Genomic DNA, 70951 nt, shown 5'->3' with positions numbered 1-70951 from the left:
TGCTTCATCATCGTGATCTGGAGACACATTGGCATTAAAGCAGTGGCCCGATGATCAATGACTGATTTGGAACACTTGTCCAAACTGCATACCCATTATGGAGGAGATCCAGATCCATGCACTTTTGGTGAGGATTCTGATATGGATGTTTGAGGACATAATATGACAGCAATAAGTAATCTATACCTTAAATAAAGCTGGAATTCTACCAGATAAATATAATAGGCTTTCTCAGTAACTTGTGTGTGGCAAACGGTTACAGTGGATCCATCCATCCATCCATCGTCTGTAGCCTATCCTGCACTCTGTACAGCCTGGACTGGTCGCCAGTCTATCACACCTATACAGACAATTTTCCTCCCCCCCCCCAATTAACCTGCTGCATGTTTTTTGGACAGTGGGAGGAAACCGGAGGAAACACACGCAGACTTGGGGAGAGTGTGCAAACTCCACACCTCGTGCCGTGAGGTCGAAGCGCCAACAGCTGCGCCACTGTCCCGCCCTTTTTGTTACAGTAGACGTTAAGCCAAAATAAACCAATGCAGTTTATGCTTTGTTATTGATATTATTTCACAATAACAGTGAATGCAAATTTGTCATACCTTATTTCAACATTAGGTACTAGGAGTCTTTTAATATACTAGCTCTTCACTTCTTTGGAAATTGACCGGCATCACAATGGTGTCAACAGCAGTTACAAAGTTTCTGAATGTTTGTATCATTCATTTTCAAAATATGGTGACTTACATTGAGGTTTCCCCTAACATCAGCGACTTCAACTAATTGTTTTTGTGCACAAGTGGTACTGAATACATTTTGGAATGTTTGTATTACTCTCAACATTATTGTGAAAGGTTTTGTTTGTTTTTTTTACCTCTGACATACTCTTCGGTCATAATAGCAGACATATTACCCTGAGAATGCCATCTGATATCGATATAGCCTTGTAGATGCGTTTTTTTTATAAAAGCAAATTTGCTTTTGGAATTTCCACTTTTTTTCTATTCGAAAACTTTGATATCGCAGTGTTAAGTGGTTTTCACACGTTGAGTGCAGAACAACCCAACCTTCCCTGCTGAGACAGAAATAAACCAAAAAAAAACACTTCTCTGGTGTTGAAGCACAGCATCACAATATCCTCAACTCAAATCAAGCAAACAATAATTAACAGGTAAAAAGAAGCAGTGGCCTTTGCTTTTTGTGTGTCTGCTTCTGATATTTCCATGATGCTTTTATCAATCAAACCATTGAATGGAAGGGTTAGTGCCTATCACTCCCCTTTGTTTCGGGGTTTCCTGAATTGCAGAGGTTTCTCCAATGCACCATCCCCCTATGTTGTGCCTCAAGCCACCCAAATGGATGCCCGGTAGGCAGTTAACAAGCAGAGGACACACTGTCCCAGTGGGTGACACCGGGAGCAACAAAGCCAAAAGGGGTGAAGAGGTGAGGAGGAGGGGAACGGGTCTCTGGGGTCACATTGTGAGAAGGACCTAAACAAAACCGTTAACTTCTGCCAATTTTAAAAGCAGCGGGTGCCAGAGTATCCCACAGATTGAGCTGATGATTGCATCAAAACATGAAACCACCCACTGTTTTGCCATTGCATCATACAAAGAGAGTTTAAAACACAATTATTTTGCATTTGGAGAGAAAGGCTTTCCAGAATGGCTCAGCACATCCTAGTTGCTGTCTGTGTGTGTCTGCATAATGAGGTTTTTGTCACAGGTTCACAGGTTTCTATGAATCAGCCATACAGTGGGATGGTGGGGGTCTCTATTTCTGTCTGAGTATAGGTAAAGCAAAACGGTTTCAACATAGTCCATTAAGCAATATACAGAGAATGTTCTGCAGGGGATTAATCAGAAATGATAGGGTGTGCTGTAAGATGTTGGCCCTGGTCACTCTCCAAACACATATGATTGATTATGACAGATGGAGCCTTTGACAGAAGAAGGAGGAGGCTGATGTCAGGATGTTATGTCGGTTTAAGCAAGGGTTCTTTTGGTTGGCTCTTACTGTTTTTAAACTTATGTATTTGTGTGACAAATTAACCTTTTTCAGACAATAGGTTTCCTGCTTGTGGCATATTTCTCTCTAGACACAGACAAACAATGCCTCTCTCCTGATTTATTTTTTGATGCCTTTGGGAAGGTGTTCATGGGAATATCCACCATTACAGAACTGTTTAATTTTCAACATCAGATGTGTTGTTCTCTCTTGGAATTACAATGAGGGGCATTTGCATTAATATTTTTGTGCAAAATAAAAGTGCCGATATCAAACTTCCCTGCAGGGGGATGTATTTGAGTCATATGACTCCTCTCAACAAAATCTTTCAAGACTTTCCACTCTGTTTTGATTTTAACGCCACTGGCTCCTATCATCATTGGACTTGAATATAATCACTCCAAGGCATAATTCAATTCTCCAAGGTGCCTGGGTCCAGACCTGGGAGAAACGTGTTCTACTAAGTTAAGCTGCAATTTCTGGCTCCAGAAATATTGCATCAAAACTGCATATCCTTGGTTTCAACTGTATGAGGGGGGCATAATAAGAAACTGAAAAACTGACATATATATATATATATACTGTATGGTTGTGCTTCACCCACAGCTTGGTGTTTACTTTAAAATGACAGACACAGGCACTTATAGCTTGTGATGGGTTACTGAAAATTTAGCCCTCGTTGCCAGGAAGTCGAACGCTGTAGAAACAACACTGGACTGAATATGGTACAGTTTTCTTGGTAATTGGGTTAAAATACAGTCTGTGACTGGGAAAGCCCTAGATCCCCCCCAAAAAACTTGAAATAAAGCCCAAAAGCTTTAAGTCAACATTTTTCCCTACAGTTGTCACCTGTTTTGCTTGAATTGTTTTTTTTTTAGCACTGTAACCAATCCCCTCGAAGGAAATTGTCCACTTTAACTTATCTATACACTTCTCAACCTGTGGGAGGCCACAGTGTGATGCCCAGGGACAAAGCTGCAAGGGAAATGCTAATGCCTGAGCAAAAGGGGATGTCGGGAGAATTGACCAAGCGTGACTTATTGAATAAGGAACTCGCAGTTTGACATTTCTGCAATAATTTTGAATTTGCTACCAAATTACCAATTCTTACAGAAAATTGTGTCAGAATTTTTATCAAAAGGAAATTGTTTACCCTTGTAACCCCTAAAAAGTAATTTCTAGAACTGGGCAAGATATAACATCTATGGAATACATAATATTGTCTGTGGAAGTAGAAACCTTACTCCACATATTGGAGTTATACATAATGACTTGCCAAGAAAAGTGATGATTTTACAAAACCAGAAATGCTTCTGGTGCTCATTGTGGACATGACCTTTCACAACCGCAAGGAGATTTCATCATTGTCCGCACACATCTTATATTAAGTAGATAAGAAACTGCTACAGTGATAGTATTGTCTGATTTTTTTTCCCTCTATCCAGCATGCACAGCAAACACCTTTTTTTTATGCTCATGTAAATATCCCCAAAATAAGGGATTGCAGCTACTAAGCTCAAGCTAGGAAATTGCTTTGGGAATTATATTTTCACATTACTTCATTACTTGGTTGATGCATGGGTTACAAGAAGTAAATGATTTTTTTTTTCCTTTTTTTCGTTAAACTCCCATTTTTTGTGTTTTTCAATGCATAGACAAGAAGGGCATCTACCTGGCCTGCCTCAGTTTGCATCAAAGTGCAAACAGGCTAATTTCCCAAAAAAGTCATCATATCCCAAATATGTTTTTTTTCTCCTCTGTGGTAAATATCTCAGCTGGACTCACTAATCTCATCTGTCCAACATTTTAAAAATGATGTTTAAACATGTAAAATGTTCTGTTTACGTGGGAATAGTTTTTAGTTTTAGTTGTTTTTAGTCGTATTGTCCAGTTCGGATGCCCTTCGCTGCTTCAACTCTGTATCTGGGGTTTGGAAAAGGAATCAAACAGAGACCCCTGCACCTCCAAGGAAGTCACTGAAATTTAAAATGGCTCTTCTTATTATTCTGTAATGAATTGATAAGAAGTTGAGATCTGCAGATAATGTTCCAGACATTTTTAGCAAACTTTTTATGTATATTTAAAAAGCATCCAAATGAAATATACACACAAGCATGTAGAAATTTTTATGCTGCAAAATATTATTTTTTTATTAGAATTTTAAATATAAGCATTTTTATCATGTTTTTCTATCATCCAGATTCTAATCTTAAAAAAAAAAAAACACTTCATTAAATACAATACAGATTTGATTGTTTTTGAGCTACTGTTGCAGGTATTGCTGTTTGTTTCATGAGTGGGAGCTGGACTATTGTGATACTACAAAAATTTTTGCAACCTCTGCAAAAAACAGGATCTTGTAACGCAGTTCCTAATTTCATTGTTTAATTTAGCCCTTTTTTAAACTGCAAGCAAGAATTAGTGATAGTTCTGACATCAAAGAAAGCCAATAAACAAAATGGCCTCTGCCCACAGTGATGCAGTGTGACTCATTTTAGCCCATTATTCCTCCTCAACAGAAGACTGCAAGTGATGAGTAAACAAGGCTCTGCATTACATCTTCCTCTCTGAGACTTCTGAAACACACAGGCACCAAATTATGCAAAGCGACCAACACTTCTTATTTTTATTCACCATGAATTTGTATTTCCTGGGAATTGCAGTTTCTTTTTCTTCATTCAAATCTGGTATGAATGGTTTCAAAGCTTGTGGAAGTGCAGTGGAAATCTCATTACAGTGTACACATGCTGAAAGAAATGTTGGCTGCGGGGCAAATTAAATGCCTTCTCCTGAATCGCAATAGGCTTGTTAGGATTTTAGTGTGGAAATGTACCAAGGGGGGGATGTGTATGCATTTGTGTGTGTGTGTGTGTGTGTGTGTGTGTGTGTGTGTGTATTGGCAGATTCATGGCATTTCCGCCATTATCTGACTGCTTTACAAAGTAGGGTTAAACTGTAACCTGTGGCCTGCTCTGAGCCTCTGAGCTGAAGCCTCACGTGTGAATTTGCATGTGAGATGTGATGGGCGGAATGTCTATCTTTGGCTGAGGCAGCAGCCTGAAGCATATTGGCAGGTGCGCGAGTATGTATATGTACTGCTTAACGGATAAACACCCATTGATATGTGGGTCAGTTCACGTTCCGGAGTCATGTACCAGCATTCCGGCAGTCAGCCCGCCGTGTTCAGACAAATATGGTGAATGTGATGTGAATAGTAAAGCACTCCGCCAACCAGACCCTGTGTTATTGAGTGCTAACAGGATCAGCAAAGCGGCCACAGCCTAGAGGAAATACATCCACCAGGCCTCTTTGAAATGCAGGCAGGGATGTGGGATGTCACTCTTAAGTTATGTGCTTGTCTTGCGCGGTGTTCTTTTTTGTTCACCAAATTAGCATATCGATTGGGATTACTTCATACCATATGTCAGTATTTCTAAATCCAATTGGACTCTTGTAGATGCACCACAATACAAGAGAAAAGAAGTGTGTTAAAACATATAACACGCATGTGTGCAACCAGACAATATAGCTGTTACTACAGTCTCCCTTTCAGATGCACCACAATACAAGAGAAAAGAATAAGTGAGTTAAAACATATAACACGCATGTGTGCAACCAGACAGTATAGCTGTTACTACAGTCTCCATTTCATGACAGTATATACCGCGATTTAAAAAAAGTGCATACACAAGCGCGCGCACGCACGTCATCCCAGTGCTATTTAAATTAAATTGATTTTGTTGTAATTTTTTAGTTTAACACTAAAGTCTCTTGATCAAATGACAGTTTTAACTGATAATAAGAGAGAAGCTGTAAAATGCTTATTTCTATAGGTTTAAAGATTATTGGAGCATGATGTCTGAACTATGGATGTGACACTTGGAAATATTTCTGTCAAAATCCATCCATCCATCTTCACCCACTTATCAGGAATCAGGTTGCAGGGGAAGTAGCCAGAGCAGTGTGAGGCCCAGACTTCCCTCTCCCCCGTCTCATGGTCCAGCTCCTCTGAGGGGACCCCAAGGCGTTCCCAGGCCAGCCCACATACCTAGTCTCACCAGCATTTCCTGGGTCTTCCCCATAGTCTCCTCCCAGATCAACATGCCCGGAATACCTCCCCCAGGAGGCATCCAGAAGGCTCTTCCTGGATGACCAAACTTCTCACCCTATACTGTATCTAAGGGAGTGTCCAGCCACCCTGCGGAGAAAACTCATTTCGGCCGCTTGTATCCGCAATCTCATTCTTTTTGTCACTACCCACAGCTCGTGACCATAGGTGAGGGTGGGAATGTAGATCGACTGTTAAATTGAGAGCTTTGCTTTCTGTCTCAACTCTCTCCTCACCACAACAGACCGGTACGGAGTCCGCATTGCTGCAGACACTGCATCGAGCCGCCTGTCGTTCTCTCGCTCCATCCTTCCCTCACTCGTGAACGAGACCCGAGATACTTGAACTCCTCCAGTGGGGCAGGACCTCTTCCCCAACTCACGGTGGGCATTCCACACGTTTGCGGTTGAGCATCATGGTCTTGGATTTGGAGGTGCTCGGCTCCAGGGAGAGGCACCAGTAACATGCATCTGGGCAAGGGAAAACTGGATCCAAAGTTTGTCTTTTTCATGGACAGTCTTTTGTCGACATCTGTTCTTATCGAAAAGGTTTTCCAATTCTGATATTCTCTCGACTTATCATTGCATTACCATTGGGAAGTTCAGTAACATCATACAGCAGTTCTTTGGCCATCAATTTAAAAAAAAAAAAAAAAAAAAAAAAAAAAAAAACATTTCTGAAAAAGTTTGTGTCATCAGTTTTGAACAATGGAATGGATCTAATTGCGTAACTGTCTGGAAGACACTTAATCAAATTTCAGAAAAATAACTATTAAAAAAGCAAACTGATCATAAGAAAAACATTCAAAGATTGTTAATGGTAAAGTGAATGGCCTGTCGAGGCTGAGAATAATAAAGCAGGGGGCTTTGCTGAGTGAAACATAGTTTATGCAAAAACAAGCTTTAAACATTCTACCAAGAACAAGACAAGCTGTTTAGGCATGGCTCCATAAATCTCATCATGGATGGATGAAACAGTGAAGGCGAGGGGGAGTACACTCTGATAGATATACATGAAAACAAAACAGGTATATATGAACCTTGTGGGTGTATTTATAAGCATATTTTTGTGCATGAAAGTAAATGTCACTACCATGTCAGAAGCAAGTGACAAACTGGCAGCCTCCCATTTCAGTCTTCCCTCTTCAAGCAGCCCAACACACACAGAACTGAGACAGAAGATAATGCTTCTCGGCTAAAGGCATTTTAATCTTTGTTACTTTCATTTGCATAATTGCTGCTTTCTTTTTTGTATATTCGAAAGCTACAGCCTAACAGCCATTAACATTAAAACATTTAAATGTTGATCTTTTAATGTCATGCCAGTGCTCCTCACAAAGATTCAAAGTGTTTGTTATTTGTACAGTGTGGAAACGTGTTTCCCTGTACAATGAAATTCTTAATTTGCTGTTCACAGTGCATTTAGATATTTAGCAAGGCTACTTGATCTCGAGCACAGAGGTAGCAAGCAACGAAAGAAAATTAACAGCTTCTGGTCTGTTTCACTTCATTCATTCATTTATTCCGGTTTTAAAAGCGCCATTGAACATTCCTAAACATTAAAAAAAAAAAAAAGGTCAGAAAACAGCCTTGGCATTTTCATCCTTTTAAAAACTTAACTCTGACTTCTTATCCCTTTCTCTCTTTATTGGACTTAAACTGATATGACAATTGTGGTAAAGGTGATCTGCGCTCAGGCTGCAATGGATTTCTGCTACATAAAAACCTGCATTGACCAAGTTGGGCACTTCAGATGCTCCTGTACGGTCGTGAAGGCCATCAAAATATTCAGTCAGTGAAAACAGGTTTGTTTACCTCCTGTTCTGAATTCCAGGATGGGTCCGTTGTGAAACTACAAGGTTCAATAATAATAAATACATTATTTCTTGATCACACAATACCGACTGAACAATCAGTCTGTCCAATGTCCAATACTGAGAGTTAAATACAAGAACCATAGTGTTAACTAAGAATTTGGTTTTTAATTGACCTATTACAAAAAAGACTGACACAAAGTTTGAGTCTATTTCTTTTCTATGAATTCATTTTGTGCTTCGTACAATGCGTTTTATTTTGGGAAATGGATCGGTTGATCACTTAGCCGACTCAGAGCCCGCTAAGGAAAAGTTCGCTGATGTATGTATTTGTCTTCCGAACACACAAATCCTTTAATGTGACCAAAATCTACGGTTTTATATCCAAAACCTGAAACAGCTTATTCCTCTCAACCACAGCGTCCAATTTTTTTGACCAAAAACTCTTAAACACATCAGTGAGTCACACTGTTGAGTTTAGTGGTGGGTTCCTACATTGTAATGAACATTGGAAATGTGTTTTTTTTTTTTTTAAGAGCTGTTTCCAAATGCTGCTGCTGCTAGAAATAATATGCAATGCAAATTAAAAGAAAATTTCCTTATTCAGACAGCATTCACACTGTGATAAAAGGCTGAGATTATGCAAACAGTATGAAATGTACTTGTCTCACACTTCTTTTAGCATTTATTACATGGTTTTAAAACCATGATAACCCAACCTTGGAACACGAGCCAGTTGATCAGCATTTGGTGCAGTGCAGCTCAAAAGACAATGAGGCTCACACCTATGTTTGTTTCACTGGGAACACAGGAATATAATAGCACTAACCAAAAGTAAGAATAAATTAGAGAAAAATTAACCACCACAACATTTGCCGCCACAATATCACACACACGCGCCCACATCACCAGCAGGTATAAAAATGTTGAGTCATAGGATTTGATGACTTGAGCAATAGTAAGTATATGGTAATCGTAGTATTGACCATTGGCAGTGTTTTCGCTTTTTTTCTCCCCCCCTAAACTGGCACTGATCCATCTCATTTAAAGTCCATTTTGTGATAGGACATGTAGCTGCAACAAGAATAAATATTAAATTCTTACTCCCACCCTTCTTATCTGAGGATGTTATTGCCATATCGGCAGCGGCAACAGTTTTTTTATGTTACGTCGTGCCATGTTTTTATTGGCGTGTTTAAATAAATATGAAAGTCATTTCAACGATATACACCCTACATCTCGAAGTTTGAACAGAAAAGCAACTCTTGATTTGTAGGTCAATCAACATTCCAGTGTCATTTCACAGAAAGCAACAGAGAGCCTCAGGGGCATTATGGGCTAACAGATGCTCTCAATGCATCGCCCCAGTGAATCAAACTGGTTTCACAGCCTGAATATAAAAACCTACAATGATGTCTGACTTTAGGGTTTGGCTCAAGGATATTTCATGATGCTAAAAATGTTCATTTCTTTATATGGTCAGATAGAAAAAAAAAAGGGGGGGGGGCACAGAGCATAATCTGCCTCTTGGAACAGAAATGTTACTTTTGAACGTTGACCTTGAGTGATCAAAGGCAGTGAGCTCGCTTCATCACAAATGGATGAGTGCCAGGCTGAAGTCATCCAGGCTGCACTGAGGGCCAAAGTGGAATAAGTTGGACTGGACTTCAGCCAAAGTGGTCCTTCAGTCAGTAGGTCAGCATTACTTAGAAATAGATGGGTAATGAAGGGGAGAGGAGAGTGGAGGAGGAGATATTGTATATTTTTCCATCGTAGAATGAACTCATTTGTGGAATCACTGTAGGAAGCCGATTTGTGCTTGACACGTTGGTTGGCTTGCCACCTAGATAAATAGTGATGCGCTGAGCACTCAACTCAGATAAAGAAAGCTCATGCAAATAAAAGAAAATGAGCAAATTAAGAAAACATCTTTGAAGCTTTTTCAAAACACATTGCACAAATACCACAGCAAAACATATTAAGATAAAAGCATCAATTACACATCATGACAAAACATCATCTGCTCTTATGGCAAGACGACAACATGGGGAATGTGCCTCGAATATCTATTTCTGCCACAGATGCTTCAATATGACATTTTCAGGTACTAAGATGGTAAATACAGATTATGTGTCCAGATAGTTATATTTGAGGGTTGTCAGATCTGAAAATATCAGACTTCCAGGCAAGAGCATATTAACCATGTGCAGTCCAATGCATATCCTCCTGATCGGTTTCCAATTTGTCATGGTTGGGGATCTTCCAGTTGTGATATCCTGTTAATGTTTCAATGTCTGCTATGTTTATTGGAATATTTCATTGTGGTCTTCTGAACTGGACTTATCCCAATCAAGTGTAATTTCTTAAACATTTTGTGTGAACATTATGATTTTTTTAAAGATCCTTAGAGATTTTTTTTTTTTTTGGCAACTTTCACAAGGCCACATTAAGATAAGACTCGAAACCTGGTGTTATTGAATGACATAAGTCTTCTGCATAATGTGGTCATCTACCATTTATCTGACTGATAATTCTAATGTGTTATTTTGTTGTGACATAAAAAAAAACTATGACATAATGCTGTATAGTGTGAAGATTAGCTCATAAGCCGTTAATAATGGTCAGCATTAAAATACATATTTTCTGAAAGCTTTTTTTTTCAGTGGTTGTGTCTGACAAGAAGATGTACTGCAATGTTGATTGAGGCAGTTTTTGAGGTCCCGTATTTGTCCCTCCATGGTACAAAACATGAGGTTGGTTAATTCCAGATGTGGGACTGGGTGCTATCTGAGTTTTGGGAATAAAACTGTTCCAGCTGATTAGTCATGAGGAAGGAGCAGGGTTATATGTACTCCCTGCATGTGATCTGATAGATGGAGGAATTTCAGCCACCGCTGCTCTCACACAGAAGTCAAGAAGAGTTGAAAGTTGAAATCAGGGTCAGTGTCTCTTGGGATGTAAATGCAGAAAGAAATACAGACAGTGGGGGATAGCATTAGTGCTCAAGATGGATAGACCTGAATGGTGAAAGAGTAACAGTTGCTCACTCTGTCAAGGCCATATATTTTCCATGTTGAAAAAAAAAAGGTGTGAAATACCAAAAAAGTGAACGATAAGTTAAAATGTAAAACAAACCATAAAGCTTCTGTACCAATGGGCAAATGCATCTTTAAAACGCCTTTCAATTCCGCTTTGGCCACCCTGCTCTGTGAGATAGAACAGGCTCTGGTTTACTGATGGTCAAGAGGATAAACGAGTGACTCCCTCACAGCTTCCGCAGAAAGTCTGAAACAGGGCATCTAGAACAAATCTAATTTGATACATGCATTCTTTTGTGAATTACAATTAAATGACCAGCTGAAGCTGCAAAGACAAGGTTTTGCTTTACTGAAAAGAATTTAGATAGGTGAGCTTTGTCCTATGAAAACCATGAGGGAGGGGGTATTTAGTTTGTGTAAAACCTGAAGTCAGGAGTTCAATTGTAGTCCTTTGAACCCCCAAAACTGTTTTTAAGCACCCATTTGTTTGACACACTAAATACAATTACTATCATTGAACACCACAGTTGAATTTTCCATATTGCGTTGCATTACATCTAACTAGGATAGCGGTATTGCAACCCCAATATAAACAGGGACTGTATGTGGACCATCTCCTTTGTTGTCTTCTTCTTCTTCTTCTTCTTCTTCTTTCGGCTTTTCCCGTTAGGGGTCGCCACAGCGAGTCAACTTTCTCCATCTAACCCTATTCTCTGTATCTTCCTCTCTCACACCAGCTACCTTCATATCCTCTCTCACTACGTCCATAAATCTTCTCTTTGGTCTTCCTCGAGACCTAACCAGACCTCTGCATTTTAATTTGAGAAAATAAAGTATTCATCCTGAATCTTTATGGTATTTGATCAGTGATAAAAATGTTTCTGTCCCGATATAATTCCTGGGGACAATGTGAAAAAGTACATATTGAAAAATACACTGCCGTAACTTCAAATAACTGTGTATATTACTTTTACCGAATAGATGAAGAACCTGTCCAGTAACTTTGTTTAGGTTTTAAAAATGATTAAAACAGCGGGAAAATAACACTGACACATTGGTAGGGAGGACAGTGAGAAACGAAAAGGGGCGTGGTGAAAAAAAATAAAACAAAATAAAATATTGGAGACAAGTCAGACATGGCCATGAGATTAAAGATAGTGAATCTTCTCAAGCACATTAACCCGCTGATCTGCAGTATAGCGTGCAAAAACCCTCCTTAGCGCTTCAGCCCATTAACCATTAACACCGAGGGACGTGTGTATTATCGTTTTCCAACATACTCTGGCCATTCCCTTCATCTTTATGGTGAGGTCCTCTGCAATGTGAGCGTGCAAGATTAAACAGAGCGCATGTTTTTACTGCAGAGAGGTAGTCACACTGAAACACTTGAAAGTGTTGCGCTCGGGAGATAAAGGAAATAAAAGTCTTATCAATTAACAGCTACACCTTGCTGCGGGCTCAGTCCAGGTGGAGTTGGATACAGATATGTGGTATCAGATGTTACAATTCAATCAAAAGTTAACCACTTGGAATAGGAGAAGGAAAAAAAAAAAAATCTGTGTTACATAGCACAATTTATACATGGAGTTAACAGAAAATATCAGAGGTGATATTTTACAGAGAGGAGATAGACTTTGTAATGTCTCATATCCATATATGAAAATATACCATGAGAGCAGCTTGGCTAAATTGCTGTTCAGAAATCAGATCTTCCCAAGTACAGCTCCTCAAGAGACCCTTATCAAGGTTTCCTTGAGCAAGTCACAAACCTGACAGACTGAATATCAACCTCCGCCATTGTTAGGGAGTAAAGTGTTTTCATGAAAAGTGCTTCATGTGTTTGAATGGAAAGATGCCATGTAGGTGGCTGACAGTTACAAATTGGTGGGACATAAAATAGAAGGGGTGGATCAACCAATTAAGCCTGATTTGGAGAAGCTGCAACAACAAATGGCGCTTTTCAAACCTTTTTTCTTTTTTTTTTTTCAAATGGCACACAAGCTTATTCCCATCTGTAGCCCGCAGGTCCAACATTCCAGACTGTAACCAAACATAATGTCTGATGTGTATTTTCTGAGCACATGCAGCTCCACAATGGTAATGTAAGCCCGACAGCTAGCTCTGTTTCTCTCTGTAGCCTATTTGTTTCCACATTTTCTACACTCTGGCTCTTTCACTCAGATTAAGATGTCACTTACAAAGTATGTTACAAGTTACATTCATGTTAATGAAATTAAAATTATCATATTTCTCTGTTCAAAAATGAAAGATGAACTAATGACCATTTCAAAGCTGCAGCATAAGGGCCTATCCAGCTGTTTCAGTAGTGTGATGTATTTCAAAGAAGTGTTCCTAGAATTTATTTGATTAATTAGATTCACTAGATACATGGAAGTGAAAAATTTTTTTAAATGGGTTCAATGAAAATATTGCAAGCAGTCAAAGTCATGTTAACGGCATTACGTTTTAGAGTTCTACCTTTAGACCTCTAAAACGACCAAAAAGTGACAAAACAGACCAAAACAAACTGACAAAACTGATTGCAGCCAACTGAATGGTTTTCTGGCATCCAGCTTGTAAATTTGAAGGCAGATCCAAGACGGTAGCACTCTGGGGACACTTGTTTTTATACAATGTCCAGTATGCCATGGACTGGGTTTATGATTAAATTAACCAAACTGTCGTAGAATCAGCTCTTGTTTGTAGATATGAAATAAATTTATTCCATTAACACATTTGTCATTCAACATAGCTTTGTATCATGTACACAAACAGCTTTGATTATTTGCTGCACCTCAGCTGATGTATTTTAGAACCGCCTGAACCCTTGCAGGGGGTAGCCAAAGGATAGCACCCGTCACGTTCAATAGACAGCGTGCCTGGAGGCTTTTTATTTTGTTATTGGGCAGGTGGACGATTCTCAAATTCTCAGTTTAATGCAAACTGATTTAATGGGATAGCATAAAAGTTGTACGCTCCAGTAGTTTATATGCATTTTAATCTTTTGTGTGTCATTTTGTCGCTGTCACCACTGTGATTTTACTGCCATAAAGCGTGTTGAAACAACAAGTCTGTATAATGAAAAGCATCCATGCTTGACAAAATGTTTTATGTTGTCTCAAAACAATGATTATGGTTTGACTTTAATCGGCGCCCGATACTGTTGTATCGTTTCCCGCTTGGTCCCTTCCAGCACATGTTTTAGCAATTATGTAGCTTCAGTCAAGTAAGACTGGTCAGTGACAAAGCCTCTGACATTAAAACCTGGGAGCGATTAAGTTGATGAGATTTGTCAAATTACCATCAGGATTATAGAGGTAAGAGTGGGTCAACAAGAAAATATACGCCAGGCACTACCGTTATCAAAGTAAATGAAACCCATCCATCCTATTCTCTTCAAGGTTGGACCCTCAAGCCAATTAACACCTCAGCACAAATTAAATCAATTTGACACCCAAAAAGAAATGTGCAGTGATCATACACTAAATGTTTGAAGCAATCGATGAGTTATTCATACTCCATTTAGTGAGATCAAGCTGTCTGGGGGATCATTTTAATGTTCACAACCCATTTCCATCACTGCCTCGGGGATCCTCAGAGAATATTCCAGGTGACCATGTCAAAGGGCAAGGTCATTTTGTACCACGGTGGAGATACTCCATGTTGTATTTTTACACGGTGGGAAATATGGAGGAAGAAGTCCCTGCAATGCTCTCTCTCTTGTTTTTCTTTCTTTGCATGGAATTCCAACAGGCTTTACATTACATATTGTAGAAGTCACAACTGCTGAGATTTTCTGCCAGTACCCACTGCTGTCTGCCGCCCCCTGGTCACATTTAAATCACCCCACTAATCTCCAATTAAAATAGTGATAATAGGTGTTTGCCCAACTCAGTGCCCACCATTGCACCCCTGCTTAGCCCTCGCCTCGTCCAACTTCTCATCAAATCTGTCACAAGGGAAGCGCGCACACACACACTTAAACAAACCCCGTCAGACTCCTTCCAAGTGCCAGAAGGATTGACCTAGATTGAGCCCACTTCACAAACTAATTTCTGCAAACACAAAGGAGGATTAGTGGAGATTAAGATGACAAGGTCTGGGGATGGAGAAGTAGCTGGCATAGGCCAATTATAATTACTGCCCTAACAAAAAGTGGACTGTGGCTAATCCAGTCACTAGAGGGCTTGTGTTTGGATCTGCTCTGCTCCCAAACTGTTATTTAGTTAATACCTTTTGCCACTGGCTTTTTCTTACTGATGATATATGCCAAAGTGTTGAACAGTTTGGTTTACCTCCTTTAACTGGTCACAGCTTCCATTACCCGACATTCAAATGAGAAAACACAGCAGCAAAGCTGTGTCTGTAAAATGTAACGGACAACTCCCTTTTCCTGCGCATCTTTGTTATGCAGTGAAAACTATCGAAGGTCACAATATATAAATAATCAGCTAAAATGTAAGACTAACTCAAAGGAATTGTTCAGGCTATCTGCTTTCTGTCTCAACAAACAGAAAGCCAGTCAGAGTTTTTAAATTTCACAAAAATATTCCTCATGTTTCTCAAGGAAATTTAGTTTTTTTTTTTTTATTAACCAAACTAATTAAAACAGCAATGATACCACGGAGGAAAAATACCATAAAAGCTGTGTTTTCAACCCAAAATATGTTCATCTTTACTGAAATTCCACTATAGCTGCAAGACTGAGATGCATACACTTCTGTGTGCACACTGCCTAAACAACTGGGGGCAAAAGCCTATGCCTGCGGAACAGGTGAAGAACTTTGATGATGTTCTTTGACATCACTGAAATTCTCTTTTAAAGCTTAGAAATTAAGCAGTAAGTTTTGATCATTCTGCGTATTCAAGTATGGCACTCAAGCAACAAAGAGCCATGTAATCAGAGGTCTGTAGTCATCGTAGGTTCAGATATGAACTGACTCATCATATCTGTGTAATCTCACATTGATGAATTACAGCAGTGTGCTGCTCAGTGTAGCTATTCTACTGCACATCCTCACAAAGTGATACAGTCATCGGTTGGTAATGTACTACTTTCACACATGTCCAGACATTTGGACGCTTCAGAGTAATGCATGATGTTACCAGCTATGACAAACTGACATTTGGACTAAAGAAATGCAGTGCTGTAAAAAAGAATTCCCCCTTGGTTCTGCTTCTTCAGCATTACTAATAATCACCATCAACTGAACTTTGTGCAATTTTGCCTCAGTACATGCATGAATTTTTTTTTTTGCCAAAAATATGAAAGTCATCTGTAAAAAACGCTCATCATAGTAAATAGTTATGGATGCAGTTTCCACCCAGTGCAGTGTTGGCATTCAGGTGGGGGACTGACAGTGATGTTATCAGTACTTATGGAGAACAGCTAGGTACAGACTTGCAAACAATTACAGAATAAGTGTTGACAGATTTGAAAAACAAAGGGTGACATTTGGAAAGCAAAATATTTACCAAGACAATAAGTTACGATTCTACGAAAATGAAACGTGGAATTTTGCTCCTTTGCCTTCTGATTTGTTTTGATGCTAACTCTCTGCAGGATCTTGACTCAGTCTGAATTAGATTTAATGTTTGAGGAAGGAATCTTCTGGATAGCGGTATAACCAAACATTTGTTTGTGTGACATCTCCTCTGACATGGCGCTTTGGGTGGTTCGCAAACTTTTTGCAGCACCCCAGGGACCGAGTGTCTCAGTGACTTCGTTTAACGGAGTGTGTCTGTGGGTGTCGGGAAGTGTGTCGATGCACATGTGCGGTTCGCTGTGTTTATATGTGTGCGTGTGTGGTCTGCTGCAGAACAAAAGCGGACACTCATCAGCCGAGTCGGTGTGTGCCTGGCATATTCAGACCAGACGGGGAACAAGAGGCTAGCTTTCATCTTTGCTCATGCTTGCTGAGACTCCAATAGGGACCACATGTCTGAGTCAAGCAGTGAATCCTTTTGTGTGATTAATACTAAAAGTTAAGGGGTCCCCGACTGTCAGGGGCCCGAGATGTAACTCTGAAACTCCCATCAGGGGGTCAGTGGAAGCCAATGAAATCTCTTAGGCAAAGATAACAACCTGCCATGGGGGAAGGAAAGCGGAGGATAAAACAGTAAAAATCCCAGCCAGCTGTCAAGCCTCCTTGCATTACTCTGCTAATTACAAACTCAGTAGGCCTCCCGACCCTCCTCCACACGCACACACACACGCTCGCTGCAGTACTCGCTTCACCTCTGCTTCATCTGTAAGCCTGCCGTATAATTAAAGAGGCTACCCTAATTGCTGTAAGGCAGCGAGAAACACAACTTCAAACTGCAGTCTTACTTAAAGAGCTTATAAAAATGCCTAAGAGATTGAAGTTCTGCATAGCGATCATGCCCGTTCAGTGCTCAGCGGTAACCCACCTTTTGATGGTATATATTCACTAATCAGTCTGGCCAACAGCCCTCCAAATGCTTTCGTCTTTGTTTTCATTTACAGATCAGGCTCTCAAATCGGGAGCAGTTTTCCATCAGACATGGATGTCAGAGTCAGAGCACAAATTACCTTTATCTGACGGGCACTTTGATGACCTTTTTCAATAAACATACCCTTGTCTGGGAGTGTAATAATAGCATAATCATTCCCTTTTCTCAGATATTCACACTGTTTACCTTGACATGCTGCTGGGTTTGGTATATATAATTTCAGTACAATATATAGTCGGTGGAGGTCGGAGATAAGCATTGTCATTTCAATCTTTTACCAATTTTCTTTCACTATCTGCCTGACTTTGCTGCACCAGGTTCATCCTTTCATGGGCTCAGCCTCGTTTCAGTATAATACAAAATATGTAATGTAACTCGATAACTGGAATCGCACAGTATGTGTATTTCATAGAGGACACAGAATCACATCTTCACACACGTATAGAATTCACGCCAATCCTCTATTTTCACTCAAACTTCTTACCTTCAAGGTACACATCACACAAGAGATGACAACATATTGTCCAATAGTTTGCACTTACATACATAAACTGCTTTCTATGGTTGTTGATGCCTCTCCATTTCAGAATCATAAATAAACAAAGTAAAAAAATAAATAAATAAAATCAAGTTCAAGTTTGAAAGTTATTGTAGAGCTGTGGTAACAAAAAGCACTATATTTGATTAAATTATCTAGATTTCAGTTGATTGTAAGCTAAGTGTTTCTCTTTCTGATTTAGGCTATTTATACAGCAAGTCTTTGTGAAATAATCCAACCGAGTCCAAGAAAAAGAAAAGCAAGACCTACATTTGATCTCTCTCTTGTCCTCCTCCTGGGGCTTTGATTATTTTTGAAAACATTTATATCTTGAAAAAAGAAAGTGAACATTTAAGTTAAGTATGAGAGCTGGATCATCCCCTGTGCTCACTCTTCACACCTGATCTCAATTGTCTGATTACCCTCACCTGAACATAATCACCAGCAATTGCGACCGGTATAAAAAACCTCGGCCTCACAGTTACCCCGATTGTCACTAATGTCACCTTTGGTGTGCCAATGGCAACGCTGCTGGGGCATCTGCCTTTACCTCCCTTGGCACACATGCAATGTCTGCCTACCCCCCCCCAACCCCCCCTTCATGTCAGTTTGTTAATCTGATAATGAACCCCTGACCTGTTGTGATAATCCCTTTTGCTTGTGCCCAGTCAATAAAAGGTGTTGCACAAATATTCACTGGATTTCTCTGTTGCAATTAGGTCCTACAAACAATGGTTAATGGAAGGGATTCAGTTTGCAAACACCTAATGTTTACCCATCTTTGTTGTCTCCCTCTCTATGATTAATTGATTGTCAAAGTTCAAAAACAAGTTTGTTGCTGTTGTTGGATTTATTCGGCGGTATGTGGAGAAAAAAGTTTTTTACACTTGAGTTATAAGGTATATCGTAGGTCAGCACCGACAGATTCCTCCGCTGTCTGTTTGAAAAGGGCAGCTGACAAAGATCGACGGACAATTGGGAAGCATGCACTCACACACGCTGTCTCTCCGCTGAGTTTCCGTCCCTAATAACAAGCCAGAATTTAATTGATTGTTTTGGCTTCCAATAGACATCAAAAGTGAAAAGCACCCAGTATTTATTAGACTTCATTCTTTGCCTGAAAGCTTTGTGTCTTAAACCTGAGGTGAGCCCCACCCCCCTCCCAAAGTCAACCCACCAACTCCCTCCCCCAACTTTTTCCTCACCAAACCTCAAACCACACCCAAGTAAAAATCCATATAACAGCAGAAATTGCAGAGAGAATGCCTTTGAGCCACGCTTATTAAAAGACCCAACAAAGCCATTTCAAAGAGAACATAAACAATGTTATGAGCACACTGCCTGCAGTGACTCAGCCCAAACTGTTATTACACTTACCTTATGGGGCCGCGCAGTGTTTCATCTCTTTTTAGTTTTTCAACAGTGACATAAGCCTGGAGATTGCTGAGGTAAGCTAAGTGCCCTTAAAAGCCTCCCTAAGCGATTATTAAGGATGTACTAATGACCCCAAAACACTTCTTATCAACATGAAAAGCCTATCCAAAGGGTGAGGCGATGTTTTGATTCAGGCAGCGGAGGAGCTCATAAAGCCTTGCCCATCAGACAAAATGAGAGGATGATTTCAGAGCCGTTGCAGCATGCAGGCGTTTAGCCAGCTGTTTAACATATAAATCGTCTTTCCCCGCCACAACTTCACTTCTCAATCCCACCCTTTCTCAAACTCTTTAACTAGTTCATGTGGCTTCCTCAGTCTCCGTCAATGTCATTGGAACCGGACTTAGAGCTTGATGCGTGTGATCAGAGATAAAAAATCAGATTTTCTTTGTGTAGACTTCAGTTGTTCATTTGTTTATCGTTTTAAATCCCAGCCTCAACCAACATGTTTCTGATGACCTTGTCATGCGCTTTGACAACAGTACCCTGTCTCCACCCCTCCGACGTTGTAAAGCCCTGGAATTTCAGAGCTCAGCTCATATCTTAACTGATTTACACCACCTTGTTTCTCTTCTGTTGTGCCACCTTGTAATTTTAACACATCATCGAGATACAGTGTAACCTTTGCACATTTGACTTGATCTGACCTGTTTTCTGTTATGTGAAATGGTGATGCTAATGCAGGGCTACATGTTTCCACAAATCCAAACAAACATTAAGGTATAAGCCATTTTATATCATATATCAGAAGAAAGATTTAAGAAAGCTAAATGGAAATAAATAAACAAGTGGATTAATATAGCAAAGTATCTTGTTTTTTAAACCAAAATCATGATCTGTCCAAAACATGAACATATTTTAACTTGACCTTAACCTATAAATGTTACAAAGACCTTAAATATCTCAGAATAAAACTGAAATGGAAATTTGTTGGTTTAATGTTACCCTTGGGTTTTTCTTTTACGAAACAGGAAGTCTGCTTGGACTGACAAGGACCAGGTGTGAAGTAACTAGCCTGCACATCTGCTCAAACCCTCTAACGCCCGCTAGTTGTGATGGTTTGACATGGCATCATATTTACAGTGGCGACACCAGAGCGGGTTCTGTTGTGTCATCAGCGTGGAGAAAGAAAGCTGACAAACCAAATCACGTTCTCACCTTGGAGACTTTGGAGAGTTCTTCATAAAGCAGTCAAGGTTAGACACATATTTGTTTCTCCCCAGTGGTCCATTAATTACAGCACGTTTCTAATTGTCCGCAAGGTGGAAAATCATTTCAGATGATTTTCATGTACTTAATGAACTCTTGCATGACCCAAGGAGGAGGTTGTCATTCCTGGAATGACAATAAATGTTAAGAGTAGAGGTCAACAGGATTATGGGGGGAGAAGCTGATTGTAACAACACATGTATGAAACAAAGGTATACGATAAACTCCAAGGAGGCTAAGGAGAAGGACCACTGTGGTCCACGAGAGCAGTGGTCCCCAACCCCGGTCCCCAGACCGGTACCAGTCCACAAAGAAAATCTTTATTGGTAAAAATTATAGCTTTTTCATTAGCCCTTCTAGATCTTATTTTGAAAGACGACTGTTTCTGCCTTTGCCTTACTGACGCACTTAATATTGTAATTTAATTTTAATTGTTGTATTTAGATTAAATATTGTGAACCGACCAAAGTTTTCATTATTAGAACCTCTGCACCTCTAACCAGTCCATGTAAACATTTTCATGCTTAAAACTGGTCCCTGGTACAACAGAGGTTGGGAACTGCTGCTCTAGAGAAGGCTTCTTTTGACTCACTAATATCCATCCATCCATCCATCTCCCCCCGCTTATCTGGAGTCGGGTTGTGGGCGCAGCAGCCGGAGCAGCGAGGCCTTTCTCTCTCCTGCCAACAGAACCACATTATCTATCATTAAGAGCAGAGACTCAATCCTGCGGCCATCAAACCGGATCCCTTCGACGCCCTGGCTGCAGCTAGAAATTCTGTCCATTAAAGTTATGAGCAGAATCAGCTTCAAAGGCAGCCCTGTGTGGAGTCTGATTCCCACCTTAAACGGGTCTGACTTACAACCGGCAATGCGGACCAAGCTCCGACACTAATCATGCAGGGACCGAACAGCCCCTATAACAGGGTTTGGTTCCTCATACTCCTGGAGCATCATCCCACAGGATTGCCCATATCTCTAGTTGAGGTCAGCAGCACCCCCTCCCACTGTGCACCGTGTTGACGGAGCACCGCTTCCCCCGCCTTGACCAGAATCTCCTTGACCCCCAACGGAAGTCGTCTCCGTGGTCTCCCTGAACTCCTCCCATGCCATGAGTTTTTGTCTCGGCAACCACTAAAGCTCCGGAGCCCTACACGCCAGAAACGCCTGATAGAACTCCTTCTTCAGTTTGACGGCATCCTTCACCGCTGTGGTCCACCAGCGGGTTCGAGGGTTACGGCCACAGCTGCAGTCTACCACCTCGACAATGGAAGCATGGAGTTACGTCCCTAGGGACATAACAATGGAACGCTGACCATTCTGACTCAATGACCCCGGCCTCCCTCGGGACTTGGTGGTAGCTCTGCTGGAGGTGGGAGTTGAAACTCCTTCTGACAGGGGACTCTGCCAGACATTCCCAGGGGACCCTCACGTTACGTTTGGGTCTGTCAGATCTGACGGCATCCTCCCCCACCATCGGAGCCAGCTCACCACCAGGTGGTGATCAGTTGACAGCTCCGCCTCTCTCTTCACCCAAGTGTCCAAGACATCCAGCCACAAGTCTGAAGACATAACCACAAGGTCGATCAAAGAACTGTGGCCTAAGGTGCGTCGGTGCCAAGTGCACATATGGACACCTTTATGCCTGAACACGGTGCTTGTTATGGACAATCCATATACTATTACTAACATACTATTTATTTTTGTTGAGCCATTGTGTGATGATATAGAGGAGATAAAAAGACCTGTTAATATGTTAGCCATGGATAAAGAAGAGACGGAGAGATAGTACAGAAGGCAAGTAAAGTGTATCCACATAGAGCTTCAATAAAATTAAGAGTGCATTAAGCTCCAGTGCAGGTTTGTTTTTTTCTTTTTTTTTTGTTAAGCTATATATGAGCAGTAAACTGTTTGATGGTGTCATTACTTGTGTTATATAGAAATTAAGAAAGGTAGAATTTCCAAACCCAGGAAAGCAAATTTCTCTGCAAACAACTTTAAAACCTTGGCATTTTTCCTTTTAAATAATAATTTATGTTCCCATCGTGGTTTGGTCTTATTAGAAAAATACAGTATGTTTAGTTTAAAAGACTGAATACCATTTTACATGCTTCCCTCCCATCATTAGTGGGTTATTGCAGAAACCTCTTGACTTAACGTGCCTGAACTGGTCTTGATTCTGCTGCTCTGAACAGAGACGTTTTGAAGATCAAGCGGCTTGCTCTGAAACCCTGCGCTTACAATAAAATGCTTTGAATAATTTCTGGTTTACTTGGAGATCCACTACCAGAGATGCTCCCAGAATTTCATTACATTCAAAGGGGCTTTATTTGATCTTTTATTTGATCTGTCTAAGGGAGACGAATTCACCTGACTCAGTGACCTCTCAATTATCAAGTGACATTTATTCAGATTTTTCATGGGTTTTAAGGCAAACTTTTGTTATTACCTTTAAGGAAAATCTCTACATTTACCACATTTGGGGTTGTTTTTATAGACTTTATGTGTTGCTTTTACTCATTTTACATTTCCAAAATTTTATTGAGGAAACAATGATTTTCCACTCTTTTCAGAGACTTTATTATAAGTGTGTCAGAGTGAAAATGAATAAATGATCATATAAAACCTGATTGGTAAAATATGAAGACGCTGGGCGTGTGTTTGCTTCAAAGTCTTGACATCTGAGAGCCACTTGCCAGCCCCTGACCTGCAGCCTTCTTGCCCAAGGCACTTTGGCCTTTAGCTGCCTGAAAGTTGATGTAACTGGGAGGTCAGACTTAGAACAACTTTGACATGTTGAAAACACCCATACATGGTCCCACTGTCAGTAAATGTGTGTGTGCATGGTAAAAAAGGTGTAAACCGGCTCCACCCTGGGAAAAATATTTTCAGACTTAGAGGCTCACCAGGCATCGCTATTTTTGACTACTTCTATTGGTCATTGAAATGAAAGCAAGTTTCCACAAGTGTCCAGAAAATTGACTAATGTGAAACAGTATATTCCTTTATTTTTGTAAAAGGTTTTTCAAAAGACCTCAACACACTCTTAAAAAAGCAGATTGAGTAGCTTTTATCTAAAAAACAGTAGAACAAAAATACAACAAATCTGGGTAACACACTTGAGTCCTTTACATTCAAAAACAACTGAGCTACACTAATGTGCAGCTTGACAATCTGAATTTTGTATACATTTATGATAATTATATATATATGTGTGTGTGTGTGTACATACATATATATGTGTCTATGTATACAGTATATATATATGCATATATACATACGTATAATAATAATAAAAATAATAATTATTACTATAATTATTATCATTTTGATTGTATATTCAGTTTTAAGGGATGTGCTTTTCTAAGATGTACTATCGAATCATGATCTTTGGCTGAAGTGAAAAGCATTTTCTCCTGCATATATATTTCACTTAATATTAGCAGTGTAATTTCAAATGGCACCTCATGAAAATAGAGGGAATTGTTTTTAAGATTTTCTTCAAGCAAGAAATCTGACAGCAAATTCCATAATTTTCCTAAGGGTCTCCCAAGGGATTGATAAAGGTCTATCCTATCCAATACTATCCTAAGAAAAATAAAAATCACTGCATTGGCCAAACAACCTAAAGTGGATGATTATTTTCTTACTGACAAGCTCCTCCATCTTAAGGAAATTCTCTTTTCTTTGCTTGACCAATGATTAATATTTCTAATGGTTACACATTGATGCTACAATACATTTATACACATCTATATGTGATTACTTAAGCTAGAAAGTAAATATTTGGCAAGTATGCAATCATATTAATACATACTCTTTGAAATATTTGCTCTTATTATTAATTCATTCATTTTTTATTTATACTGCTCATTTTCCATGTATGGATGCGAAGGGGCAAGAGCCAATCCCAGTGGACCCTGGGCAGGAGCCCTGCTGCCATTTATAGACATATAATCACTAATTATCATTCAGAACAACAGTCTTCAGGTAACTTACTGCATGGTTTTGGTTTCAGTGGAAGCAGCTGGAGAACGTGGGGAACTCCTCACGGCAAGGCTCAAATTGGCTAGAGGAGAGAAAAGCAAGAAAACCTCTTGCTCTGAGGCAACTGTGCAAACCACTGCAATTCAAGGTGTTTATTATTATAATTATTATGATTATTATTATTATGAAAGGAAAGGTGTACAAGACAGTGGTCAGATCAGCAATGCTGTATGGAGTAGAAACAGTTACGATGACGAAAAGACTGGAGGCAGAGCTAAAGGTCACAGTAATGAAGACGCTAAGGTTCTCTTTGGGAGTGACCAGGATGGATAGGATTAGGAATGAGTCTATCAGAGGAACGGCACATGTTAGATGTTTTGGAGAGAAGGTCAGAGAGGCTAGACTGAGATGGTTTGGTCATGTTCAGAGGAGGATGGGTGAATATCTTGGTAGACGGATGCTGGAATTGGAGCTGCCAGGCAGGAGGTCTCGAGGAAAACCAAAGAGAAGATTCATGGGTGTAGTGAGAGGAAGATAGAGAATAGGGTTGGATGGAAAAGGTTGATTCGCTTGTGCCGACCCCTGAAGGGATAAGCTGAAAGGAGAAGATAATGATCATTATTATCATTATCATTATTATTATAATGATTATATTATATTATAATATAATAATATTATATAATATTATAGTAGTAGTTTTTTATATTCTTTCACATGTTGTGTAAGTTATATGCTCTAAATTATATAGCTTTTTTTTCTTGTAAGTTAATTCATAGAGGCAGAAATCAAGATGACAGTTCATTGCTTGTTACACACAAAACAAACCAAAGAAGAACTTCAGAAATGTTTTTTGACATCTCTAAGGTGGTATTTTCTTGCCATCAATTTTGGACTGTCATTCAGTGTGTACAATAATGACCTCCCTTTCAACAAATGTAGTTTTTAGGAAACTAAAAACTTTCAAATAATGACAGATTTAATAGTAATAAATGGGCTTTTCTTTTATACAGGAATAAATATGTATTACACTAAAATAAAACTGAGCAATAATGAAAGATACTTCTCTTGCAAAATACATGACAATTTGGATGCATTTTTCATTAAACCGATAATTGTGATTAATTAATGCAAAACAATAATTCCTTTTAATTAACTTTGGGAAATGAATCCTGCAAAGTACAAAAATATATTTAGTTTAGGACTCTGTGTGTGTGTGAGAGAGGGAGAGACTGACTTGCCCGTGTTGCCAGGCGACAGTGACATGTAGGTACTTTGTTTTTATCACACTTGGCCACACATACAGACTGCCCACACAAAATGCTAGACTTCAGTCTGCACAGCCAAGCCCTGCATAAGCTAACAGCACCCCAAGGATTCACAGTGTTGAAGGGCCGAGCCATCGGGGCTGCATTCTGGTAGAGTGGGGGATAAGTCCTACTTCCTGACAGGAAATTCAACTTCCTGTCTTGATTAATGGGGGGACTGTTGTATCACACAGGGCCACTAAGGGGAACTTCCACACACCAAGTTCCCACATTTCACCTTTCATGTCAGCCCCCCATTTTTCCCCTGCTTTCTGAGAAAAATGATGTGTTATCTTGAAAGATGAAATATTTAACAGCTTATTACAACATCTTACATTCTGTGGCAGCCAAACAATTATGTGTAACCCTTTCCCCTCTTGTTTGTGAGAACATCGGGGTAAGGATCCAGTATGACCAGTGTTTCACAACCTGATGTTACAGATCAGGAGCCGTGTTAAGGCCAAGAATGTAAACAAAGAGTAGAACTTGACTTCACGGAGCAGAAGGAATGCAGCAAGTGCTACTGGCTAATAGGATGTTAAGACTTGTTACAAACCAGGAGACCCCCACAACTGATGAGGGGGCGTAAGAAGTGAAAGGGGATGCAGGGAGGGAGAGAGAGGTGCTTTTTAAGATTTCATGTTCTCCTGCAACCCCCACAGTTTGCAGATAATGGCTGCCGTTGCCAAGGTGACTCAACAGAGAAAGGGAAAGTATCTGGCTGTGTTTTGCCTGTTCTTGTGCAGGAAGCTTAGAAGACAGAGGCACAGATAAGATGATTTCAATCCCTCCTCCACAGAACAAAAGCTGCATGCATGATATACTCCTTTAAATACGTGCGGCATCTTCTTGCTGTTGTATTTATTTCAAAAGCTGCCTAAATAAATATGCCACGGGATGCAATTTTCCTCTAATGGTATTCTTAAATAGATGGTCAAAAAAAAAAAGGATATCCACAATGCTTTACAGTCAAGAGGAAAAAACTCTTATGTTTATTAGCCATGAATTTCACATTGTGAAAAAAATCACATGTACAAAATAATGCCATAAAAAATAGAAATTAAAACTCTTACATGATGACACATGAAGCAGATTCACACAGACAGTGTTTGCTGTCTAATTTACAACATTATGGGAAGTAAGATGCGATGCTCCGAAGCTGGATTTCCAGATAAAACAGGGGATAAGAGGAGGCAATTAGATACAAAATGGGGGGTCATTCATTACTTCCCGTTTCTAGGGAAACTTGTGTTCTATGGGAAAGAAGCCACTCATCTGATGGGCTGGGCAAAGGCTTTGAGGTTGGAAGAGTTCAACATTATAGAGCCTCAAGGGTCTCTGATAAAAATTTCCCATACAGGGTTGAATTGCGGGGTCGTTTGAGTTAAACCGAACAGAAATGTGACACTTCACCCCCAAAGACTTGTTTTATGAATCCACATAGTCAGTTTCTAAAGCAAATATGTACAGGTTCCACCAAAACATGACCTCTCATATTGAAATTCAATCACTGCATTATTATTAAATTGTAAAAAGTTAATGCTCAGGTCATCTAGACAGACATGAAGACAAAAACACAGATTAAGAGATATTTCAAGAGATATTCCACAATGCAAGTTTATCAGAGCCTAAACAATACATCACTCAGGAGATTATATCATCAGACCAACATAGTTTTGGCTCAATATAAAAGCTTTACAGATCATTCATTTCTTATGTAACAATTTCTCATTGCTCATTTCCAGCAGGCAAAACAGCGGGACACCAATATTGTTTGGATGTTATTTGGCAGAATGTTGGTAGGTTGTAGTAAAGCATTCAGTTTTGGATACTAAGCTTATCTAAACCAGTTAGTGTTAACCAAACTAAGTCCTCCAAATGTTTAGGTCCGTATCCACACATCTGCTACATGGAAACTCTTTTGACAGCACAGTCCTTTTGAGAGCTGCAGCCATAAAGATTCGTTGGCAACTGTTATACGAATGACCAACTCAATTAATAATTGATCCATTGATTCAAAATGTAAAAATTTAGGAAAAATTCTGTTAACTTAGCTGATAAATTGTTATGCAAGTGTGTTAGTTTCATTGCTTTTCTATTAAAGTTAATTTTCCTTAGGTCATGCACATTTGAAGTCATTTAAGGGTTTAGGAAATACTGACGACTTATTTTCTCAGCCACTTACCTAAATAATATAATCTACAGATGAATCAGTAGCTTAAAACAATTGTTAGTTAAAACCCTAGTTGTGCGTAGATCAAACTTCAGATTTTAACTTTAACTTGATTTCATTGTCAACAAACATATAACTTTTGATACTAAAACGGATATCCGGCGCAGCTAGTTGTTGCTGATTATCAAACAGTATAATGTGTTGAAACTATCTCTCGTACGACAACAATTAAAAACTGCTCAAATATTGGCTGACCAATTGATATTGGAATTATTACTCCCAAATATCACTATTACTTCCAAACATCTGTCATCTCTACTCAAGACACTGTCTCTTTTTTTGGTCTTTAGGAACTTGCAATATATATATTCCTCTTTTTATGTGCATCATTGACACTATAGTGAAAAGCACTGCGGTGTCTGCCCTTATCAATGCACAGCTTACTGGACTCAACACTTTCTCATGCTAATGGAGAAGATCTAGGGGGGTTTCACTCTGAGTTAGCACATGTGACCGTCCTTCAGCTGTCCAGAGAACAGCTGCAGAGACCGGCACATTTTTAACCACTTCAGGGCTGACAGTCGCTGGATCACAAGCTGCACCATTCCTTTACCTTCCCTTTACCTTTTGCTGCTTTATTTGTATAATTGGGGCCTGAGGGGCTAATTTAAGGCAAATTTGAACCCACCTTGGTGCTACGCAGAATCTACAAGAAGTAAAAACATCTTCCTCTCGTATTTGGGCGGCAATCTTCTCTGCTTAGGAACATCGGTAATCTGAGCCTTTCTTCCTACGTTAAGTGACGCCCCTCCCTCTTTTAGAAGTAGCTCCTCAAAAAAACTATAATGTGCAAAATGCAGGGAAACTGAGATCATATGAAAAGACCCGGCCATGCATGGCTTACTTTAACATTCACAAATGAATCAAGACAGGGAAGAAATAAATAGGATTAAACATCTTAACATAACAGAGATATATAAATTAAGACTGAGAAAGTACATTGCAGCAAGTAATATATATATGTATATATATATCATATATATATACATATATGATATATATATAGTTAAGGTGACCACATAGAAGAATTCATGCCAGTTTTCGTGAATCACTGAGTGGACATGCTTTAAAAAGGGTGATTCAGCAAGCAAAGCAGCTGCTTTTATCACAATAACAGCCAGTCTTACAGTGTTTTATAGTATGCAGCTGAATGTTCCCTCTGAGGCGCTGAATGCAAAGACTGAACACCACCGTTGTGTGCGGTGTTACCTAACCGGCACTTGGTGGCCGTTAATGTGTAGCAGCTAAACTGCAAACATGATCATGACCTCGAGGTACATAAACGTCCAGGTTGCGTGCAAATTCCCCCTGTCCTCCTCAACCTCAGCTGGTGCTGATCATCAACACCTCGCAGTGACAGCAAACTGCAAAAGCCTTCATTAGAGGATCCCTCAAGAGGTTTGGTTTCATGAGAGAAGACACAAAAAAGAAACAAGGGGTCAAACAAAAGCGCTTATTAGAGGAAAGGGGGGGGGGATTTGCTCCTTCATTGTGAAATTTGCCATGTTCAAACTCCTTTACCAAACTTTTATCCTCCCTCCTCAGTCTAAATACAACAGTCATCATGCTTTACATCGCAGTCCCCATTGAGTATTTTTTTTTATTATTCATGGCTAAAAATATCAATACAGATCCTCACAAGCCTGCTGTGACTAAATGGTAAAACTGCAGCCTGTGTGATATACTGTATTCAGTCCTCATATAGCAACATGAAAGCACAAGCCAAATATGCCAGATGTAGTCAAGCTTCGAGATTTTGGCCTCATACAGCAAGCAGCAGTCTAGTTTGTCCGAGTGAGCAACTGTATCTCAAAGCCTCCGTCTTACAGATGAGAGATGATTTTGTTCCAGTGTCCAGCTGCACATTTTTTTGGTCTTTTTCTGTTTTCATTATTTATTTCTGTATCTTTGCAAGTTCTAAATGAACAGGGATATTTGTGCTTCACTGCTTGCAGTTTCATTTTGGAGTATGTGTTCTTCACAGTAGATGATGCGAAACAGTGAAATCTGTGAAAGAGAAGAGAAGAAGGACTCATTAGACGGGCTGATTATTTGTAATGACAGTAATAATGCTATGCAGAAAAGGCATGAGAGTTGGAAATAAAGATCTGAAGTTCGGGCACAGTTTGCATTCGTTCAGGAGGCTCCCTGAAATCCCTAGTGTCCCAATTTGTGTATTCTATCTATTGTATGATTTATGATAACATCTATTTAAAAACAGAAAAAAATTACGTGAAATATAATAAAATGAAATGTTATAAATTCATAATAAATGAAAATGTAAAATGAAACAATGACAATAATAAAGAAAGACATGACTTAAAATTTAACTGTATTGCTAATTTATTTATTTTCGGTTAGACTGACGGATTCTGAAAATCCGCCTACTACATTTCCTGAGCTCCACTTTTATCTTCCATTTTTTTAAAGCTTTATTCCCACATTCATATTCTGTTCTGTGTATTTTCCTCATTCCAAAGATACACTACTTATTAGGTTGCAAAGAGAGGAGACACTCGACCCAATATTACTGATATAGACTGGAAACAGGATAAAAGCTAATGGGATGGGAACTTGAGCTGACACACTTGTTGACTTACTGATACGCCAAAGTTTTTAATACCTCATTTGCAGAGTATTAATTTACTTTATGCCAATATGAATGGTGGTACAGGCAAAGTTCCACCTCATAGACATTGCGGTTATCTATACCATTGATAATAACTCCAAAGTGACCTTCTTCCAGTCTTAAAACATCACAAAAGTCAAAGGGCAGTATTTCATGGCTAGTTTTCCATGCTGAAGGATAAACTCTAAACATGCAAATTCTCAGACAGTACAGTTCCCCTGGGATGAAATAAAGAACTTTTTTTCTCTCAACAATCTCCTTCTGTGAGGTCTAACATGCTTCCGCTGTCATTCCTTCCAAGAGCCCACTTTCTTTCCATTCCTCCATGTTTCGTCTTTTCAGTATGTTCAGTGAGTGGACTGACGGTTGCCATGATAAAACAAACACTGGATTAAATTAGCGGGAGGATTATATCCTTCACTGAGCACAGTGTTGTACTGGCTTGGACATAGTTTAAACCTTTCTTCCCGTGTCTCTTTTTCAGCAATGAGTCACTGATAATAAAGAGAATAATAAGTCAAAATAACTCATCCTGCTAATGGGGAAGAGCAGCAGTTTGGCTAGTGAGGGACGTTTCCTGACATTGTCAAATGGGTGCACTGTGCTGCACTGGACAGCCAAGCAGTCCACCGATTTCTCCGCTACGCTTTCCTGCAGGCATTTCAAATATACATTGAAAAAAACTATGTCTGGTGTAGGGTTTGTATTATGTGAAGTGACCCTGCGGCCTACAAAAAGATGAGGTTTGAGTGCTGATACCCAGGCTCCCCATTTGTCTGGCCTGTTTATCATCAGAGAGGGGGAGCAGGGGTTAGAAGAAAGCCAAGAAGATAGAGACAGACACTGGGGTGCCTTAAGATTCCAACGTTAAATTTTCAAAGTGAGACCACCACTGTCAAGGATGAAGTGTGTCTGCCTGGTCAGAGTGGCGGAAAGGCTGACACTCTCCCCCTTCACTTCCCCTCCTGCCACTTTTCTCAGTCGCCTCCACTTGTAACTGATGATGAATAGTTTCCGACACCGCGTGAGTCCCCGGCTGCCTCCCTCTCACCCCGCATAAGGACCATAACCTCATCAAAGAAAGGCAACTGAGAGTGGATTAGCCTCGCCAGGGTGTTGTCGACTGCTGGTGTGTGGCTTGTCTAATTGGCAGACCCCCTTTCCCCTCTTAGAGAGATTTCCCCCACAGGAGCAATAAAAGTATCCTATTCTCTTTCAATTATACTCTCTGTCCTTCGGCCCATCCCCACAGCCACATAACTCACTTAACTAATGCCACAAGCCCCCATCTACCCCCTCAACCCCTCCTTCTAAAGTTTTCTTCTCTTCGGGAAAAACATTCCTCTTCTTTCATTTGTCTTCAACATCTGAAAGCTCAACAGAGCTAAAAACTACATGTCAATAAATCAGCATATCAACCTGCTTTAGTATAAAGCATCATTTAACAGTATTTCTGAATGCTATTCATTAAAAAAAAAAAAAAAAAAGCATACTAAATGTCAACCATTTCTTTTTTTTTTTAAGTTTAGCATATTTGGCTTGTATTTTTGTTGATAGTTATCTTACAGTAGCAAATGACCCTTTTGGATAGTTTCAGAATCTTTACTTTTTTTTCTTTAGTTTTCTTTTATTGAAAAAAAAAAAAAGAATTAATATTTTGAATAATTGAACTCCTAATTCCCTTTACCATCCATTTCCAAGACACGTGAGACACAAAGGTTTCAATGATATGCTTGTGTAAACTATATAATAAGCCACAATCAGCTACAGAAATGATTAGTGATGTTACAAATCATGTTCTTGGGACTGCCCCACATTGAGAGCAGGAAAAACAAACGGTATATGAAAGGAGGGACACTTACATCTTGCTGCCTTTTCCAAAGATCATTTTTGGACGGTAGTATCAAATCATTTTTTTCTGTAAGGCCTGCCTTAAAATCTACATATAAGTGAATGCAAACTTATATACCAACAAGATGAAAAATAAACATAGTAAATACAAATGTTTGAATTACCTTTTGAAAAGGGCAAAGACAGGGTTTGAAACTCAGGCAGGCAGATGCTTCCAGGTGCTGACAAAAGCAGTGGGAATGAGGGAATATGGCACAGTAGTGATGCTGTTCCATGCATCCAGAGTGGGGTCATAGCAGTCCAGGGTTTTACAGCGCTGTGTGCCAAAATACCCTCCCACCACATACAGTTTGTTCCCCGAGGCCACAGCCTGGCAGCTCATCCGCTTGGCCGTCACATCCCCAACTTTAGTCCATTGGTAGCTCTCACTGCTGAACTTATAAGCAGAGCATGCTGAGAACTCGGTGTCACCCCCCATAACAAAGATCTGGTTTCCAAGCACAGCAGCGGCTGTGTAGCGCCATGGCTGGGGACAGGAAGCGGGCACGGTCCATCTATTCTCCTGTGGATCGTAGCACTGGACCTTGGGCAGCTTGTCATGAGTGACGCTGGTGCCACCAAACGCAAAGAGCTTGAGTTTGACGCTGACCACTGCTGCATTGCTCACACCTTCTCTCAGAGGAGCCACCATGGTCCACTTGTTGGCAACAGGGTCAAACTGCTCCACCTGTTTAAGGGATACTGATGGAGACGCTGGGAGGCAGCCAGTTGCTGCAGTGTGACCTCCTACCACATATAGGCAGTGTTTCAGCTCTGCAGAACCATGACCAAATCTGGCAATGAGCATGGGTGCCGCTTTGGACCATTCTTCGTGGACAGTGTCATAAACCCATACATCTTTGGAGACGCCATTCTCTGAGCCTCTTCCACCTGTGATATACACCTTACAACCAATTGCACAAGCACTGAATTCTTTCCTGGGACTAGGAATGTCAGCCTTCGGGATGATCTCTTTGGCTTTCTGATCCACTAGATACAACTTGTCACACATGAAAGTCTGTCCCCCCAGCAGAAACAGAGCATGGCTTGTTTTTCTTGGCCTAGCACACTGGCTGTTCACAACACCATCGTTCTGCAGGATCTTCAGCTTACAGCGGATAGCCTCATCCACCAGCTCCTTGCTCTTGGCTTGGGCATTGATCAGCTCTTCTGTTGAGACATTCTCCATGAGAAAGATCGCTGGCAGAAGAGCCAAACGGACGGTTCTGAGGAGCTCAGGAAGGTGGCAGTGCCGTCTTTCCAGGTCATAGTTGATCCAGTTCAGGGCAGCTTCATAAACTAGACGCTCATCCTCTGTTTCTAGCTCCTCATGTGACAAAAGCTGAACCACCATATCTTTTGGCAGTTGAAGGAAGTCCTCCGTCTTGCAAATAGCAGGGAAGTTGCTGAGGCACATGCCCCAGGAAAGCTCTGACAGCTTGGTGCACTGGTGGGCATCAGAAAGCAACAGCATGCCAAGACAGTTGGATGGGTGAAGGTTTCTCTCTAGGAATTCAGCGCAGGCATCTCGGATGTCCTGAAACTCCAGCATGTCCCCAGCTTCCAGTAATGACTCTGCGTTCTCCTCATTGATGACCACGCGTGAAGAATACGCATAATCCAGCAGGAGCTCTAGAACTTCTGGATGAATGGAGTCATGGAAGTCGACCTCACTGGCCTGGCTCTCTCTCAAACCCCCACTGAACATTGCCTCGAAGTAACGGCTACAGGCTGCCAGTACAGCACGATGGCAGGGGAAGGAACGGCTCCCTGCATGAAGCAGGACATCTGTGAAAAGCCTCTGCTGCCGCAGCGAGTTCAGGTGCATCAGGACACTGTCAGCATATGAGGACTTATGGAAAAGGTAGATGTTCATAGAGCCAGTGCTGGCTCGGGATTTCCGGTTCTCATGGACGCACACGGACATTTTCATTGAATCCTGAAAAAGAAGACAAAAAAACCTTTAGATGATTGCTACATTGCATTGATTGAGTGGTTAGGTTGAGTCACAGCAAACTGTGGAGATTTTTATTATGTACAGTATATAGGCTTAGAATTTATTATGTACTCAAATAGATGAAAGGCTGTTCTTTTTTCACCATTTATGTGTCTAAAAATTTGGCTGATGGTAAAAGACTCTTACTCATTAAAATGTATCATCAGAAAGCTGAGACAGCCATCTGAAAACACTCAGGTTATCTCATCGTCCGTCTCTAACCCTAAACTCTCATTGAACGATGACAAAAATTCTATCCAAGAAACGCACAGAATAAGACAAGAAGGCAACCGTCCGAGTAAATTAACACTTAGAATAATTGTAGTATAAATTTGAGCAAGAGGAATCAGTTACATTCAAACCATTTAAGTAAGAACAAAGAATTAATTTAAATTGTTTCCCTTCAAGAGATTTCTGTTGTATAAAAAAAAAAAAAAATACAGGGTGTTGTGCAGAGACCTAGGACCATTTCAACATTTTCTATCATTCAGTCGTCTTCTCTCTCTAAATACATTTCTCAGCAATTTTCTACCACCAAGGTCTCACATAGCTCCAGTAATTTATTTTCTGAAATCATAAGCCTGGACTTGTTTACTGATGTCTTACTTTACATGTGTTTTTTTTTTTTAATGTAGGATTTACTTTCACAAATACCAGGTGAATACACATTCCATAAACACGTTAATAATACCTTTGTTTTTAAATTCAAAACAAAGCAACAGACAATGCTTGTTCAAATGAAAATATGTATTTATCTAGATAGCCAAACTGGTATGTCACCACTATTCAATCAAGTTATTTATCAAAGCCTCTGGAATTCTCTGTGGTAAATTGGGTCTAATTTGCTTGACTAATTTGCATCATTAGCACTAATGCACAAATATGTCATTGCTGAAATACTAATCTGTTTAGCCCTAACATTTGAGATATGCTGAGTGGTGTCCATTTTTGGAACCGGAGTACTGCAAGGACTCCTGAGAAATAAAGAGACATTCCGGAAGAGATTGGGTGATTACAAGTTTGCAAAACAAAGTCTGACAGCTAAAAAGGTCAAATAGATAACAATAGACTTCTGTAGAAAGCAGGGGGCATTTTCACAAATAACTAAGCAAAAACATACTTTCGAGGATACCGCAATTTGGAGATAAGAATCTCTTTGCTGAGCTCTTTAAAAAAAAATAAGAACAAAAAGAGTACTCTTTTCAGCCCTGGATTTAATCCACTCCCCTCAGACAGTTCCAACTTCCAAGCTGTCCTTGTCCTGTCCTTGCTCAGAGCTTGCTTTCATTCCACCCAATTTCTGGGGATGTCAAGAGGCTGCTGCACTCTATTTCCCAAGGTGACAAATGCCACTCTCTAAAGCCAAACCTGACTGATCTCTTTGGCCAGATGTAGACTTTTAAACCAGCTGCAAGAGCTTCGAGGCATGTATATCATTCTACTGCTGCAACCTAAATAGGTTTTAACAGCTGTATCCGGCTTTGAAAAGGTGTTGCGTGGAGGCTACACTTGCTTTACTAAACCAAAAAGTAAATTATCATTATCACAATTAGTATCAAATCACAGATAAAATTGACATTTTGATGATAAAAGCAGTTTTTTACTCACAACAATTGAGTTTGGTTATACCTTGAACATGATTAAATGTGAGAAAATGTGAGTTCTCAATACAGTCTTTACATGATTTGGACAAATAGTGCATTATCATATTGACAGGAAACCTTGGACTACTTTTCCTGAATTGAAAAATTGAGTTAGCTGCTGTAGCTTGTTTGTGTTTTCCTAATCGACAGCTGAGAATTGCAGCTGCGGTCCAGTTGAATTGTTTTAGCACAATAGATTTCAGCAATGAAACTCAGTTTTCAAGGCTGTAGAACTGGGAAAAAAAAAAAAACTTTCTCAAAACACTTTTCTTCCTCTGCTCAGTATGACAAACACAGCTTGACTTTATTATCTACTTCCGGCAGAGCTTCAGAGCTTGGGTAGCGGTACATTGCAAACATTGTCTACATTTTTAAGAGACTATGAGTGTTTTCTTTTCCTCTGAATGAAAGATTGTCCTGACATTAACTTGCAACAAGCAGCATTGAAAAATTCCCTTGTGATTCCCGTACGTCTGAGTTTAAAGGACAATTTTACGTTTTCTTCAGGTTGCATCATCTGCTCCACAACTCTTAGTATGCTGTCTCATGTAGAGGCAGTTAAGCTCGATCCCTGTGGCAGTAAATGAAAGTCCAACAGCCCTTTATGTTGTCCTATGTCACTCAAGAATTTGCATTCAACCAGACCCTTTTTTTCCAGCTTTATTTTTCAATGTACTGCATTTAAACTACTTCACACATTCCAGAGTAACCCTTGAAAGCTGCTGTCAAACCTGTAAAATGTGAGTGACCCTAGAGGAGATCATCTTGATGATGCGACGGTTTGCGAATGAGCTGTATGAAAATAAGACTTTTAAGACATTCAGAAAAGTAACTACCAGTAACTACCAAATGTTAGTTTGGAGATACAGTTGCACTTGTAGAAATGTGTTTATCTGCTCAATTTTGGAATTGGGCGGATAAGATTATGTATTGTCAGATATGTAAAGTAAATATGATGTTTCAGTCAGCAGCTGGTTAGCTGGTTTAAATTATTCAAAGACTAGAATAAAAGGAAAATGATTACCTTGGCCATTGAAAAACTCTCTTAACAGAGTCTCTATGGCTGAGGAGTAAATACAGTACATTATTAACCTGCATGTGAGAAGTTCCAATCATTTAAGAATAAAATTACTTGAAAAAGAGGGAGGCCTCATTTGCATCATGAAAATGTGAATGATTTAATGCTTAAAAAAAAAAAAAAAACGTAGTTAACTCCAGGAAGTCATTCATTTGACCAGACATTTATAAGCATGTCTATTTATTTCCTTATGGACTATTACACTTGCTTTTTATCTTATTAACAAATACTAACAAATCTATACTGTATTGTTATTCTGTACCAAGCAACAAACCAATACTAACACATACTAGAAAACATAATTGCATGCAACCTACAAAATGTCTGGCCCAAAGCACAACATCGCACCTCTATATTAGCATTTTTGGACCCACTGAAAGTAATAACTTGGTAATGAATACTCTTTAGATGTGCAAATATGTTGGACTATCTTAACAGCATTCTAGAAAATAGACTACGATGGCCCTATAAGCAAATATTTTTCTTTGCCAGGATAGTTTGACATTTAAAAACCATTTTCAGTTTTGTACCGGCGCAAACTAAAAAGTTATACGTTGCCAGTTAGCAAACTTTAGGAAATTTAGTTATGCCTCTCGATAGTCTATATAGGGCTTCATGCTTGATTAAACCAACAATTTCCTCTCATTGGCTATAAATTCACCATAAAGGCATGACAGTGGAAACTATGTCCGACTGCATCTTAAGACTTCTTATGACAGGATATGGTGTGTAACTAGCCTGATGGCAAAACCATGATATATTGTGATTTTTACAAATATGTTTAGACATTTTCTGAAAACAGGAAGAAATGGTATGGTGACTAAACTGGCAGCAGGTGAATGTGGTTTAGCTTAGCATCTAACGAAGAAAAAATCTGGCACATCTGTCTAACTCAAAACCATACCTTAACACTTTTGCATTTAATGCTTAGTAACAAGAGGCTTATTAATATGCTTTTATTTTTGCTATAAATTGGCTCTAGTTACCTTTGGGAAGAATCAAGTTAGGCTTTATGTTATATTTTAATTTAACAACCCATGTCTTTTGCTTCACTTTCACATCCAAGATGAAAGCATTTTCAGTAACTAAAAAATATCAAGTTTAATGTTATTTAAACCATATACATGACATATCTGACTGTAACGTAAAGCATTTATAGCTCTGAGCTATTCTGAAGAAATGCAGTGTGACTGGTGTTCACATAAGTTTTCAGTAACCTTAATGAGACATGTAGTACATTTTAAAAAAGGTGCACAAACAGGAAGAGGAGCCTTATTTCTCACAACCTCGTGAAGTATAAAACAAACTACAACCTTGGTTCAACAGGATTTATCACATTCCAGCAGTAACTTACAGTCTATTGTCTTCTAGCCCCCGGCTAAGCTAATGAGAATATTTGATCCATCTCTTTCACCTCCACATCATCAACGTCACACGGCACACACACACAAAAAAAAAAAAACAACTACAATAAACTAGAAGTCTCACTTGTGTTCTAATTGTTATAATAATTGCTCTAGGTATGAGGAACAGTAGCAGAAGTGCAAGTAACTGCTTCCAAGAAGTCCTTTGACAGCCACTTTGGAGGTAATGGTTGGAAACATAGCCTAACTTAAAATGAAAATCTATTTATTTAACCTGAATCTTTCTACTTGTAAGTCAGGAACAGTTTTGGCCAACCTGCATATTAATAGCACGACAATATGCAAAAGTCTAATATTTTGTGTGTACAAGGTATACTGAAAAGTATTTTGAGTTCACTCTTCCAATTCAGCCACATCCAGATATCCTTAAAATATAAAAGATAAAAAAGATCTTGCATCTGGTTTCAACCTCTAAACTTCAATTTAAACCCTTACTTATTGATACAGATTCCAAAATTCATTATTTTTGGTGCTTGTCTTGTAATTGCTTAATACATTTCTCACTGGTTGATTAGTTTTTCTTTTGAAGAAATTTCTCAAATGTTCATAATTATTTATTTTGTGATGCTAATTTTGTAAAGTCATCAATTTCCCATTTCCTCATGGAATTTCCCCTTGTTTCTAAAAACTGAATATAAAATGAAAGAATCTGTCATGATGGACAATTCTGTCTAAACCCCTGATGCAAAGTATATCTTAAGGGTCTGTTGTTTGACTCCTTTTACGTCCCAAACATATGTGCCAAAGGTGGCTATTATCTCATCTTGACAATGACTGGGCATGACATGCAGTTCAGAGGTCTGATGTCAGAGCCAAGTTTAAGCACAGTGTCATTCTATCCCATCAGCTTTAAAACATTGTCTGAAAATGATAATCATTAGCATAGCATACTCCATTTAGCACATCCCGATTACAATATATCGTCAACGAAAATCTCTGCATCCTTTTAGCCCTCAGGAGGTGTGCAATTTCTTCTTTCCTGCACTAATCCCTGATTATATTATATTATTAAGCTAATGAGAAAATCAAAATGGTGGTAAAGTGTATCAGGAAGCTTGACAAAGTTTTATATACATATATATGTATATGTGTGTGTGTGTGTAGAGAGAGAGAGATAAAGAGTCATCACTCTGAGTAACATTCTTGGTTTCTGAATGATGTTTCATACTTTTGTTGTTACTATAAAGCACTATCGAAACCGGCATAGGAAAAGAAAGAGTGCTGATATGTGTGTGTGGCTGGCTGGAGGAATTCAAAAACTGTCTTCATCCATTCACAGGAAACAGATCACGCCGTAAAGCATATACACGCCACTGCCATCAGAGAGCACATAGTAAAGTGGAGCAGCCGCCTCTGGACCCTCTGAGGCCGGGCTGCATGCAGTCGGTTTCAAATCATTGCCAGGTGTTCACAATCAACCATGGACTAAGGGAGGAGAGGGATGGGAGGGAGAGACTTCAAAAGTAAACATAGGCTTATGAGCCTCAGCTATTGCATCTGGCAGTTGGGGGAAAAAAAGGAAACAAAATGCAAAGACAGAAAGGATAGTACAAGCAACTATTGATCCACGTGTCTACATTAATCTTTATCTTAATCCTAGTGAATCAAATTGGTGGTGTCCTCACACACCCCATCAAGATCACACCCGACCTTTAAAAACCTATATATACACATTATTTATAACAAGAGCAGCCCTGAACACCTGATGCCACTTTTGGTATCAAGTATCATCTAACTGTCATACTATAGTGGATTTTTTTTCTTTTGATATGAAGATTTGTAGTGCACATTTTAACTATCTGAATGGCAAACATCACATTTTTGTTTTTGATTGAGTCCCTTTTCCTTTAGTTTGATTAGTAATTAATGTGACTGTCTTGGAATACATTACATTAAACAAAAATAGCTGGTATGATTTTGCTAGAAAATCTGCAAAAGTAACTCCCAAAAATAAAACTTGGAAAAAGAGTATCCAAAATATCATCAAGTTACAAACAACTTCTAGAAAGTGCCTGAAAATCAATGAACAGTAAGCAGTTTAAGGAATATATTTCGAGGGGCAGTCAATAATGCTGTCAGATTAATTTCCTTTAAACTACTCAGCACTATTCAGGGGCTAGACTGGTTTTAGTCATTTATGCAGTGACTTTGCAAACATATGCAAACATGAACAAATAAGGGTATCGAAAGTGTATCAATATAAACCGTTTTTTCCGATATCGTCCACCACTACTTGTAAACGGAGCTGCAAGAATAAAATAGGAGATGAGTGGTAGAGCGGGGAAATGAGACATATTTCAAGGAACCACGTGACAGAGATAGTCTAATCCGTGGTCAAAATCATTGCAATGATCAAATATTGACACAAGCAATGAATATCAACTGCTTCCTTTCGTGTCCATGCCCGCTTTCTGTTGCGCTTCCTCGGTTGTCTGTCAGCAGGTGATCAAGAAAGATGTCATTTTATTTTTTTGAAAGTGTAGCGACTGCCAAGCGATGTGTATTTTGAGAAAAATGAGAGTAAAAAGGAAGCCTACCTCTTTGGGTGAAAGCAGGAGTTCAATCGCGCCCGTGGTCTCCCTCGAACATGCCACTTGTGAAAGAGCCACGGTGCAAGCCGTGCGCCCGGGGAGCGCGGTAACTCCTCGGCTGTTTCCAAAAAGCTGCCAACCGATCGGGTCGTCGCGGAACTCGCACACCGGGGCTGCGTGTCTGAGAGAACGGGCTCCGGAAGTCAGAGTCTCGGGGATGAGCGGAGATGTCGGGAGGCGGTTTTCCTGCGCCGCGGCTCGACTCCGGTGTGACGCTCCTCTGCCGGCGCTCCCGTTCCTCTTTTCGCTCCAAATCAATGGGTGTGTTTAGAGTGGGAAGGGCGGGGGGAAGAGAGGAGGGTGGGGGCGTCACCCCCAGTGTAAGACATGAAGTGAGAAGGGAGTCACGGGAGGGGGAGAAGGGCTGATATGCGACATCGTGTGCTGGAGAAGCAGGCGTTTCCTCCACCGGAGCAGAAACACGGGGTCGGTCAGTCTGTGCGAAGTTTTCTGAGTGCGTTTGACGGCAAACCCGTCACTTCTGGACTGATGGGGAAGAAGCAGCATGCGTCTCTCCCAATAGGCAGAGCGACTACAGCGACTGTCTACACGAGAAATCATTGTATCACGATGTTTCATTAACACGAGTGTGCATAGATCACAACATTTGTTCATGTGTGACATTTACACGACACAAATCAGTAAGTTGTGGCGTCTGCATGACTGGTTTAGCGCCTCCCTTGCAGGGTGTTGATGTTTGTAAAGAACCTCTGGAGGCTTTTTCGAGAAATCAAAGTTACAAATGAAATGCTAACAACATTGAAAAGTACCTGAACAAATCCAATGTAACGATTCTCTTTGAATTGGCCACTGATTTCTGAGTTAATCTCCTGTTCTTGCTGCAAATTTTGGGATCATTTCTTAGAATTCTTGAATTTTTTAATTTATTTTATTTTCATGTTTTTTTTTTGTTTTTTTTTGCGGGGGTCTTTTCTGACATGAAAAGGTCACAATTTGTGATTTTATTCATGGCATTTGCTCCTAATTGTAAAAATGTCAAACTGATTTAGTATAGACGGGAATTAAATATATTTATTGAGGTTCCTTCATGATGATACATTAAAACCAACATTTTTTTAGAACATCTTTATTCATTTTTAAGCTTTATTCAATCTTACTTCGTGTGTTTGGTAATATTAGACAAACATACCTATTCAAGCCTCAGTGGTTATTAAAATCAGTGAAGTGTTTTGTGGTAACTATGAGGGATCTATTATTCTCGCATTATTAGGCATCTCAAATGTTTAACACCTCCCATCACACCAACAACGTCCCTGTGGTGATCTAATCACTTTTAAAGAAACCTATAAATAAAGAGGGATTAATCTGACTGAGTCGCAGCAACCTGCCCCCTGATACTTGACTCCGGTAGGATTTTCACAGCATTGTGGTTTTGGTTGCCACTTTTATTGTGACAGGAAGTCCAATTCCATCGGTGTACTTCTTATGTGACTCACATTTGCGGTACCTGTTGGCAGTGGCTGAGGACAAATTCATTTGAAGCTGGAGGCTGTAATGTTATTGGGTTTTTTTTTCCTGGTTTATATGTGTCTTGGTGAATACAGGACTATTTTATTTTCAAGCACTGTAATGACAGGCCGACTTCTTTATTCTGGTCTCTGAAGAACACAAATTCACCTTTTTGCCAGCTATCCTGATTTGTTTTCCACGGCATTTATAATTCTGTACTTGGGTGTGAAAGATTCATTTCAGACCTTATAAAAAAACAATGACAAGAAAAAAAGCCCAAATAATTAGTAGAGAGGAACAGAAAGGGGTAGGTGGTAGGCAGGTCATTACTGTGAGGTGGGTAATGAAGAAGAAAAAAAAAAAAAAAAATTACAAAAACTTTGTAAATGTGACAAGTGAAACCCCAGGTGGAAAAGGTATTAATGACTGACAAATCAAAAGCTTGAACTGAACATTTAGACACTAGCATTGTAAAGGTAAAATGTCATTGCCGTGCTGCCTTTTTAACGTTATCATTTTAGCAACATCCGTTTGAGCCTCAGTTTATAAGGGCTCTGGAGTGATTTAAATGGTTAGTTTTATACTTTGCCAAAAACTAGGTCTGAAAATTCAAAAGCAAACAGTAAAAAGAAAGAAAAACATATTTCACAATCATTTACGCTGCACTGGAAATACACTGATAAAAGCTCAACCCAAACTATTCACCTTTAATAACCACCAAACGATGTAAGAGCAAGCGCTTACATGTGGCGCTACTGCCCCCTAGTGGACACAAAAAATCTTCAATTTTAACAGTTACGCATGAACCGTTCAAAATAGTGAAAATGTATAACAGTATACGACAATTTTCGTTTGATGGCAGCTAATCTCTTACTCTGGCTTCTCGCTAAAGACAAAGCTAAAGGTTTTAAAATCCTTGGGTTTAAATTTCAAAATAGATCATATATCTTTAAAAGATAATTTCCACACTATTGGTTCTTACTCTACGAGCGAACAGAAAACATGAATTCCAGACAGATTATTCCTTCCATTATAAAAAAACTTTAAAAGTCATTTTAAACAGAGTCCTTCTTACCATCAAATGAATCATGTTTTAAAAATTCATCCTGCCAGTATTCTTTTTTCTGTCATGGTTCTTTTGTTTTCAAGATTATTTTAACCCAAATACAACTTAGTACCTAGATTAGAAAGAGTTCGCTCCACATATATACAGTTGTAAAAAAAAAAAAAAAGCAAACCCTTTGGAATTACATGGATTCCTACATAAATCAGCGATAAAAAATATCTTATCTTAATCTGAGTAACAATAGACACAGTCTGCATAAACTAATACCAGACAAACAAGTACATGTTTTCTTATTGGACCCACCCTGTAAACATTCACAGTGGAAGGTTGGGAGAGTATGTGGACCCTTAGGCTAATCTCCCGGAGCTAATCAGAGTTAGGAGTCAGCCAACCTGGAGTCCAATCAATGAGAAAAGATTGAAAAAGCTGCCCTGCCCTATGAAAAGCACACACCAGTTTTGAGTTTGCTATTGTCCAGCTGCATTGCCTGATGTGAACCATACCTTGTGCAAAAAAGGTATCAGAAGATCTATGATTAAGAATTGTTGACTTGCATAAAGCTGGGTTGGGTCACAAAAGTATCTCTCAAGGCCTTGATGTTCATCAGTCCATGGTAAGACAAACTGTCCCTAAATGTTAAAAAAATCAGCACTGTTGCCTCTCCCCTTAAGAGTGGCTGTCATGTAACAATGACTGCAAGAGCACCACTCAGAATACTCAATAAGGTAAACAACAAACGTACTCTGCTCATGATTACAGAAATCTCTGACAAATCTATGATATGTAAAACATTAAACAAGAATTGAATTCATGGGAGGACACCATAAAGTTACTGCTGACCAAAAAAACACATTGCTGTACATTTGAAGATTGAAAAAAAAAACAACTGGATGTTCAAAGCAATACTGGAAAAACATTCTTCAAATACTCATCCCAAGTGTGAAGCATGGTGGGGGGGGCTCATGGTTTGGGAGCCTGCCTCAGGGTCTGGACAGATTGCTGTCAGGCAGTGAAATGAAGTCCCAAGTTTATCTAAGCATTTTGCAGGAGAGCTTCAGGTCCACCAATTGAGGCTCAACAGAGAATGGATGACGCAACAAGACAATGACCCAAAACCCTCTGGAGGGGCCCAGTCAGAGTTCTGACCTCAACCCAATAGAGAGGCTATAGCAGCTTGACCTCAGGCGTTTCACACCAGGCATCCCATGAATATTGTTTGACTAAAGGGGTTTTGTAAAGAGAATGGTCTAAAATTCACCTTCACTGTAATGCTGGTATGATCTGCGATGCCAGGGGATGTTTGGTTTAGGTTGTTGCTGCCAATGGATGGTCAACCAGTTGTTAAATCCAAGGGTTCACATACTTTTCCCACACTGATTTGAAAAAAAATTACATATTCTGTTCAATGAAAACATAGTTTGGGTAGTTTTATTTAAAGAAAACTATGTTTACTTGAAACACTAAATATCTTGAACGTTAAACGTCTCCCAGGGCAACGTTTATTTTCTAATGGTCATCCACTCCGCTGGGTGGTGCTAATGCCACTGAACTCTGACACTACTGAACCAATTTAAGAAGGAAAAGTACTTGACTTGCAAATCTTTCAAATTACCCGTGCGTGTTGTTTCATCTGAAAGTTTTTGAAAGATCAACAATGTGAGCTGCACTAGCTTAGCAGCACTGCTGTCTACATATAAGCTAACCTATGTTATCTGGCTTCGTATCAATTTGGCGGGGAGGGGGGTTAATAAGTGGGCATTTATAAAATAATGAACTTCGCACTTCTATCTTCTTCTGGTTTGCTTGGTTAGCGAGTATGTGACACTCCCAAGCTAATATTTATACAACGCCTACCGGAAAAGACTTATAGCTTCTTTTCATGTCGGCACCTGAGATGACAACTAGAACTTCTTCGGCTTCGGACGGTTGTGCCCGGTTGTGCTCTTCCGCTTTAACTTCTGGTGACGTTCAGGCACCGCCCACCCGGTATAAACCCCGCTCGGTGGCATTGAGTCCCGTGATTAAACCAATATTCTACCTGCGACCATGAAGGCAGTGCTCGGACTCGCCCCGGTGCTGCTGGCGTTTACTCTCTGCCGGGGGCTGCAGCACAACTACATCGACGAGGATGGGGATGAAGAGGTTCGTCCGCTCGATAGTCAGCCTTCAAAATACGGCTCTCTCTGGCCCCTGCCTCAGAAAGTCCAGCTCTCGGATCAAACCTTCAAATTGACCAGAAGCGCCTTTAGGATCACTGATGACGAGCGGTCCTCCGCCGGGCCGAGTTGTAGCCTCCTGCAGGATGCGTACAGAAGGTGGGGGTACATCTATGAGAAGTTCAATTGCCGTTTCTCTTGAAGGTAAATTTAGCTCAATCCAGAAACCAACCCCCCACTTCCCACCCCCAGGTACTACGATTACATATTTGGTGGGGTGAAAAGGCAGGGGCTCAACAAGCGCCGGCTGGCCGGTCCTTTCGATCTAGTGGGGCTGCAGGTGTGGATCACATCCCCGGAACCAGAGTGTGACGATTACCCTAGTTTGACCTCGGACGAGTCATGTGAGTGGTTTCTTTTCTTCCCCGATCGCTCATGAGTACCCGGTTTCTTGTGGAACTAGTTTCAGGATGTTTTAAAATGTAACTTGATGGGCCTCTTGATTGACAACTGGGTGCAAGCTTTTTTTTTATTTTATTTTATTTTTTATAAATTATCTAATTCTCATTTTAAACCCTTTATATTAATTCAATATAGTAGATATACCTAGATTAGCTTATTTATAGTTTGCTCTCCTTGCTTCCCATAAGTGGAGCAGCAGTGTGACACTGTAAAGTTCTTATCAACCCTTTACTGTTGTCTTATGACCAGTATTATGAATAAAGTAATATCAATAAAAAGTCGAATCTTTCCAAATGCACCTCATTACATTTCACAAGACTTTTTTTTAAAGACAGTTAATGTACCATGCATGGTCATGTTTTTTACAGTGGTCCGAAATGTTTCGATCCAAGTTTGAATTATAAGTGAGAAAATGTGCTGCAGAACATCTTACTTTTTAAATCCCACAAACGTTTCATTTGTGGGTAGAATAATCTGAATCTACTGATGTACTGTACATTTTTACTCATCATTATCATGGCCTAATACAACAATGGATTTGTGTATTTAATCTTAACAGCCAAAGATGTGTGTGTCTATTAGTACAATTACCTTTGATACTTCTCTTGTATACGGTTTTGATTGCTCAATTTAACAGTTGAATATTTCTTCTATGTGACTGATTCTATGCATCAAGCAGCCAGAGAAATGCTGTGCTCATGATTGGCCTTTGGGGTTAGATAGCTTAGACAGGAGATGGTTGGGTTTTTATTCTTGACTGTATATGAACAAGCTTTGACTTTTTAACTAAACTCACCATATGTTACAGTTTGACTGCACCCAAAATTAAATGCAGCTCTTTGTAAATTCAGATGAACTGGAGGTGGATCAGTCCCCCGCTGTCCTGAAGGCCCCCAAGGTCTGGGGGGCCCTGCATGGTAAGACCTTATGATTTTCTCATCAAAGATCTGGGAAATAGTAGACATTTCATATATGTGACCAATAAAAGTAATAGATTAATATTTTGATATCATAAATATTGTTTTGGTGTTTCTCAACATTTTTTTTCTCTATTACCATGGTTTTGTTTTTTAGGACTGGAAACTTTTAGCCAGCTGGTGTATGAGGATGAATATGGAGCTGTGAGTGATTTTTACAATTGGGATGATGAATTCAGTACCTGAGAGGAGCACATTTTTGTCCAGGTTGGGACTAATTAAAACTTTATTTTCAGAAAACTATCAATGCAACGATAATCAGCGACTTCCCCAGATTTCCACACAGAGGCATCTTGCTTGACAGCTCTCGGCACTTTTTGCCTGTTAAAGTCATCTTAGCTAATCTGGTATGTTATTATGATTTTATTACACATTAAAAGCATATTCTTCCATTTTGAAGGTTGCTTACATTTTTCCTCCTATTTTAATGGATAGGAAGCCATGGCAATAAACAAGTTCAATGTCTTCCACTGGCATATCGTGGATGATCCCTCCTTCCCCTACCTGAGCAGAGCATTCCCCCAGCTGAGCCAGCAGGTCAGCTTGATATTATGCCAGTCAAGACATATTTTTTTTCTTTTAAAGAAAGGTCATTTCCCACAACCCTCAAAAATATCATGCTCTCTTCACTGCTTGTAGGGAGCTTATCACCCGTACACACATGTGTACACCCCCGCGGATGTGAAGATGGTGATTGAATTTGCCCGCCTCAGAGGGATTCGTGTTGTCCCAGAGTTTGACACACCAGGACACACACAGTCTTGGGGCAAAGGTTAGATTTTAATCTGTTAAAGGGAAGTTGGTTTTGCCGCAAACAAGGGAAGGACTCCTCTCTGAATGGTGCAAAATTAAAATCATTTAACCCTGTTTTGGGTCAAATAAAGCATTTACCTCAGGAGAATAGAATGTGGTGCCAACTTCCCAGTATACAGAATCATTTTTTTTTTCTAACCTTTTCTCAGCAGTAGCCATGACCTGTTGACAGCTACTAGCCTTTTATCATGCCATCATCCTACATCAATTCTTTGCCTCACAGGGCAGCCAGGCCTCCTCACACCCTGCTATTCGGGGTCCACACCTTCTGGCACCTTTGGACCGGTCAACCCAATTCTAAACACAACATACAACTTCATGAGCAGCTTTTTTAGAGAGGTCAGCACTGTATTTCCTGACGCCTATGTTCATTTGGGAGGCGATGAAGTGGACTTTACCTGCTGGTGAGATTGTAAACAAGTTTGTCTAAACAATGTTGTGTGCCTCAAGATACTGAATTGACGCTTATACTGGCTGCTGCTTGTACTTTACTCTGCAGGAAGTCCAACCCTGACATAACCAAGTGGATGGATCAGCAAGGCTTTGGAAAAGACTACAGCAAGCTGGAGTCCTTTTATATCCAAAGGTGTGCCACTGGTTTGCTGTTTGAGCTATTTCTTTTTGTGCCAGTGCCCCCCCCCCTTCCCCCATTGTAATTTGGCGCATATAAACGCCACCTTTTCGCACTAATTTATTGTTCATTATGTTAAGTGTTTACATTTTTTTCAAGTAGTTTCTTGCTCACTTTTGGTGTTTTTGTTTTTTATTTTTTAGAACTTTAGTTAATGTTTTGCGGATGTTCTTTTAAAAGTCAATATGTTTGCTTTTTCTGGTTACAGCAATTTGCTAAATCCCTTAGTAAAAAGTAAGACAATAGTTTGAATTTTCATTCATCAGAATTACAATAACATGATTACACAAAAAAGGTCAAAAGGTCAATTTAGTTTGTTTCTTCTACTGTGGAGCAACGTAGTAATTTTTGTTTTTGCCTTGATAGACTTTTGGATATTGTCACCACTACCAAGAAAGGTTACATGATCTGGCAGGAGGTCTTTGACAATGGTGTCAAGGTAACAAACTTTATTATTATTATTTTTTTTAATATTTGAATCTCATCATCTATGAGCTGTATAAAATAATGCCCCTTTTTCCCCCTTATAAGTCTCTGCTGTTTGAATATATTTATATACTATGTATTTTTTATTTCAAGAATCTACTAAACCAGCTGTTTCTACCTGTTTTGTGTATATTATCAGGAACTAACCCTAACCTGTAGATGTTGTAGCTACTCAAATTAACATAAGCCAAAATAAATTCTACTATTTTCTCAAATGTCAAACTATTCTTGTATAAACAACTTAGTTTGGCTTTTAACCATTCCAGCTTAAGCCAGACACAGTAGTGCATGTGTGGATCGGCAGCGGCGTTAATGAGGAATTGAACGCAGTGACGGCAGCAGGGTACACCACCATCCTCTCCTCCCCATGGTACCTAGATTATATTAGCTATGCACAGGACTGGCAGAAATACTACAAGGTTGAGCCGCTCAACTTCAACGGTTAGTTTGAATAATATTATTGTGCTGAACCAATTTCTCTGGTGGAGCAGAGGTCTTCATTTGCGCATTAAACTCATTCAACAGGCTTATACTTAAATTGCACAGGTGTGACAAAAGACCAGGAAACATAAGACAACATGGGGCAGCGTGGTTGGTGGTCTCAGATGCTTCTATGTCCAGCTGATATGGCTCACTGCTGTGGAAGGCCAATCCTTGTGTAAATATAAAGACTTGCTTCATTTGGTCAATATTTAAAAAAAAAAAAAAAAAAAGGTAAATTTCTTTCTCTTTGCATCCCCTTGGAAATTGGGGCAATGAGTCTTGAACTCTGCAGATTTGGTTGTATGATTTTCAACGCTGTAGGCAAGACCATCAGGTTTGGGCTTTCATGCATCTGCAGTTGACCCGGTCTACCTGGACTTTTTCATCTTCAATTTGCATCCATTTTCCTTTTTTTTTTTTATATGTAACATGTAGCTGAAACCAGACACGCTAATCCACGTCTGGAAAGGAAGCCAGCAGCAGTACCAGAATGAAATGGCAAAAGTTACATCTTCAGGGTACCAGACCCTTCTTTCCACCCCCTGGTATCTGAACCGTATCTCCTACGGCCAGGACTGGCAGAGTCATTACAAGGCCGACCCACAAGACTTCGAGGGTTTGTGCCAGCAAGGCTGACAAAAGTCAGCTTTTTTTTTTTCATATCTATTAAGGTTTGAACTTTGCTTCTTTTTTTGCCTACTGTTTAATATTTTTGAACTTCAAGATAGATCCAGAATACTTTGTCACTTGTGCACATGTATAAGCCTGTTGGATGAACAAAAATATTTTCACAATTCAAGTTTAATATCTTATGCCTCTTTCCCAGCAGACTAGATTCTCTAGGAGAATCTGTTACCTTTTTCTCGTGTTTGAACAGGAACTGATGAGCAAAAGAAGCTTGTTATTGGTGGAGAAGCTTGTTTGTGGGGAGAGTATGTGGATGCCACCAACCTGACACCTCGACTCTGGTATGGGTTTCTTTTAATACATAAAAGAAAGGGAGAGGGACTGCCTCTCCTTGTCTCCCGGTGTATCTTGCTAAGCCAGTTGGACTATACAACTCAAAGACAGTATCCCACTGAGGAGCAAGCCCCACCTATTGTCAATAAGCCACAAGATTGATTTGAGGTGGAAACTTTGGGCAAACAAATGAGCAAACACAGTTGTAAAAACTATCCAAAACCTCAGGCAAAATACAGTTGGCGATTGACTCCAATCATTAATATATTGATTCTATCCGCCAACCCCGAACTTGTTTTATACTGCGACAACAACGGCCACCTATAATGGGGTAGACACTGCAATTATATGATCTATGCTAAACCTTATCAGTTTATATATTGGGTTAAGATTTTTATTACAAATGTTGCTTTTTCTCCTTGACTTTCATTGTTTTCCTCATATCACCCCCAGGCCTCGTGCCAGCGCAGTTGCTGAGCGGCTTTGGAGCAGCAAGGATGTGACTGACATCAATGACGCTTTCAGTAGACTTTCCTTGCACCGCTGTCGCATGGTGGAGTGAGTCAAATCAGTCACATTGAAAATTTGTCTGCGAACTAAAGTCAAAGACCTCCTGTGATTCAAAGGTAGTCATTTTAAGAGACCCCTATATTTGTGTTTTGTTTTTTCTTTTCAAGGCGCGGGATCCCGGCTGAGCCACTGTTTTCCAGCTTTTGTCCCCACGAGTACAAGGGCATTTGAAAATGCTTTACACGGATGGAGGAACGCAAACATGGACATGATTGGATCTTAAACTAAGAAAGCAAACTTAGAGCTGCCTTTTGTACAAAATTCACTGCACCATAATCATTTTATCAAACTTTAGATCTGATCCCCAGACATCACATCCAGTGCCATAAAGCTGTTGAATTCATGAATGAACTTTTTTATGTTTTATTGCTTGATTGTGAATAAATAATAAAATTGTGATGTTTGATACCCAAGTGTATGAAATAATTTATCTAACCAGTAACACTGTACACATTCTTAATTTTAATCTATAATATATTCCATGTCATAATTATAGTCAATGTCTGGGAAAAGTCTGATTGGCTAACAGCCGTGTCTCAGCCTTGGAGGTTCCTGATGCTGTGAAGGCAATCACAGCAAGCCAGCCATCCTTTTGAGAAGTGTATTCTGGTCTTGTGTGTTCATGGCCTCATAGGTGTCCAGCTCCAGAGAAAAAGTGGCTTTGCCTGATGTCAGTGTACGCAGGACAGTGGAATAGCCCTTTTTAGGAAAGAGGGTATTTGAATATTGAATTGCAAAACAGAAGTTCATTTGATGCCTATTTCAGACAGCACTCAATGCACAAATGAAAAAAAAGATGCCAGCCTTCCCTAATCTGTCTGTCAAGTATAAGTGGGAAAAAAAACTCCAACCACATTCAAAGAAGTGAGGAAAGGTACAGGTAACTAGCATCTTATAATGATATGCCGTGATCGATTAGGTAAAGATAGATGATTCTTTGTGTATTATGAAGCTAAACATGGGTCTGTGATCAGCTGGTTTAGGGACAACCCAATAAATGGCTGCATGTAGTATCAGTATCCAAAAAAGTCATTTTGTAAGGTATTTGCTTGTCCTCATCCATGAAGAAGTGCCAAAGCAGGACTTCATTCTGCATGAGAATAAGCATCATGCATTATTCCTGCCTCATTTTGATCACCTTATAAGCTTCAAGGAAGTATGTTTATCATTTCATTGACAGCAGCTCATGCTAAACTAGAAAAAAAGGTGACTGAAAAACATTATCAGGTTCCTCTAAGAAAATATCTGTTCATTAGAGATTTTTTCCAACCAGTCACACCAAAACATTAAATGAAAGAATGTTCTTTTCAAGGAAGAAAGAGAAGACTGTCACTCCAGAACTCACCATCATTTCAGCCAAAGGCACATTTGCCAGAAGCACCTTGTTGTCATGGCGACTCTGGATGTCTTTTACTGTCCCTCGCCTCTGAGCCAAGTCCCCCAGCACACAGCCAAGATGTTCCTCTTCCACAGTCACCTCCATTGACATCACTGGCTCCAGGATCTGCCCCCTTGCCAGCTTGAGAGCCTGATTCCAGCAGCAACACAAGTAGGATTGAGCAGCTGATGATACTGTGGTGTACAAAAGATGGGGCTGTAATTTACCTTCAGCATGCAGCGTGACACACAGGCGGACACCATGGCTGCAGACGTCCCTGGCTCCATGGTAACATTGTAGATCACCGTCGACACACCCTGCAAAGGGTAACCGAGCAGTGGACCTGAGGGTGGATAGCGATTGTTTAGCATTTTTTCAACAATGCAATCAGGAAATTTAAATACTGTACACGCATCTTACTTTACAGGCCAAGAAAATGTATCTGCAAAGCTTCTTTTCATAAAGACCTGGGCTCTAATTTCAATACAAACATACATACATATCAGCTGCTCTTTTGATAGATTACATTCATTTCTTATGTTTGACACTTAGTTTGACCTACTCAAACACCAGCAAAAGTAAAGAGCTGATTTTGGAACTGGGACCAAATCATGAACTTATTCTCTGCACAAATCTCCATTATTTGAGAACTAACAGGGGAACTTCCATGTTCTTATAGTGCAGCTGACAATTGACTGTGGAATAATTAGGAGCGAGGAAATTTCGCGACTGGATTTGTTTCACAAGTGGCATGCTATCACAGCTCCACGCTGGAATTCACTGAGCTCATTAGAGCGACCCACTCTTTCACAAATGTTTGTAAAAACAGTCTGCATGCCCAGGTGCTTGATTTTATACACCTGTGGCCATGGAAGTGATTGGAACATCTGATTGGCATTATTTGGATGGGTGAGTGAATAATTTTGAACATACGGAGTAAGTGAAGGACATTTTTCTGAGCTTTTATTTCTCTTATTATTTACCATTGTGTTTTATAACAACTTGATAAGAAAACACCTTGAATGGTCTGGCTCATTATGAACGCACAGGAATTCAATTAGGTGGTTACCTTGAAGGTACGAGCTGTGGACTCCATTTTCCACTGCCTCTTTCATTTCTGCTGACAGCTGCTTGGCCTCCTCTTTGAAGGTTAGTGTACATGAATCTGCATCCGAAGAGGAGTCACCAGAAGGCCGAACCATCAAATCCACATTCACGACATGTCGATTCTCCCCAAATGTCCGATCTAGGGTATCTACAGTAAGGAATAAAAGCAAACCAGGCATATCCAGACAGGAACTATTAGGACAACTGTAAAATGCAGACAGAATTGATCTCAGTCATCATGTATTTATTGAACCTGAAGCGGAAGCCTCGTGGAGGATGGTCTCCCTGTAAGCCACCTGAAGGGGACCGAGGTGTGTCTCAATGCCATACTCTCTTCTGATCCGATCATGTATGATCTCGATGTGCAGCTCCCCCATTCCACACAGAATAGTCTGATTTAAAGATGTGAAAAGACATTTCGTGGGATCATTGTGGCAGATGCCATGTTTGTAGAAAGTCCTTCTTAAACCAATTAAGGCATTACCTGCCCAGAGTCAGGGTCAAGACGGACTTTAAGACTGGGGTCTTCTCTCTGGAGGCAGTGAAGCGCATTCTCCAGATCTTTTTTTTTTTGTTTGTTTTTTTCAGAAAAACACACAAAAATGATAACAGGGCTGGCGTGCAGGATAGCATAGAATCATATGATCACCCAAAAAATGCAACAACTAAATATTTTATAAAATTAAGCAAACTATTACTACATTAACCACAATTTACTGAGCCGTATATCTGAAGTACAATTTAATAAATTCCAAGCGTAATTATTGTACTTTTTGAAGAAACACTTTGTATCTACAGCTCTGACCAATTGCTGATCAGTTCCATGTCACTCTCTTATGTAACCTTATTTAACAAATTTATTACCCAGTAATTAGATTTATTGTCAGGAATTTACACAAAGCATTTTTCCCATGTTAAAAACAGAGATTAAGTTACTGAGGAAAAATAAGGCAAAATTGGCATGAAATAGGTGTTTTACTAAATTTACTAGTCAAAAACAAGATTTTGATCTGATTATGACCAGGAGTTTGTAAAAAACATGAAAGGCCAGTGGTGCTTGTGGTCATACCTTGTGTATGAATAATTATAAAGGGCATACATCTACTGTATTTCCAAAAACAAATCACTCTTTTCCAAAATAATCATTTAAAATACTTATTGATCATCAATTTTGTGTCAAGGCAATCATTTTTTAAAGCCTATATTGGAGGGATTGAATTAATCAAAACATGAATGGAACCATGTAAAACCTCTAAACATAACAATTGTCACTTACCAGCTTGCTTTGCCATGGTGGGGGGTTCAATGGTGCAGAAAAATACTGGATCGGGGACTTCCACTCCTGAGAGGATCACACTGGCGTTAGCATCACGCTTCTTCTTCGTATCACCGCTGGCGTGGGCTTGGCGTGCCGCAGCTGCCGCTGAGGCTTTGGATGAAACAATGGTGTCCCCTGTGACTGTCTTTGGTAGAGGAGTCAAAGAGGTTTGTGAATAAGGGACCTTTCAGTGAGAAAGTCCTCAACTTAGCAGACGGTTTACCTGCTTGAGTCCCACAGTTAGAGCAATGTTTCCTGCTGTCATAGAGGGGATTTCTACGTGCTGATCAGCAAACGGCACAAGCAGCCGGCTCATTCTCTCGCTACAAAACACAGAACAGAAGGAATTGAGCATAATGGACTGGACTGCATGACGCCCCCAAATAAAGTATCTCTACTCTACTCTAACAGATTGTATTTTTGATAATTTCACAACATAATGTGGTTCTTTCTTTTAAAAACACATTTTGATGACATGCTTTACTGTCCCTTCTACGGCCTACTTCTTCCCGAAAACAAAAAGTCACCCAGCAGATACATCATTTAGCTTTCAGTGGGACAATGTGTTTTGAAATATACCAAGACAGCGGTCCAAACATTACCAAAAGGCCAAAGAGGTCTGGCTCCCCCCACAGGGTAATCATCGAAACACATTCAATCAGGCAAGGACTTCATCATAGCTGTGCTTTGGAACATGCTTTTCATTACAGAAGTCGGGATGAGAAAAATAACTGAACAATAAATAAATGGTCAGTTGCCTAAGCTTTGTCTTCTTGTTTCAATGTAGTCTTGCGTGGTGTTCGTAATTAAGTAAAATATAAATTACACCCTCAAGTATTTGACTTCAAGAATTATCTTCATCTATCTGTTAAGGATTAGATTCAAACACCATCTGAAGAGAGGCAGCTGTTTTGGCCATCTTATTGCATTATTATCAATCTAAGAACAGGCCGGTTTGTTTGTTTGGATTTGTCTTATTTTTGCTGGCACACGTGGTGTCTGAAATCCACAGCAAAAGTGCTAATTGTCGATAAACTCCTGCCAAAAACCAGACCAAAAAAAAAGAATAAAAAAAAAACAAGGCGGAAAAAAAATCAGGATTGCGATTCCTCATGCTGAATCATGCTAGTAACAGATAACTGGCAATTGAGGTTGTAACTGAAACAACATACTTGCTGTTCCTGTTGATGTTGTGGACTGCTGTCTGTGGTTTCAGAGTTCCAGAGTAGATCCTAAGAAACACCAAGGGACCACGCTGCTTGTCATGGAGAACCTTGAAGGCCAGAGCACACAAATCTCCTTTATACCAGCGCCTGTGGGATGATAAATGATGCACAAGGCTGAAAGGCTAAAATGAAAGCAAAGTGCCTTGAAAAACACGTGAATAAATTTATACAATTACTGTTACTTTAAAATGCCTTTAACCAACTTGTCCAGGCAGGTCAACAGCTAATTTCCCCATAAAAGTAATAAATGGCTAAACACAGCCTCAGGGAGGCACAGGCCAGTGTCTTTGTGGGCCAGTCCCAAGCCCAAATAAATGCAGATCATTTCATCATGAAGGACATCTGACGTAAAACGTGTTCCGAAACAAAATATGCGAATCGAACATATGGATCTCATACTGGATCAGTCAATGCCCGGGTTAACAACAACCACCATTGGTGCCGATAACCTACAGGGTACTACTGGAAATAGGGCTACTGTGGGTCGAAGGAGAAGAGGAAGGCATGTTTGGAAGCAGAGAGAGAAGCTATAAAAGCCAAAAGGCAAGAGAGGACTGAGAGTAAGGACTTTGAATATTGGGATAATGACAGGCAAAGCTAGAGAGTTGGTTGACATGATGCGGAGAAGGAAGGTGGATATACTGTGTGTCAAGGAGATTATATGGAAAGGTGCCTAGGCTAGAAGCAGAAGAGCAGGTTTTAAGTTGTACTATCATGGTACTGATAGGAAGAGAAATGGAGTAGGAGTTATCTTGAAGGAGGAGTTTGTCGAAGGTTCTGCAGGTGAAAATTGTGTCAGATAGACTTATGAGTCTGAAACTCAAAATTGAATGTGTGATGCTCAATTTTGTAAGTGGCTATCCTCCACAGGTGGGATGTGAGTTAGGTGAGAAGGAGGATTTCTGGAGTGGGTTACATGAAGTGCAATAGAGGAGAGGAAGAAGTGATAGGTGGATTTCGTATCCAGAATAGGAACACAGAGAGTGACAGACTTTGCAAAAAGGATGGAAATGGATGTAGTGAATACTTTCTTCCAGAAAAGACAGGAAAAAAAGTTAACTCATAAAAGCGGAGGTTGGAGCAAGCAGGTACAATACATGTTGAGTACTTAGGGTCAACAGTCCAGAGCAATGGAGAATGTAGAAAAGAGGGGAAGAAACGAGTTTGAGGAGGTTGGAACGGATGGAGAAAAGTGTCAAGAGTACTATGCGACAGAAGACTATCAGCCAGAATGAAAGGAGAGATATACAAAATAGTTGTGAGACCAGTAATGCTATATGGTTTGAAGACAGCAGCATTGAAGAAAAGACAGGAAGCAGAGCTGGCGGGAGCAGAGATGAAGACGTTGAGGTTTTCTTTGGGAATGACGAAAGATGGATTGGATCATGAATCAATCAGCCTATCAGAGGGACATGTTAAATGTTTTGGTTAAGGTCAGAGAAGCCAGATGGAGATGGTTCGGAACATATACAGAGGAGGAATAGTCAATGTATTGGTAGGAGGATGCTGGGGTTGGAGCTGTGAGACAGGAGATCTAGAGGAAGACCAAAGAAAGGATTTAACATAGTGAAAGAGGACATGAAATTAACGGGTGTGAGAGAAGAGGATACAGAAAACAGGGTTAGATGGAGGAGGTCGATTCGCTGTGGCAACCCCTGATGGGAAAAGCCAAAAGGAAAAGAGAAATTATAAATGGCTGCCTAAATATATATACAATTTATATACTTTTCCTGCTGTTGTTGAGAGGATTGGAAAAAGATGACAGAGCTAGCTGAAAAAAAAAAAAAAAGAAACGGTTTACCCACACCAGGTCATGGTTCCTTTCACTGGGGGCCGGCAGATAGGCGATGATGGCGTCTAAGAGCGGCTGAACACCTTTGTTTCTCAAGGAGCTCCCACAGAGGACTGGGACACCTTTACGGGCCAAAGTCACACGACGCACTGCCTCCTGGAGCTGAGGACACGTTCAGCAAGAGTCACTCTCAAATGTCCTTGTAGAGGGTGAATGGGGTGAATCAAATACCTACTTTTAAAGAAGGAACTGCCTCAAAATCATCACTGAAATGATTCAGCAACAGCTCAGCAAAGTCATCATCCAGATCTGCCACCTGTGATTGACAGCAGAACTGGAAACTGGAAACTTTTGAGCTTGTTATTTGAGGCCAAGTCCAAACATTTACCTGCTCAATTAAAGCTGCTCTGGCCTCACTGGCCTCCTGCAGGAGCTCTTGGTCATCCAGCTGGTCAAGAGGTTTGGTTTCAAACTCACGTCCATCATCTTCCTGAGATTTTGGCCTCCACGTCAGCTTCTGCTTGCTTAATAAGTCAACCACACCGGAGAAAGTCTTACCACTGCCGACAGGAATCTATGAAACATGATGGTTCACAATAAGACAACTGTATTACATTTAATTAATCATTAAGTAATATAATCTGAACTACTTTGGTTCATCGCAACATTTGGAATTAAACTTTCAATAATAAGGAAGTCCTAAAGCGCAAATGTCGAAATAAACTCTTTAACAATGAGATTTATATTGTTTTCTCTCCTTCCTCTCGTTCATTTTTTACAAAGCAAGGTCTTTCATTTAGACCTAAAGTCTCTACCATTCATCCTATACATTACCTGTAGGAGGACTGGATTGGCTTTCAACTTCTGTCTGATGCTCTCAATGGATGAAGTTAGGCTGAGAGGAGAAAAAATTGTAATTTTTTTATATTAAAAAGAAAGAACATTCAGTTTTTTTGTGTTTGATTGGACTGAGGAGTCACACACTTTGCTGCTGGCTTATCCATCTTATTCAGGAAACAAATGCAGGGGACGTGGTGCTTCTCTGCTTGTCTCCACACGGTCAAAGTCTGAGCCTGTTGTTGTTTGCAGGGCAACAGGTGAGAATGTGTTTGGTACAGACTACAGAGAATTTAAAGCAAAGACAGAGGCATTCTGGCAACTGAGTCCAAACCTCGACACCAGCAGATGCATCAAATACTGCAACGGCACCATCAAGTACACGAAGAGCCCGCTCAACCTCCAGTGTGAAGTCAACGTGACCTGGATTGACATATAAGTTTTATCAAAGTGGCTGCTTCACCTGATTTCTGTTGTACCTTATGCTGGATTGTCTATGTGATAACATGTACACACAATATCAAATGTGAATATGTTATAAAATGTCTGAAAACAGAGCAAAAAAAGCTGCCAAAAAGTAAATGCAAGCAGTTTTCTTGTGAAAACAAGTTAAATAATAACTGTAAATACCTACATCTGATATGAGGACCATAAAATGAGATACAATTTGCAAAAAAAATATATGAAAAGAAGGCAAGAAAAGATATTATTAAGGCATTATCTGAAATTAAGATCCAAAATCTTTAACTGAACTTTTTTTCTCATTCTTTGACAAAACAGCATCAGAAGCAGTGATGGAATTTTTCTATTTTTTCAAATTAAGAGAGGGGTCGATATCTGATGTGGTCACCCTGGGACAGAACAGCATTTGTTTGTTTGCCCTCATATGAACCCTGTTCCCAGAAAATTTATACCTGGGGTATCTATCAGGTTTATTCGATGGCTGTTCCAGTCAAAGGTGACGGCAGCTGACTGTATGGTGATGCCACGCTCCCTTTCTTGAGCCATAAAATCTGTAACTGTGTCCCCATCATCTACGTCTGAAGATATAACAAGAACAACACTCAGTAACTGAAACACAAAAAAAGATGCCCACATATTTTTTTTCTTTCCCACACACCTCCCAGCGCTCTTGTATAGCCAGAGTAGTAGAGCATCCTCTCTGTGGTTGTCGTCTTTCCTGCATCAATATGAGCCATGATGCCAATGTTTCGTATCCTGGATAACGGGGAGAAAACAAATAAATCCCACCATATATTTAGATCTTAAACATTTTTCTAAAGCTTGACATTACAATGCATTTACTTACTTTGATATATCTGGACTGACCAAAGCCCGCAGTGATTTGACATCATCTGTGAAAGTGAGCAATTCTTAGAATCTGACCAATGAATGACAGGGTGAGAGATTCTCCATCATGGTACCAATGGCATTTATTATGTTGAAGTTATGATGATAACTGAATGTGAATGTTTATTTGAGCAGCAGCAACTAAAAAAATAATCACAGATTATTTTGATCAGCGATTAATTGGATTGATTTATGTTTTGAGAGACCAAAGTCTTATGAAAAATGTCAAGTGTCTTTGTAGTGAATTTCCTTGGGTTCCCAGCATTCGGGAAACACAGATCAATATTTCTTCCGACTATCTGATTTTTCACAGATTAATTTATAAATAAATTGATTGAAAACATGATCTACAACTAAAAGTAGTCAGTTAGAACCCTAATAACTACATTAATTAGTTAAGTATAATTTTCATGTCATCCTTTTTTTCATTTATTTTTGGATAGAAATAATGAATTGTACTCTCCTAAAAACAGTGTAAGCTTCCTGATGAGATCACATCCAAATAGACATGCTGATGGCAATGGTCATTTCGCGATTTGGTTTGTTCTCACCAAAACCCAGAGAAAAAAAATCTTCAAAATCAGCAACTGTCAGACATTCAAACACCAACTCTGTATTTGATTATTTGCTTGGGAAATGGGGACTGATTCAAAGACTAGGAGGACAACATACCTGAAATGAAGCTATACCGCCTGTTCACCAAAGCTCTTTGTCCCGATCTACCGTGCTTGAGTCCAGCAGTAAATAAATACCTTCCCTGTAAAGAACATATTTAATAACAATGGGGCATGATGTTACAATCATGTATTAGCAACAATTGAATCGTCCATCTTACCGAAATCATCCTGCTGAATATCTCCATGGCCCCCAAAACATCACTTTAATTCCGATATACTCCCGATATGTTCATTCCTCATAATAAGGCAGTTTTGGTTGAGAGAAAGGAAGAAGTGGAAAGAGAAATCTGGACGGAACTAATATATGTATTAAGACATCGCCACTGAACGGCGACTGTAGTCTGGATTTATCACCGATGTTTAGACAATGTCATTAAAATTCGAGTTTCTAATATTAACATAGTTTCTGCTTAGAATTGCTGAATGTCTCTCTTTGGTAAAGTTGGTCACTGTTCAGGTGCATATTGGCACGAATGTCACAGTTCCCTTCAGTCCACCTCCTAAATCCGTCCCTGTGCAACGCGTCTAAGACTAACAAAATAGTTCCCATCGTTCCATCGGTGAATTCGTTGCGTATTAAATTGCGTTTTTGTTAAAACATAAACCAGATGTTGTTAAAACATCTGGATGTCTTAACAACAAATCAACAACACTGAAAGTATTAATTACACCTTTAAATAATTTAAGAGGATGCATATTAATTAATTTCCATGAATCGCAAAATGCATGGTTCAAATACGGTTCATTTTTCTGTGTCTTTTTTTGTTTCGTCCTCACTATACCAAGTAAAATTACATACGCAGTGAACTTAGTGTTTTATTCATATGATTTTATCATAATGGAATATTTAAAAATATAAACAGTCGAGTAGTAATTTTAATTTCAAACCGTTCATTTTGAACAGACGGACAGTGTTTCGTCATGATGACGTATTTCCTTCTAAGTTCAGGCTTCGGGAAAATAACATCGAGGGACCCGAGCCTCAAGGAAAAGACAGCAGATTCTTTGAAGCTGTACCAACTGTTTCCAACTCCGACATATCTTCTGTAACGTAAAGTCCTCAGACACAAAATGGTAAGAATTAACAGACTCTATCTGAGGTACTTTTTTCGTCATCTCCCAAGCACGATATGCTAACACTGTTAGCTGGAGTTCACATGTGGCGTGTGACGTGCTTTCTCGCTTCTGTGTTGTGTAGAGTTTGTGGATGTCCTTCCAACCGAGTCAGTCGAATTCATCTGTGAACGAGTGTGAACGTTAGCATCTGAAAATACTTTCTATCGACCTCAGTCCGGACAGTTTATGGTTACTTATTATATTTCGGTTGACAAAGAGCATACAGCACTGTCGAAGCAGATTGATCAGTTTCACAAAATTTGACAACGTACCGCGGTCGTATTTGAACTGCAGTGCCAAGAATCATTCATAGATTATAAACATTATTCAAAAGTAAGAAATTACATTTAGTTAACCTACCAAAAATTGATAGATTGCAGTCATTGTTATTTTCCACATACTAACAAGTCATATTGTTTCATAAATTATGTTGGGTAATTAATGCACACTCGATTGGATCAGTCCCTGTTACCTGCGTTAGTTTTTTTTTTTTTTTTTGTGAAACTGAATTGTTGTAAAACAAATAACTTCCCTGTATGAGATTATGTAAAATATTTGTTTCATTGCTTTTAGCCCCAGAATGAGCACATCGAATTGCATCGCAAGCGCCATGGCTACCGCCTGGACCACCATGAGAGGAAGAGGAAGAAGGAAAGCCGTGAAGCCCATGAGCGCTCCCACAAAGCCAGAAAGATGATTGGCTTGAAGGCTAAACTGTACCACAAGCGTAGACATGCTGAAAAGATACAGATGAAGAAGACGTGAGTGTGAATTAAGGCAGCAGTTTACTGAGTTATTCCGAAATTTGATCCCTCTGTAAGTCTGTCGTGTATGTTCACAGCATCAAAATGCATGAACAGAGGAAGACCAAGCAGAAGAATGATGAAAAGACCCCAGAGGGAGCTGTTCCAGCCTACTTGCTGGACAGAGAAGGGCAGTCTAGAGCCAAAGTTCTCTCCAACATGATCAAACAGAAGAGGAAAGAAAAGGCTGTAAGTTCAAGGCCTCCTCCTTTGTTTTTAAATTGTAACACAGAAGACTGAATATCAGCCTCTTGTCTTCTGCAGGGCAAGTGGGAGGTGCCCCTGCCGAAGGTACGAGCGCAAGGCGAGACAGAGGTGCTCAAAGTCATCAAAACTGGAAAGAGACAAAAGAAGGCCTGGAAGAGAATGGTCACCAAAGTTTGCTTTGTTGGCGACGGCTTCACCAGAAAACCTCCAAAATACGAGCGTTTTATTAGACCCATGGTAAGACAATGCTTAATCCATATTTATATCATTTTACTATTTGACTCATTTACAGCTGTATAAGTTATAGGATTGTTTTCCCAGGGTCTGCTGAATCCAAATCATATTTTAAAAAATAGATCCCCTGGAATGACTGAGATGTGTGATTAAAATGCTGCAAATATCTCCTCATTATACTGTATACTCACCCAGTGGTATTGTATCAATAAACATCCATGTGATTTTACAACTTGGGTAGATATCTGTATAACATTCTTTATGAGATGAGAGATCATATCATTTCTTATCATTCATTTCCAGTTAAAGAATTACCAAAGAACTATATTTTTTTTATTCCCCTCATTCTTTTTTCAGGGTTTGCGTTTCAAGAAGGCTCATGTCACACATCCAGAGCTGAAGGCTACCTTCTGCCTCCCGATCCTAGGAGTGAAGAAGAACCCCTCCTCCCCGCTCTATACCTCCCTGGGAGTCATAACTAAGGGAACGGTGATAGAAATCAATGTCAGCGAACTGGGCTTGGTCACACAAGGAGGAAAAGTCATCTGGGGTGAGTTACTCATGATATGACTCCATAAAGCTATATTTAGTCATTGATGCACTGCTGTTGTTTGTCTCCCTCCCCTCCTCTTGACACAAATCCTAATCGAAAAACATTCATCTGTGTAAAAAAGGAACCTGAGAGCCAATCTTTATTTAACTGATAAATATATATAATTCTATCTAAATATTAAATGGGGTGTCATGCACTGTAACATTGTACCCCAATTAAATAAGGATTCCAAACAATGCATCTTGAAACTGCTGATCATAGTTAATAGAGGTGAGTAAAATCAGAAACACAAGAGAGCTGTATTTCCGGGCTTGATTTGGTGACATTGTTACCCTGAGGATGGCTGGTCTGCAATGAAAGTGAAAATTAAGAGATTTTACCTTAATTTCCCCCAAATAAGAAATAGAATTAAAACTTGATCAAAATGACCAGTGTAAGCAAAGCAAAAATTACAGTTCATACTTAACACTTGAGTTTTGACAGACTAAGAAAAAGCAAAGAAATTATTTCAAAACCTTCCCAAACAAATGAAAACTGAAAACCCTTGCTGAGTTTCTCTTACTTGGCTAAATATATCTCATAAAACAAAATGCAAGCCATGTATGTTTCTATAGAACTGTAACACTTATAGGTAATGTGGTGCCCACATACTAACAGGGATGTTTCTTTTTCCTCAAAGGTAAATATGCTCAGGTGACGAATAACCCAGAGAATGACGGCTGCATCAATGCAGTCCTGCTTGTATAAGACTCTAAATCCCACCAGAGACTCTACCTGTTGACTTTACAAATCCGGAGACTGTTGATCACAGCTATCACGGGTGTAACAAGGAGCAGCCTTCACATTACTGGACTGTTGGAAATGTTGCTGCATTTTTCTTTTTGTTTTTTTTTGTAACAAGGGAATTCAAAGGAAAAGAATCACCTGGGTGTTGAATTTCATTACAAATAAACCTGATGCAACACCTTATGTGTTTGAAGTTTTTTATGCTTATATAAAGGAAACTGAGAGCCTCTTGCACCATATTTCAGGGAAAAGTGAAAAAAGTTTTACTCATTGTGGAAACAAAGAACGGGGCTAGAATCCCTCACCTCTAGAACTGGATCTAAGAAAAGGGCAGGAACAGAGTCAATGTCAAACCACCTCCTTGAACACTTAAAATACAGTTGCCGCCCCTCCTTTCCCCCTGACAGCAGGGATGTAGTTTTGGTGAAAATACTTCATGCTCAGCTTTTTAAACAAAGTTGTTACAACCAGTTGTAACTGTTAGTGTTTCCTAACAATTACGCTGTTTTATCGTGTAACTTGTCACCTTTTTGTAACATCTGGCAACCGTACACCCCGGGCCTCAAAGTGCACTTTGCACAACTGTATGTGGCAATTTTAGTTATTTATTTATTCAGAACAAATGTTCAGTTAATCAGTTGTAGACTGGTGCAGTTTTGAGTTAATGTGGGGAAGGTTTTTTTTTTTCATGGCAGGGTTTCTGCAGTGATCTGATTTAATTAAGAGCTCAAGTTCAATTCTAAGGGAATATTAAAAACGCCAACATTGGTTTTCATGATCACACATATGAAGAGTGTTAAAAAATATATATGTATGGACATTTTATGATCACGGAGGGAAGTGTAGGCCAGTCTTTCTGGAGGTAAACAAAGCAAAAATGCCAGATATATAAATATATTTTTGGGTGACTTCAGGTTTTAACAGTCATTATGTCTTACATTTGATTTAGCAAATGGCCACAAGCACTTAAATATAGCATGTTGGGGGGAAGGAGCCAAGAAGGAACAAAAAAAATTAAAAAAAGCTTAATTTTAGGATATTTGTGATGAAGTTGAGGTTAAGTTTTTCTGCAGTGAGGGTTGGCTTAAGACTTCCTTAAAAAAATCAACCTAAAGCCTTGTACCCGCAGAAGGCTCTACAGACTATGCTTAATGGCATATCTGACACAAAGATAAAAACAACAATGTTAAGGCTGGTGTAGAAATGTGGGTGCTCACTTATAAAAGGCAAAATATTTAAGATAATTTTGAAAAAACTTTTGATCTGACAGTGATAGTTTTTATTGAGTGTACCATGAAAACTGACTTGACCCTCTGTTAAATACAATTCAAATCTTAAAGTTCAATTTGAACTGTGCGATATTAAGTAATCAGAAAGTTCAGTTATTTTAAAAATTGCTTGTCTATTTCCTACGCACTCATAGCTGTGAGCGTTGTCCATCTTCAGCCATGGTTCTGGCAGAGCGTAGAAAACAAAGAATATAAAAAAAATAGTCCAGTGTGTCAAAATGACTTGTACAAATATAAGGCTTGCACATAAAAACCTATCAATAGCTTTTGTGGGAAAATTAATGATCATTTTTTTCTCCAGAGGATGAACAGTTTTCTGCAGATTGTCTTTAGTTCAACAAGCAGCACTGCAGAGCAGATCCCCTCCACTGGTTTAGCTATTTTGGAGTGTTTGTGATTTCATATGGAATTTAGACATGTACACCAACATACTAGGAATAGTCTAAACAATAATACAGTCAAAATTTTGGCCAGAAGTGAAAAGTACTAAATTTTCAATGCTTAAGTTATACATTTCTGCTAACACTTACAGTAGTGTTAGTCAATTAAAAAAAAGGGCGAAACATTAAAATTTAGACAATTGTGCCTCTTCTGTTTCATCAAGTTACTTAGATTTCACATTTTTGTTTTGTTTTTATTTTTTTGCCTTAATCCAGTAATGGCAACCAGAAATGATTGCAAAAAAGGGAATTTTCAGAGAGACAAACTTATCCAGTTATTCCTGAAAACACCAGTCTTGATACAAGTGAGAAAAAAAATCTTCATAAAAATTGAATATTTTAGAATTCAATTATATTTTAGCAATTGTTTGTTTGCCTTCTTGATGGTACGAGTTGTTTTTCCCACATAAACTGACCACACACACACATTCAAATATGCCATTATAGACACCCCTGGATTAATGTTACAGTTGGAAAAGTAAATTAAAAAATGAATGTCTCAGGGAATCCATTACCAAAGAATAAAAAGGGTTTTAGCTTTTTTTGTTTTTCTAACATTACACAATGAGGACAGGCAGTCAATCCATTGTAGGTGAACCCAGACTGAAAAGGCTGTTGGGAAACAAAACTGTTGTCCAGACTCTTGGTTCAGTGGATGTTTGTAGCATAACTGAGATGTGACAGTACCCCATGATGCCCTCTACACTTTCCAACCTTCACAGAGGTTTCAAATTTTAAAAAGTCATTTGGTTTTGCATTGTCTTTAAAAGTGCACATAGTGACTCCAACATAGCACCCATCAAGAATTTACATGTAGTAGTCCAACTTGCTCTCTATTGTCTTGCAGCCTTTGACTGAGAAGACTCTCTCAGATTTTGGGAAATAGACTAAATCCCTGGCAACCTTGTCAGCCACCTCAAGGTCCGGCATCAGGTCTTTTGCTTTCATCTCAGCCATGGCGCACTGGACCACATGTCGGAACTCCAGAGGTAGAAATGGGACGAAGAAGTCAACCAGGTTCTTGTCAATCAGGCTAGTGTGCCACAAGCCACCTACAGAGAGAGTCTGCTCTTAAAAAACTATTCCACTTTTTTCAATATCAATGATCATGAAAATCAGAGCAACACAAAGAATTAATTAAAATCTCACTTTGCTTGTTGTTGTACACTGCCAGAGACAGTGACATTTCTAGGTCTTTGAGCTGAATCTCCTCTCGATCTCGGCCTTCTTTCCAGAAATCTAATGCAGTCTGGACGATTTTTTCACCGCCAGCGTTGCTGAGAGAAGATAAAAAGCAGGCAAAGATGTTAGAATTAAACAGAAGGTCTTAACTAAAAACACATCAAATATTTACATGACTTTGCCCACCCAAGCACACATTCTATTAAATTGACATGTATCATTCCATTCTATTTAAAGGTTTTTGAATTCAATCAAATATTAGATTTGCTCCAGGATATGGTAAAAATTGGCCTAATCCACCTTAAGAACACAAAGAAGTAATGCGAAAGAAAAATGCTAATGTTTCACCTGAGGAAGATAAAAACTGCACGCCGATAAGAAACTCCATCCACTTTTTCATAATAGTCCAGGTACGGCTTGATGCTGTCAATCAAGCCTGGGTGCATTTTATCCATCTCATCAAAGATGAACATGGACCTCGGACAGTCAGTGACATTGCCTTTGATCCACTGCTGTAACTGAAACTGAGGCCACGTAGTACAGTCATTTAAGAGACAATAATCAAACAAATACTTTTTTGGTAGAAAGTGCCAAGATTCCGCTTACCTTATAGGTTTCAATTTGGTGTGCATGTGGAAAGTGAAGTTCAGATGTGAATAGGTGAACAAAGTTGCTGTTCATTCCCTCCTTGTAAATGTTATTAGCAATCAGCTCACTGACGAAGTTCTTCCCGGTCCCGGTCCATCCATGCAGGGACAGTACCAGGGGCTTCTTTGGGTTAGTGTTGTTCATGAACCCGCTCACAGCCTTTACGATGAGGTTTGATGCAATGTGCTGCCCAAAGAGTTTCCTCTCCAGATCCGCCTCCAACCCTAGACAGGCCCAGTAAAAAGTCAAGAGGATTAGCTTCTGCAAACACATGACTGTTACAAATTTCCCAGCATTACTGACAAGAAACTGACTTGCAGAGGTATTTAACAAAAAAAAAAAATCTGAAAGTAGGGCTGGGTCATTTGACCTCAAATCAGAATCAGACTTATTGAAAACCTTTCTTGTGATTACTAGTAATCATAATAATACTAATTATTATTATTATTATTCATGAAAATTGTATGAAATTGGTCTTCTATGCAGACTGAGGCCAAGCTGCGTCAAAATGATGGTTGTGATACTGAAACGGACTTTTCTCTGAGTGTCATTGCCATACTGCTCTAATAGTATTACCTGGTCCAGCTGTTGAGAACTTTAACCCACATTATCAAATCTAAATTTCTGCCAAGATTATTGGGCAATGTGTGTCATACTCCTTTTGAGATAATTCACAAAAACATCATTTTGAGGTTCAGCCAGAATATTCCTCCTATTGTGCAATGCACACTGAAATTTTGTTTCAAAAGTCGGTGCTAACAAGCAATAAAAATGCATCATAGCTATGATCTTGATCATTGTTTGACAGAAAATGTAATGTGCAATTATTATACATAGGTGAGGATCAAATATGTACAAAAAATAGTTTTATTATGCTGGCCGTATTTTTCTTTCAACATGAGTTCAATTTATTGCATTTGTAGTAATGTTTTAACTGATATTCTGTTTTTGTTTTTTGAAGTTCTATACGATCATCCAAATAAAAATGAAGGTAATGAATGGTTGCATGTTCACATATTCCAGAAATTTTCATTAGGGAGAAGGACTTTTTTCTTTTATTAAAGGATTGAATTGTAGTTAATGTACAAGTTTCCAATAAAACCGTACCACAGCCATTGAACGATAGGAGATACGTATAAGGAAATATCTACCTAGCTCTGAAGCAATATTCCGGCACAGCAAGTTATATGAAGCGACCTTAAACTTAATCCAGTTCTAATAAAAAATATGCAGATCCCGGGAAACTATAACCCCATTGAAATAAAAGAGTAACAGGCACCTGATGGGAGCAGGTTAACGGCGTGACCAGACACGCAGTCCCTTAGACAGTCACCCGTTTGGGCTCGGTGTCAAAAAGGAAGATAATTATACTATTTTTATTCCACAAATAAAGGGGAACAATCGATACTCCAGCTCACCTGCGGCGGAAAACTCTATCCATTTCGCATTGCAAGTCTCATGCAAAGACTGAAAGATGTTTCGTATCAGAGCCGCGCCGACACCGAGGGCCATCGTCGTTACGAAAGGCTCAAACGCAACGACCGACGCGACGGCGGCCGACAAAAGAAGCATCTTGTAACAAATACGCGCCTCTTTCATCGTCGAAACAGTCAAAAGCGCCCCAAATAATAAGCATTACAATGCAGCCAAACCGCGCAAAAGTCATCTGCTTGCTAGCTTCTTCACAACAGCGCTACTTCATATTACGTCATCAATACGCGACAAAACTAATCGGCTCCTTTCCGGAGTTCAAGTTTTCATCAGGAATGTTTGACTCTTCGGAAGTTCATGTAAAACAGCAACATTACTAAAGATGCTTTCCGTTGATAGTGTTTACCTTGTGTGGCTCACTTTGTTTTTCCCTCCAATGCAAGTGTTAAATGTTGCTGATGCAGATTTTCTCAAGTGTACGGACGTTTTAACGGTAAGACATAAAAAATGTGTTGGCTGAACGGGTGTGTTTGTCATTACCTGTTCGGTTGAATAAAATCCAGTTCGGCTTACAGCATTCGTGAAAGTAGTCGGAAATTTTCTGATAGCCGGCTAAAAAGCCAGTCAAAGCCGCTGCCACACCGACTGCAATGCTGGTGCTAATGGGCTCGATGGCTCGTATGACGTCGGAGCAAAGTAGAATCGAGAGCAGCAGGACGTGTAGCATCATGCTGCGAAGAACACTCTGCCTTGTCTGGAACAAATGGCTTTGCTTCGGTTGGCGTACGGCAATTAAAAAAAAAAGAGCAGACTGTCAACCCTGCGCGAGCAACGTACTACAGAGGCAGGGACGTGGTAACCATTATCCGTCTGTAACGACCGAACTTGTAGTTCACCGGAAATCCATTGCGCATGCGCAAGTAGGTTCCATCATGTAGGGTGGCAAAACAGGGACAAATTGAGCGTCTTGCGAATTGGAGAATGTCAGGCGTGTTTAGAGGGAAGACGCAATCCAAATTTTTAAGATGTATTTTATCATATGACATACGTTTTGATTACAATATAGACGTTACAACTTTTATTCCGTTTTTGTTTGAATAAGATAAC

At 39.6% G+C, this 70951-nt stretch overlaps 5 protein-coding genes across 7 annotated transcripts; 2 read left to right on the top strand and 3 right to left on the bottom strand.

Annotated features, from left to right (window-relative positions):
* Window positions 1–30052: 30052 nt before the first annotated feature.
* Window positions 30053–41655, bottom strand: enc1 (ectodermal-neural cortex 1). Its single transcript, XM_086152271.1, has 3 exons — window positions 41343–41655; window positions 32790–34603; window positions 30053–30152 (listed from the first exon to the last, which is right to left on the bottom strand). The coding sequence occupies exon 2, from the start codon at window positions 34595–34597 to the stop codon at window positions 32822–32824; it is 1776 nt and encodes a 591-aa protein (XP_086008397.1). The 5' UTR covers window positions 34598–34603; window positions 41343–41655; the 3' UTR covers window positions 30053–30152; window positions 32790–32821.
* Window positions 41656–45940: 4285 nt separating this feature from the next.
* Window positions 45941–51878, top strand: hexb (hexosaminidase B (beta polypeptide)). 2 transcript variants are annotated; one of them, XM_086152266.1, is made up of 14 exons: window positions 45941–46247; window positions 46341–46492; window positions 47402–47467; window positions 47625–47671; window positions 47764–47874; window positions 47963–48064; window positions 48167–48299; window positions 48564–48744; window positions 48840–48926; window positions 49338–49410; window positions 50376–50556; window positions 50818–50908; window positions 51354–51458; window positions 51578–51878. In XM_086152266.1, exons 1-14 carry the CDS (start codon window positions 45979–45981, stop codon window positions 51639–51641), a joined length of 1662 nt encoding a protein of 553 aa, XP_086008392.1. In that variant the 5' UTR covers window positions 45941–45978; the 3' UTR covers window positions 51642–51878. The 2 variants fall into 2 exon arrangements, with proteins under 2 accessions (XP_086008392.1, XP_086008393.1); XM_086152267.1 differs by lacking the exon at window positions 50376–50556 and adding an exon at window positions 49724–49898.
* Window positions 51879–51912: 34 nt separating this feature from the next.
* gfm2 (GTP dependent ribosome recycling factor mitochondrial 2) lies at window positions 51913–61631 on the bottom strand. The gene is made up of 20 exons (XM_086152265.1): window positions 61314–61631; window positions 61151–61235; window positions 60438–60483; window positions 60249–60346; window positions 60043–60168; window positions 59463–59551; window positions 59276–59364; window positions 59126–59186; window positions 58680–58865; window positions 58527–58607; window positions 58305–58453; window positions 56446–56586; window positions 55497–55596; window positions 55232–55418; window positions 54440–54516; window positions 54209–54347; window positions 53918–54103; window positions 53076–53191; window positions 52816–52998; window positions 51913–52169 (listed from the first exon to the last, which is right to left on the bottom strand). Exons 1-20 carry the CDS (start codon window positions 61338–61340, stop codon window positions 52041–52043), a joined length of 2295 nt encoding a protein of 764 aa, XP_086008391.1. The 5' UTR covers window positions 61341–61631; the 3' UTR covers window positions 51913–52040.
* A 459-nt stretch (window positions 61632–62090) lies between these two features.
* Window positions 62091–65037, top strand: nsa2 (NSA2 ribosome biogenesis homolog (S. cerevisiae)). Its single transcript, XM_086152270.1, has 6 exons — window positions 62091–62229; window positions 62845–63032; window positions 63113–63263; window positions 63339–63518; window positions 63873–64065; window positions 64748–65037. The coding sequence occupies exons 1-6, from the start codon at window positions 62227–62229 to the stop codon at window positions 64813–64815; spliced, it is 783 nt and encodes a 260-aa protein (XP_086008396.1). The 5' UTR covers window positions 62091–62226; the 3' UTR covers window positions 64816–65037.
* A 1245-nt stretch (window positions 65038–66282) lies between these two features.
* Window positions 66283–70714, bottom strand: tor1 (torsin family 1). 2 transcript variants are annotated; one of them, XM_086152268.1, is made up of 5 exons: window positions 70385–70714; window positions 68372–68637; window positions 68114–68289; window positions 67733–67860; window positions 66283–67635 (listed from the first exon to the last, which is right to left on the bottom strand). In XM_086152268.1, exons 1-5 carry the CDS (start codon window positions 70572–70574, stop codon window positions 67391–67393), a joined length of 1005 nt encoding a protein of 334 aa, XP_086008394.1. In that variant the 5' UTR covers window positions 70575–70714; the 3' UTR covers window positions 66283–67390. The 2 variants fall into 2 exon arrangements, with proteins under 2 accessions (XP_086008394.1, XP_086008395.1); XM_086152269.1 differs by lacking the exon at window positions 70385–70714 and adding an exon at window positions 69832–70102.
* Window positions 70715–70951: the final 237 nt, after the last annotated feature.

The sequence above is a fragment of the Fistularia commersonii genome, chromosome 9 (assembly GCF_037954325.1).
Source record: "Fistularia commersonii isolate RoL2024-O1a breed Wild chromosome 9, RoL_Fcom_v1.0, whole genome shotgun sequence".
Classification (NCBI taxonomy): domain Eukaryota; kingdom Metazoa; phylum Chordata; class Actinopteri; order Syngnathiformes; family Fistulariidae; genus Fistularia; species Fistularia commersonii.
The sequence above is the reverse complement of the archived record's forward strand: the minus strand, read 5'-3'. Positions and strand labels throughout refer to the sequence as shown.

Bases quoted from the DNA above. Each gene is read 5' to 3' on its own strand.
- tor1 (XM_086152268.1), bottom strand. From the start codon at position 70,574: ATGATGCTACACGTCCTGCTGCTCTCGATTCTACTTTGCTCCGACGTC. The intron at 68,638-70,384 runs GTAATGACAAAC...GGGCCTGTCTAG, and splicing joins GATTTTATTCAACCGAACAG to GGTTGGAGGCGGATCTGGAG. The intron at 67,861-68,113 runs GTGAAACATTAG...ATCTTCTCTCAG, and splicing joins GCAGTTTTTATCTTCCTCAG to CAACGCTGGCGGTGAAAAAA.
- nsa2 (XM_086152270.1), top strand. The intron at 63,033-63,112 runs GTGAGTGTGAAT...GTATGTTCACAG, and splicing joins AAGATACAGATGAAGAAGAC to CATCAAAATGCATGAACAGA. The intron at 64,066-64,747 runs GTGAGTTACTCA...TTTTCCTCAAAG, and splicing joins AGGAGGAAAAGTCATCTGGG to GTAAATATGCTCAGGTGACG.
- hexb (XM_086152266.1), top strand. From the start codon at position 45,979: ATGAAGGCAGTGCTCGGACTCGCCCCGGTGCTGCTGGCGTTTACTCTC. The intron at 47,468-47,624 runs GTAAGACCTTAT...TTTGTTTTTTAG, and splicing joins GGTCTGGGGGGCCCTGCATG to GACTGGAAACTTTTAGCCAG. The intron at 48,300-48,563 runs GTTAGATTTTAA...TTTGCCTCACAG, and splicing joins CACACAGTCTTGGGGCAAAG to GGCAGCCAGGCCTCCTCACA.
- enc1 (XM_086152271.1), bottom strand. From the start codon at position 34,597: ATGAAAATGTCCGTGTGCGTCCATGAGAACCGGAAATCCCGAGCCAGC.
- gfm2 (XM_086152265.1), bottom strand. From the start codon at position 61,340: ATGGAGATATTCAGCAGGATGATTTCG. The intron at 59,365-59,462 runs GTTTGGACTCAG...AAACAACAACAG, and splicing joins ATGCATCTGCTGGTGTCGAG to GCTCAGACTTTGACCGTGTG. The intron at 54,348-54,439 runs GTAATGCCTTAA...TCTTTAAATCAG, and splicing joins TTGACCCTGACTCTGGGCAG to ACTATTCTGTGTGGAATGGG.